This window comes from Nesoenas mayeri, assembly GCF_963082525.1.
Source record: "Nesoenas mayeri genome assembly, chromosome: 5".
Classification (NCBI taxonomy): Eukaryota; Metazoa; Chordata; class Aves; order Columbiformes; family Columbidae; genus Nesoenas; species Nesoenas mayeri.
In genome coordinates, this window is record NC_137548.1 from 22,148,788 (window position 1) to 22,220,876 (window position 72,089).

The 72,089-nt window shown below is 42.1% G+C and overlaps 1 protein-coding gene across 1 annotated transcript; it reads left to right on the top strand.

Moving 5' to 3' along the window:
- Nucleotides 1-1,393: 1,393 nt before the first annotated feature.
- On the top strand, nucleotides 1,394-56,232 carry STON2 (stonin 2; the record flags this gene model as incomplete). The annotated part of the gene is made up of 6 exons (XM_080345966.1): nucleotides 1,394-1,481; nucleotides 1,930-2,184; nucleotides 8,483-8,680; nucleotides 46,808-48,643; nucleotides 54,864-55,066; nucleotides 56,149-56,232. 6 exons carry the CDS (start codon nucleotides 1,394-1,396, stop codon nucleotides 56,230-56,232), a joined length of 2,664 nt encoding a protein of 887 aa, XP_080202092.1.
- Nucleotides 56,233-72,089: the final 15,857 nt, after the last annotated feature.

Here is a 72,089-nt window from a genome sequence, read left to right on the forward strand (position 1 = left end):
CTTCCAAACTTTTAAGTTTTCAGCTCTTTCACACTGCCCTTACTTGCTGACCTGCCTTCAGCAGACTGCTAACTTTGTGGCTGTGAAGAGAATAATCATGTTGGAGCCATTTAATGATCTACTTCCTGCAGAAAATGCTTAAGGAATGAATGCATTTCAGTATCAGTCTACTCTTCAGACCTAAATGTTGTTAATGTAGGGTAAAGAAAACTCTCGGTGAAGTATCTCTTCTTGTACACCAACATGAAGTTTCACCCCAAAAAACCCTTTTACTTAGGTGAGAGACAACAGGCCAAGACATGCTACTTAAAGCTCTTTAAAATAACCAAGTCTGAGTTCTAGTATTTTCAAGTACTTGAATACCATGGCAACAAGAGCTCCAGTGCTTTAGATAATTGTGGACAGAATTCACAGGCTTCCCTAGGAGGAGGCAGTAGTCCTCTGAGAGTTTTTAAAGAGGTCTGCAGCCTGAGGCTGCTCATGGGAGCAGCTGCTGATGGGAGCTCATCGAAGAGAACTCTCCCCAGAGCTGACCTTCTCAGTTACTAACCAACAACCAGAGCAGATTCCCAGGTCTGTGTGGGGTACGTCCCACTGGAGTGTATTCTAATTGAAGTTGTTGTTTCTGTGAAAACATTTACTGGGCTACAGCAAAATCATGCTTAACTCCAGAGAAGATTTAAGATGTTATTTTTTAAAAATTAAAATGCAAAGTTCCAGTCAGGCCTGGAAAGTGCAGCTAGCTGAGAGGGCATCCCTTGGTACCCACACTGTGGTGAGAATCATGGGCAACCCATCCTGATCCCAGAACCAGTTACATAAATGCTACTGATAATGAACGTGCAGCTTGTTGCTTGCTCTGGAAAGGGATCAGACATTGTAAGTAGCAAGATGAGCAAGGAGATGCTGACACCTTGGAACTGGGATTAACTTACATCATAATCAGAATTTGGTGAACCTGGGAAATCCCCTCATCACCTCTCTTGCAGGGGTTATAAGAGGCATGGCTCTGTGAGTAAGGAATAAAACATTGGGTTTGGTGATGGACTGTTTTAACATGAGGATGTTTGAAGATGCTTTAATCAAGGAGTTGCTCCGATGTAGCCCTCCTCTAGGCACAGGTGACATTCCTGTCTCAAAGGTGGCAGCACTTCTAACAGTGCTCTGTGTGTGGTACATAAATTGGTTTGACATTCTGTGTTATTAAAATGGCAGCATTTATTTCTCCCACTTAATTTTCTAAAAGACATTATTTACTCCTTTCTTGTCTTAAGAGCACTTGAAAAGAAAGCGCATAGGACGTGCTTCCCTCTGGCTCACCTTCACTACGCCTCTCTCCCATTCTGCTTCCTCCTTGTAATCCCCAAGTGAAGATGAGTAGCCTGCTGCGAACATGACGTCTCTGACTAGTGTCATTGCCTCCCACCAGTCTGAGTGGGTGTCCTTCACTGATGATCTGCTCCTCCCTGTTAACCCACGAGGTAAGCTATCTCTAATGTTCTTAGAACCTTCTGAGACTCTGTGTTTGCATTAGACCAACTACTGTCATCTATCTAGCATCACAGATCATACCTTCTGAGTGGAAGCAGTATGTGCAGAGGTTGAATTATCTCCTGCTGCACCTATATAATAGAAGAATTTGGGCCAAAAATGTAAAAATACTCTCCTAATGTGAGATTTTCTTAGCATAGATCTAATGCAGGGTTTGGATCTGTCCTTTGAAATTCAAGACAGTATCCAACTGACCGTGGAGGAAGTTTCACTTATTATAATCTAATGCAAAACTATGCCCAGTTTTAGACGAAAAACTACGTTAGGTGAAGGAAAATTTTCTTCCTACATTTAATGGCAAATTTTTGAGATTTCAATTTAAAAAAAATGAAGTGATGGTGAGTCCTACCAATCTTTTTATTGTTTTCTCTATTTTAGGTAGCACCAAGGAGCCTCTGGAGAAACGTTTTTCTTCCTCAGATACCTCTTCAGAAGAGAACCCCAGTGTGGACAGAGAATTTCAGGACCTCTCCCACACAGAGCTGGATGATGCAGCTGGCAAACCCAAGGTGGATTCTGCTGTACTTGAGAACCATGTGTGTTCCAGCGCTGATTTGTCAGCATCCATCAGTGCTTGGGTGCAGTTTGAAGATGCACCATGGACAAGTGTTTCGTCAACCCACCCACAAGCAGGTGAGGCAAATGCCTGAAAAGGTCCATTCCAGTAGCTGACAGAATACAGCGAGAGCCTACGGGATTTTTTCCTTACTCTTTGATTTGTCAGAGGTTGAACTTTGACTAGCTTTTACTGTATTTTAACAGAATTAATGTTAGCAGAGTTTTTAAAAGGGCTCATAATTTAATTCTGGGTTGAACTAACAGAATAAACCAAACATGTTTTCTTTTTCTAAAAAAGATAAAAGACTTCTGTGCCTTATTCCACCTATGTCTTGACCCTGGAGACTACCAAAATGTGCTCATAGGGAAACAGCATATTGGTGTTTTCAGTAGTGACATTTCTTCTGTACAGATATGAACAGCCATCTAAAAAGTCTGAGCTGTGCTTGCCTCTGTCATCTGCAACTGAAAGAATGACGATAACTGTCCTCTGTGGTTATGGTCTTTATCTGCTCATAGTCCCCATATGGTGTTTGCCAGAAGCTTAGTGAGACCAACAGCTGGTATGCCAATGACCATCAGTACTTTGTGCTGTCTTTTGATGCTATGAATTAGCAGCTGGAGAATTACAAAAGCAACCAAAGTTGACTCTGATTCCAGGACTGCAGGCACTTTTCTTTGAATGTAAAAGTTCTTTCTGACATACTTTAAACAAGAATGCAAAGCCTCTGTCTTACCTCCTCAGCTTATGCTAACTGATAGGGCTACATGAGCTTCTAGCTTTTCTGGGCAAACAGACTTCTGTCCCTCCTCACAGGAGACTGCGGAGTAATAGCCCAAGAAAACGTTAGTTTACTTCTTCATGTTCGAATTGAGATTCTCTCTTTGTAATTCCACTTTGTTACTTCTAGTTATGAAAGCCATTTAAAGAGTTATAGCTTTCCTCTGCTTACCGAGTCCATCAAATACTCCCTGTGACATGAATAATACTTCTGTCAGAAACCTTCGGTTGGCAACTTTGGATAAAATCCAACAGTTTTCCATCTGCTCTTTTTATGCGTGCTATAGACTAGTCTGAGACAGTGGGTAGACCTTTGTGCAGATGTGGGTGAGTCTTCATGAAAAAATAAGTTTCTCTGAAGCTCTGCCTAAGACCCGTCTTATCTTTAGATTTATGTGTTGGTTATTCTTCTTAGTTGTAAATACTTACTGATCCTGGCGATAAGCGGAAAAGTAAGAAAACCCATAACTGTAAACCTGTAAAACTGAGATGCTCTACCTCTATTATTTAATTGCATGGTTAAGTGATCCTTACTCTTGCCCATGCAAGTTCATACAGCCACATACTTTTTCAAATGGAGCTGTTGGTTGCTCTGACTCCATATTTCCTTCCTAATGTTGCGATGCCCTTGTCAACTGGAAAACTCTTCGAGTGCACAATCTTGTTAAAAAAATTTACTTGCCTAAACAAAGTTAGCCATAACAACAACACTTCCATAAAGCTAATTTAATGGCACATTACTTGATTTCCCATCCTTAAAGGGATGTCTGCGCTTAGCAAAATCACTGCCTTTTGGTTTGCGTTTTCAGTCACAGGGGACACTAGGTTGTAGGCAGAGTTCTAGGATATCCCAGAGAACACTTTCCAAAGCATTGCTGTTTTGAAGAAGGCACCCATTTGTGCTGCTGTAGAGGCTTGTCCCAAGTGATCCATGCTACTGGGGGAATATTCATACACTAACTTTTAGCATCTGACTGAGATTCGTGGAGGAAGATGGTTCCCCTGGCAGTCAGATCAGGGCTCTTGCTTTCTTACTCCATGTAATTCTCGTATGGGAGGCTGTTTTTCTGTAACTATGTGGGAAGTCTAAGGAGGTGATGTGGATATTTTGAAATCCTCATTTATGAGCTAGCTTCACTCCTTCCTGGACCCCATCTTAAAAATGGCAAGACCAGTACATCTGACAGCCTCTAAAGGGAAGATTGTGGGGCAGAAGAGATGACAGCTCTTTGTTTCTGGACGTCTACTCTGAGGAGGACATTGACAGGAAGAAGCAGGATAAACTTCAGCCTTGTTCTCAATTAATTTGCAGGTCACGTCTTTTTTTCTATGGGCGGCAGCAAAGCTGGGAACTTTGTGTTACAACCATGACACACTGACACACTCAGGGGAAAGCCTGTGGTGACAGCAATTATTCATTTCCAGTAGCAAACAGCCTGCATAAGAACAATAGCAAATAGCCAGATACGGGCCAGGGGGAAGTGGATAAAGGGCAACTATGGACAGATGGATTGGTGTGAGAAGGATGGAGATGTTTGAAATCTGTTTCCTGTGCAGGCAGCTGTGAAGAGCAATATCCTGAAGGCTCAGCACCCTGACCACATTCCTGTCAGGGCTCCAGCACTGTTGGGAAATCATCTGTCTGTCCATGCTGAAGCAGCTGCACTGCTCACTAGATCATTCCCCAGGCTGATGGCCAGGCTGCCTGGAAACAGGTTTTGAAAATGGCTTGTGAATTGGGATTTCCAGAGTGCTGTGAGAGCGGGGAAGATGGGCCCTGGGAGAGAGAGATGTTGTCTTACTCCAACCATAGTTCCTACGGTATTTTTGCACAGGTTCCCCTGGAAGGAGATCTTTGTCTCAAAGTGCTCACAGTCAAGAAAAAAGAATACTTTAAAGACAACCGTCATGTAGTGGTTATCCTATAGGAAATATGTTTAAAAGAAAAACTAGTCTAATGTTGAACCCTTGTTCCCCTGGGAAAAGGGAAGACAGATCAGAAATTAGGGGGACTGATAGTAAGAAACAGGGATGAAAACACAGGCAACAAATTTTGAATGTGAGAAGTCAAGACCTGAGTAGTAGCAAAGAAAAGCACCCATTGTGAGCATCATAGCGGAAATGATATTTATTTAGGGCATTTTTGTAAACCCTTCATTCTACCTGGTATAGACAAAGTAAATGCTAGGCAAAAATCTTCCTTTCAAAATATTTCCGCTTTTTAGGTTTATGCATTCTTAACTGACAGGTGCGAACGGATCTGGATTTCTCCCTGGGAAGCAGTAACTCTTGAGCAAGGCCACAGAAATATTTAGTCGTAAAAATGATGTATTGTGGTACCCTCTTCCTCATTTTCCTTTTGCTGGAGAATGCACAGACAGGGAATGCTTAATTAATTATAATAAAACTGCTCTATAAAAGTCTGTGGCACTATAAACATTATTCTCATAGTTACTATCAGGCTAGACAAACTGGTACTGCAAAAGTGAAAAATGAGACTTTTGGGGTCACTCAAATGTTCCTATCACAAACATTACATAATCTCTAAATGATCACAGCCAGCTGGTGACATAACATTTGCATTTGTTACACAATGGGCAATCTCGTATTCTATCGGTGTTAGCTGCACTCTTGAATTCAATAAGGTATTCAGCAAAGCACCAAAATTAGAGCACAGCAAGATCTGTTACATCATCTGTTCCACACAACACCCACCCCTCGCACACCGCCCCCTACCCCCCCACCGCTTCTTCCCGAGAGCTTTGTCTACTTTTAAATGGCTCAAGTAACTTGGACTCCTACCATGTCCCTTGAGAGGTTTCCCACAGTAAGGCAAATCTCAATTTAACCATTTTGTGCAGTTCTGTCTGAAAATAGGAAGTACGTGCAACATGAGATGAGCAGCTGAAAGCCAGACCAATTGTGATGCTGTCCTAAAATCAGAAAAATCTGAGGTCCTGTGCGATAGGAAAGGAAACAGTATGGTGCTGACAAGGTTGATTGTAATATGGTGTAGTGATGTGTCCTCAAAACATCAAAGAGGAATGAATGCTTAAATGTAAATCTGCATATTAAAAGCAATCCATTTTATTAGGAACAAACATGTTAAGAAATGTAAAATCCATGTGGAAGAAAACATTTTTCAGTTTGGGAAACAATGAGTTGATTTTCAGTGTCCTACGCATGCTACAGAGTTTGCCTGTTAGGGATAGTTCTAGCAGTGGACTTTCAACATAAACAGATTTCTGAGAATTCCTGCAGCTGAAAGGCTGTTACTGTGCATCTATTGACATTAGACACCAAATTCCAAATTTCTAGGAGAAAAACCCTAGCTTATTTATAAACTCAGTTTCAGCACTTCCACGAGTCTGGAGAGCAGCAGGAGCATCTGAAGAGGGACCTAAAAATAAAAATGTCTACATTACATTTTTACTTCTTGTCTTTTTTTTTCTGTTTTTCTTTTTTGTTTTTCTTTTTTTTTTTTTTTTTGGTGATTGATGAGATTGTTGTTTGACTCAGCATAGGGAAAAATGCACTTTTACTACTTCCAAGGGTTAGCGTTGGGGAACCTGAAACAGTGGTAGGTGTAAGTCGATTATAGTAAGACTTTAAAGAATATCTGTTTCAGAAAAAGCTCTGTATGGTTACAGTTTTTCAAAATACAAGTCTCCTTCTTTAGAAAAAACAAATTATATTCTTCTGAAGTGGCACAGCTTATTTGGAATAAAATTAATTCGCACTTCTATATAAGTATTCTGCAACACTATTCCAGTCAGTTTCCCTCTTCGACAAAAGCTGGTTTTGCAAAGCACAAAACTAGTTGACAGTATATGAATTATTTAATCTTCTTTGTTTCTAAATTAACTTAGGTTTTTCATGTTGCTGTGACTGGCTTTAAGCAAAAAAAGAAACATTGCAAATCTAAGATTTTTTTTATGAAATAATTCCACAATTTCTAGAATTCTAGATATAAAACACTTAAAAGCCCTTTGCTCTTGCTCCTGGCTCATGTATGGAGCTCAGCTTTTCAGCTTGTCCTCTGCATCCAAATAAATAATTTTGTCTGTCAAGCGATTTCAAGTGAAGTTTTAAAGGTGGCTTTTCAGGTGCTTTATGCCTTGTTCAGCAAAATGGCTGAGAGAGGGACTGACGTTATAATCACACACTTGTCCTTTCTCTACAGGTGTCAAGCACAACACAGTGCACAATTACTGCAGGGAGAAGTGGGGTTTTGTGGTCACAACGCTCTCAGCACAGCAGTTGTCAACATGTGCAGGAAGGAGACACATCTCCTGACTTTCAGCTCCTCATTCTCAGGGATGACTCTACTCAGAAGCAACTCAGTACATAGGCTCACAGCTGTACAAATATAAATATATTAATAGCTGCTTACCTGAGGTAGAATTACAGCTATATAAAATAAATTTGCACTTCTGAACTGGCAAGGTAGGGAGCACTGTTTGGATAGTCCCTCTATGCACACAGCAAGGTTCCCTTAATGAAATGGTGTCCCATTGTACCGCTTTGATAGAGCGGAGAGAGAAATCCTCTTTAACATTAACTCACCGTTTTTTCCAAATGTCTGTCAATCTAGTAAGAGTCGTTTATGTAGTACATGGGGAGAAGAGAACCTCTGTCGCTGGTTGTTCTGTAACTGCAAGATTTGGGGTGCACTGAGATCTTTGTTGGTTTAAAATATAAACATAGATGTACTAACTTAAAAAACAGTTATAATGCTCATGTTAAATTAGAATTAGGTTCTACCAATATACCTTTCCTTAGTTCAGGAAGATTTTTTTACTGCATTTTTGGTTTTTTATTTCCTCACTAGAGTTACTCATTGTTCCTAACATTCGTTAGGGCAAAGAGTATGCAATGCACAGAGTATAGAGTACACATTCATAGCAGCAAATGTATAAGATCGTGTTCTAAACTTTGGATGGTGGTTAGGCGGGACTTACTGTTTGACATGCAAGTCTAGTGAGTGAGTAGAACAGGATTTTTGGCCTAAACTGAGCAGGAATCTTACGCAGTATGTTCAGATTGGGGCACCCTGTCCTGCATGTTCAGAAACAAAAGCCATTTCTAGTCCACATCAGTAAGTCATTTTCAGTCATATTCTTCCTCCCATGTGGAGAATTCCTAAGATGATCACTGCATTTGAGTGGGTGTCACAGATAGAGAATGCTTAATTAAATATCAGAAAACCACTTCATAAAAATCTGTGGTACTATAAAAACTTCTCTGCGTTTCACAACACATATTCAGATCTTGTCTGTGGTGGCAGAAACATGAAATCTGCCTGCTCTGAAAAGTCACAGCTTCTACAAAACTTGAACAGCAGGGAAACACTCAGGTGCCAGCAGTATGGGATGTAAGGCAGACAGCTGAGCAGTGCTGGAGGATAACAGTGCCAGGCACTACTGAAGTTGCTGTGTGTTTGTTACAAAACAACTGCATTGCTGTGGATGTTAAAATTTATATTTACAGAGTCTTAGTACACTGATGTGATGTGTCTTTGGAATAGTTGTGATCTTCTGGAAGATTGCCCTGTAAGTCTCTAACCAATACCTGTGTGTTATCTACCTCCAGTGTCTTCATCAAAAGCACCGAGCTGGACATCCCCCTCCTCCAACTCTTCCGAGAGGCGAGCCCGTGCCTCAGAGAGCAGCTGGACAACCAACTCGGAAGACACCAGCAGCCCAAGCATTGCTCCCTCCTACACAGATCTGCAGTCAGTTAACACTGAGGACCTGACCAGCGGTGGAACATCTGCCGCAGACTCACCTGGTAAGAGGGAAGCCTCCAAGCTTCCATCTTGATCTTTTTGATGCTACTCAAACTCACTGCTCAGAAGTGAGCTACAGGGAGTGGATCCAGAGCAGAACAAGCTCAAAGATTAGGCAGACTAACATTTTGTTCTAGTCCAATTCCCAAAAAAATCACACCTGGATTTGACACACACCTGATATGTGCAGGCTCCTAAAGCAAGAGCCAAATGCAACTATGTAGTTTTTGGTAGATTTGTCTGAGTGAAATGTTGGAGCATTTCTGGTATTTGCGTACCACATCAGCTTAAGCTGACCTGGGAGCTCACTCTCAGTCTGTTGTGGGAGAAGCTGGCTGCTCTTTCAGAACTTCTATGCAGATATTTTCTTAACTCATCAGTGTGTTCAGCTGAGGCAGGGCCAGCTCTGCATGGCTCTCTGTTTCAGTGAGTGCCAAGACGCAGATCCAGGCTTCTGGATACGTTCCTTGCACTGTGCTTTGCGCTGTTGCTGTACAGTAATGCAGAGAGAATGTAGGAGATGACAGAGGATGGTTCAGCAGCAGATGTGATCATTTAAGGATCCTTTGTCTGACATTGTAGGGATCTATTCAGGTGGTATCCTGACTCTGGAAAGATGTGCTGTATGATATTGTAGGTCATTGTTGCTCAGTTGTACTCTAGATAATCTCTGATGCTGGAGAAATACATCAGAGTGGTGCCACCTGTGTCATCCCAGAGTTGGGCTGATGAGCACTCCTGTGTGACAAAGCAGACTTTCACAGAGCATAGAAAGAGCTGGCATGTCAGGACACAAAAAGGTTAGAAGTACACAGCTGCAGGAGGAAGCATTCTGCAGTATGGTGGAAGCTGTTCCTCTCAGGTTGAGGAAGGTCAGTAGCTAACCAGTTTGGTGATGAAAGTTGGTTTGCTGGTGTCATGATAGCTCAGTCATGTGAGGTATTTAATGTGTTTCTCTCAGGTTGTGAATGTAACAGTGTGTGAAATAAGATCTGTTTGGGGAGAGTGGACTTCCATAGATTTCCTAAGCCCCGCTGAGGTCATATGTCCCTTTCATAAAGAGCACATACTTGCATTACCTGAAAAGGGTGTTGTTTAATGGTTCAGTGAAACTGGCTTGGACATCAAGGAAGGTTCATAAACAGCAGCATGGTAGGTACTAGCTGGGCACTTAAGACAAAGGATTTGTGGGGAAGTAGTATTTACTTTGGATGAGTAGAGGCCTTTCTTCCTTCAAATAACAGTTACCACAAGTCTCTCAAACTGTTTTTATTTTAGAATCCTCTGCTTGGTGTGCTTCTGAGTCTGGAAACCACTGGTAGAAAGGTAGAACAGGCAAGCTGGATCATGTGCCAACTGTTTGGATGCCAGTGTGGTCATCAGTTCTGTTCTGATGAGCTCGTGTCTGTTAAGGAGAAGTGTAAGGGTTTTCATCTGAACTATGTGCTGGATATTGCTGGTTTGTTGATTTGGTATAGGTTGCCAAAGGGCGGCTTTTGTCACTGTGGCTGTCTGCATGTGATCAAGGGAAATGAGGGATGCCTGGTTCATATATACCTTGCATCATATAGAGAAAGTAAAGGCAAAAATGGTGGTGTATAACACTGGCATACATATGGAGTCATTTGCTATATATGGCCAAAAGTTGATACTTTGGTAAAAGCTTTGTATGCAACCTTCTTACTCTTCCTTCTTTCCCAGTCAGTCACAAACTGGCATATTTATTATCAAAACAGGTACAAAAAAATCATTCCAACCACCTATAAATTTTTAAAAGTAAAAAAGTAGGTAACATAGGCAAGGCTGCGTCATTAACTAAAACTTGTAAGATACACTACCTTAGTGGTACTGGAACTGGAGTAAGAAATACATTGAGTCTTCGTACCACCAAGCGTGGAGTTTGCAAAGGGCAGCATGAACAAAGCGCATCTGTTTATTCCTGTTGGTGGGATGGCTCACAGCCCACCCCCCAAGGTGCCTGCTGGCATCAAGCAAGGTTTATGGAGGTGAGGGAGCTGAGGACCTGGTGGCCATGCAGCTGTTGTACATTTCTGGCTGCTTTTCTGTTGTTCGCTCCACCTTCATCCCACCCTCACAGTGCATAAATGAACAAAAATGCATTATGGCTTTTTTCCTCTCCCTCCTCTCTGCCCCTCTCCAGAAATTCAGTCATTCAAACCTGACTCGATCTAAGCATTTGATTTCCATTTCTCTTCTCAAAAGGCTGGCTGCCTGAGTCTGCAGTGGAGGTGGAAGGCTCCATTAAGGCAATGAAATAACTTATTTTATTTTGATGAAAGAAAAGCGAGATATCCTCATGCTCTGTGTGATGGTGAAGTCACATTGACTGCTAGCCAATATGTTGACTCCAAGGTTAAGCTTGATGGAGAGAAAAAAAAAATCAGATTCCTTTCACTGCTAAAATCTCAACAAAAATAAGAAAGAAATTTTTGATCTGCGTAGTGATGGTAGAGAATCAGGACAATAAGAGTAGCTCTGTTTTAATATTGTTTCAAGCAAGAAAAACCTGTTAATGACAAAAGTGTGAAAAATTCTACTCAATGGTCAAACACTGGGTAAAATAACTGTTTTAGCCATGGTGAATTTTTATTGCCTGAACAGCACAGAAGAGCATCCAGGATAGTCTGTGCCATAATATCACTATCTGTCTTGACTTCAGGCTGCCTGCAAAGTGCCTAAGCATCAGCTGCCTGTAGGAGACTGGGGCATGGGGTTTCGTGTGGGAGCAGATGGAAGCATGAGGTAGGTCTGACAAGAGGTGTACCCAAAGCTGAGTCCCAGCAGTGAGAATGCACATCCTGGTGTCCAGGGCTGGTACGCTCCAAGCAGGTAAAATTGGCTGGGAATCAACTTTCTCACAACTGACACGAGATTTGAGTGCAACACAATTCCATGGGCTTGAGCTTTATCTAGTGCCTCTGTTTATGTAAGATGTGACCTACGCAGATATCTGAGAAAGATGCTAGAGACCTGAACGATCCTAGCATGAGAGTTTACCCTCACTACGGGAGCACTGCAGAAAGCCTAATGGTGTCAGGATAAGCTCATTGACATCCTGTAAAGGCAGTAGACTGCACAGCGGTGAAGATAAATACTGCACAAGCAGAGCTGAAAAAGAAGATTTGCCTTCAATCAAAGTGCAGCTTGAATATGCCGCACTTCATTGTCTCTTCTAGTTAGAACTCTGGCACCAAGAACTCTGGCCTTTTATATTATTTTCATCTTTGTCAGTATGAGGAGGCTATTTTAGCCTGCAGCAGCTAGCCAATAAATTTGGGTCAAGTGATAGCAAACTGCCCATTTAATGTGGGCGTGTTTATATGATTATAACAACAAGCACTTTACAGCAGCTAGGGTTTCACAGGGTGTATGAAGCTGTATTTGGTGCTGGTAAAGTGGGCCATGTCTGCAGAGCTTTCTACCATGCATGGCTGTGTCGCTCAACTTGGATCAATGAGCACGGAAAGACGCAGAAACTTTTGGCGTTTGTGCTGTACTCTGCAAGATAAGTAACACAGGACATCTCTGTTACTGATACAATACAAGTATTGATTCATTCTGAAGCAGATGCCTGTCTCAGCTTTCAAAAAAGGCCAAATGTCTACATGTCAGAGGAGCGAGGGATAGGCCATCTTGTAGCTAGGATTATGGATCTGGAAACATTGAGGTCTGTTTTGAGGTTAAGCACAAATACCTCATAGCTGATTTGGATTTCTGCACTTTGCCATTCATCTCTAAAATAATTTTATTTATATAAATTAAAAATAAATATTGACTTGTATACGAAAAAAAATGTGATCAATACATATAATAAAATAGATAAGATATATTTGCATAGTTAATAAACTCTATTATAAATAGAATATATAATAAAATCTATATGAGATAATAATGCTCTGTGTGTGTGTGTATATACATATAAAAAGCTGATTAGCCTTGTACACGAGTTCTCTAATAGTTATTTTGGGTGCATTGTATTGCTAGTTCTTTTGTGGTTTCTGTTCTGATTTGTATCTTAGGAGAGCTGCAGCTATGCTGGGTATGTTGGTGGTTCAGTTTGCTGACCAGTTGTTCTGTTTGGCGTTTTCCTGAAGCTCTGGGGCTACTGGGATACTGAGGGAATCGCTATGTTGTTGTTTTCTGAGAACATCTGCATGTTTGGAGATAAACATTTGCATGCATGACCCCAGCTGTTCAAAATCCAGAAAGTTAATAAATAGCACAAGGAATTAATTCCGAGAATGTTGTTATTTTCAAAGTATTCAAAGTATTACCCTGCCTCCCAAAGAAGAGTGTTTGAAGCTGCCAGGACTATCAGGTACTTGCTTTTTCTTCAGGAATGATGAGGAATTCCAGGGTGCAAGGACGAGAGGATATAGTATTGCTGTCACAGCAAGAAAGGTGTTAGAAGAAAGCTCAAAAGGGTCTGCTCTTCCTAATTCCTATTAGGCTGAGTCTTTATTCTGCTCCTATGAATTAATCAGACCTCCCTTGCTATTCCACATCCGTGAAAACACCAGGTCTAAGACAGGGAAGAGGCAAAGTGTGAGAGGAGGAAGTGGCAACATGAAAGAACTGGCTCTGATTGTTATTATTGCTTAAAAATGTTTTAATTAAAATCATTTTTATTAGAAGTATGTATATATAAAAATATAGGATTTTTTTCCATGTATTTTCTCACCTGCATGCCAGTGTAGCATCAGTTCTGATCTCATCCATGTCATTGGCCCTGGCTAAAGGAGCATCTCTTAGTTCAGGTGCTGAGTTTTCTCCTCATGGCTGTTCTGAACTGCAGGCACACAGATTTGTAGCAGGCTTGTACTTTGTTATAAAGAGCTAAGTGCTGAACCTACATGGTGTTCTTAATGAATTTCACTCGTTCCACTCCTACTCACTGGTGGTTTTATATAGTCAGAGCAGCTGAAAGCAAAGCAGCCAGAATTCAAGCCCCAGTCATGGGACTGACCTGCCGATATCCCTTTGTGTAGGCAATGTCCCAAGAGAATAGATGTGGGTAGATGCTTTGTAGTTTATCTCATGCCAGTGAGGCAGACTACGTGGTACGAAGCTCTTTCTTTATTTGTGTTTGTCAGGCTGTGATTCTTCAGCCACAGTGTTTACATTGGCTCCATTTGCTCTCTAATGCAGTGCAGAAAGCCACATGCCAACGTGATAAGCCAGAGGACTTCAGGAGCAGCTGGGCAGGACATTTCAGTTTGAAGCTTAATTGGAAATGGAACACTTATGTGTACTGGCTATCCATGATTGCTGTGTTGAAAGAGGAAAGTCTAGGTTTGTTTGGAGCAATTCTGCAGGATGGTAAATAGCTTGTGAGCTGAAAGCTGCTGGGAGGGAAGAGCACCAAGGCACCTCCTGACATCCAGCTCTTTGAAAGTGGAAAACACGAGTGGCAATCTTCAGCAGTGTTAGCTCACCTTTTGCATTCAGTTCCTGGCAGCACACTGCTGTACCACTGGCAGGAGGTGACAAGGGCACTGTAGTGATAGAGTGGCAGTGGTGTGGCACTGTCCCAGCTGTGTGCTGTGGGGGTGACATGGCTGGTGCCATGGGGAGCTGGCTGCACCTTGGGGAGTCCCATTTTGCAACTCTCACGCAGCAGCGAGCTTCACCACGTGGAGAAATTACCTGCTTAAGAATTCATGTTTTCCACTGTTAATTCTGTGAGGCAGAGAAGCAAGCAAGGTTTCCACAGTAGTGCTAATTAACAGGAACTGTAAGTCATTTAATGTGCTCTTAATTAGAGATCCCAGTTCTGTGTGGAATTTCCTGTCTGAATATGAAGGGGCTGAATAGAACTGGCAGTGTGAAACAGCAGGTGAAAAAGCCAGCAGGAGCAGATAGCAAGTAAGAATGAGAACTTTTGTGATGCCCAAATACATGAATTTGCTTTTTTCTCCCTCACTCTGGTATAATCTGAAACCTAAGGAAGGCTCAGGGGATCGCTGGACTACACAGCACAGGAATTGGAAAAGTGCTGACGAACGCCTTTAGGGAGTCAGTTATAGAGTCACCTGCTAAAAGAACAGCGGGGGATGAAATGGGAGGAAGGTTTGTTAAAAACAAGAAGAATGTAGGAATCATTTAAGCAAAACCTCCAGCTTCTATGTTGACAATTTTTTTTTTTGTCCCCACGTAGAAACTTTTTGTGATTATTTTTAATGTCAATTTTTATCAGAACATGTGCCTCCTTTATCATTTTATTTGGGGCCAATGTTACAGAAAAAATGTAACACTTTCTGCTCTTTCAAGTCAGGAATGAGCAGAGTTGTATGAGAGTACTGTACAGAGATCAATGTATGTCTTTACTTCAACATCTCCATTTTCTAGCTGATCTACCCTTGATCAAACCAAATAATGCTGGAGCACAGATACAACACGAATTTTGCATAATGAGCTTGTTCATCAGTTATCAGAAGCAATTTGTCCTTATGTTTGACAGGTGAGACAAAAATCCTCTGCCTAATCTTAGGACAGATATAACTGGTATTTGCATTATGACCATGTCCATTACATGAGAGGAAGAGGAGACTTCATGCTACTTCCTTTGGGTTGATCTTGGTTACCAAGAGTGATCCTGGATTTTGTGACGTGGATGCCAGTCCAGTTTACCTGTAGACTTCCTAATGATGTTGCTCTAAATCTCAAAGAGACTGATTTGAACTATGATTTAGGATTAGTTTTTTATAAAAAACTCCTTCAAGTGCTCAGCATCTATTGTGAAGTAGTCCAGATCTGGGTTTGGCACCTAAAACTGCTTCCAAAATACTCAGGTCCCAGCTATTCCTGTTATGGTGCAGCAGAATTTTCAAGTAGCTGCAGCTCTGTGTGTTCCTCTCCAAATCTAGTAATTTAGTTTAGTCAAAGTTCTTTTCAACCTATGTCCTGTAGCTCTGTGCCCTCATGCACATTGCAAGCTTTGTAGAAATTATGCCATTTAAGTGCAGACTTTGGTCACCAATTTATTGAAACTGATGTATTTTCACAAGTAGACATTTCAGACAGCTTTAAACATGATCCACGTGAGACCATGGGAATGGAAGCTATTTCCCAGGACACTGCTGTAAATGTATTCATGACCATTTCCTATCCTCATGTTCCTGTGCCAATATTGTCTTTCAAATAGCTTTTTGCCCTCTCTAATGCAAGCCCTTAAATATATTTATATGGTGTAATTATAACCCTCTCTGTTTCCATTTGCTAAACTAAATGAGACAGGGTCTTTAGTATTCTTGTTCTCCATTCTCCTCCTCATCCTAGCAAGCCCTTCTCAGCTTATGTTACTGTTTGAATTAATCTTCCTTGGATGTGGTAACCAAAACTTTGCACAGACTAAGGTCTCACCATAGCCTAAGATCTAGATATTACTGTTTCCACATCTTCTTTCCTTTTGTAGTAGTGTATCAGGCAAGTACCCTTACACTATATTCAGATTGACTGTCTACATCCTAGATCATTGTCCCTCATACATAATTGATGAGTTTCTTCATTATAACAAATGTATCTGTCCTTAAATACCTGATTCTGAACTTTGTTATTACATTTCATCTCATTTCTGTTACCTCAGTCCTCACAATGAACCACACGTTTCACTACGATGTTCAGAGCTTCCTTTACATACCCAGTTCCTCCTAATTGTGTGCATTCAGGAAATACCATGTTCGTTTCTGTGCCATGCTTGTTGTTTTAAAATATGGATAAACATAGTCTTAATCATGTTGTCATAATCAATAAATCCTACTTGTAGGTGCTCTAACCTAGTATTTCTATTGAAACTCAATAGCTGTCTTCCTTTTAGCTTGGTTTTTAGTTCTGTCTTAACGCTGGTATCAGTATCCATTTTAACTCCTTCCCAGGTGACACCACATTAAATGCTTTTTCTAATACAGATAAATCTATTTTTTTTTCTTTAGAAAATCAGTTGTTAAAGAAATCTGTTAGGGTTGGCTGGAACAATCTAAATATTTTAAAGTTAGATTCCATCCCCTTTTTCATCTTCTGTGTTTCACTTCTTGCTTCTAAAGTCTTGCATACTATTGCAGTCAGAATTTCAGCTCATATTTTCTGAAGTCAGTTTTATCCCTTATAAATATAGTTACTCTATTTACTGTTCTTCAGTTGTATAGTACCATCCCCATTTGAACAAATTCTTCTAAAATCCTTGTGATGAAAGCTGTACTTATATATGTCAGTTCTGTCAGAGTTTAGAAATGGAGCTTATCAGACGTGCTGAGCACAATAACATCTTCAGAATGTTTTCTTACCTCACTAAGGTTAATTTCTATTTCCACTCCCTCCTTCTGGTTGTCTAGCCTGCCTCTTGTGCCCTTTACGCTATGTTTTGCATCATCACTCTTATTAAACAGAAGTGGCAAAGTATTCATTAGCTTTGGCACAATGTCTACACCTGTTCAGGTTTAATTATCACCACAGCCCCACTTCCTTGCTTTTTATATATGCATATATGTGGTTTGCTTTAGCTGTAGTATGTAACATGACCACCAAAGATTATTTCTGAGAAAGGTGTGGCTCATGAGACCCAGCTTTGCAGGTCGACTAGTCCTGTGTCACCTTTACTGAGCATTATAAAACTCAATAAGAGTTTTAGTTGTCGGAGAGAACTAAACAGTGATACTGACAAAATAAGTCACCTCTGCAAGAAATAAAAATATCCCTCATTTTGGTGGTTTAAACATTAGACCAGGGATGAAGCTAAACCTGCTTGGGAAACCAAAATATTAGGGCAGGTTCCCTTTCTGTCAGGTTTACATGCTGACTAGTACATGCATAACTAACATTTTAGAGTGTGCTTTTCGCTTTGAGCTGGCTTTGCATGTGCAGACACGAATATGCGCACTGGCACTGCAAAGAGGCATGAACTCGCTGAGTGTAGACTGAGCTTGTGACCTCTGTGGGTGCAGCTGCCTGCAGGAATCTCCTCGCTGGTTGAGATCTTGGTGTGCAAAGCATTTGAGAAGGTAGGTGCCTGTAATAGACACCATTTGGTTGCAGCCCTAGGGCTTGTAGCTCGTTTTTACAAACATAGTAATTACAAAGTGCACTGCTTCCTGAAACATCCTAATGTAGATTTTGCAGCAATGGAATAATTTAATGTACGAGTAGCATAAACACATGAAATTAACACTTAGGTGTCTTCAGTGCTCTACACAAAAAGTGAGAAGTGTAGGATAAGAGGAGATCAGTGGTTAGTAACAAAGGGTAACTTATAGTATAAAATGGGAATGTTGAAGTAGGTGTTTCAGCAAGTAGCTGGTTTGATTATTATCTGGAACGCAGATAATGTGTAAGCTTAGACTTACCAGTTTCCCAGGTTTCAGTTTATGTTGAAATGGATCTTTAGAAATCTTGCTTTCCTGGTGACATGAAGATGATGACTGTCCACAGCAGCACTGGTATGGCTGGAGGGAGCAGAGTAACTCTGAGTGTGTTCAGACTGACCTGGTAGACCTGCAAGTGTTTGAAAAGATGGGGTATATGCTGTACTGTCATTAGCTGCAGACATCTGATAGTAGTTAAAATAATCTGTACAACTCTGTCTCTGCACAAAGCACAGGTAGCTGCCAAGCTTTAGGCCATTTTCCATATGCTTTTTTAAGTATGTCCCCAATTTGAAATGAATCCTCTTTTTCTGATTTTTTTTCAATGTTGTTGCATAATGGTGAGTATGGTGCTGAGATACACATGTTCTTACAAGAAATGTGTGGTAAGAAGTGTGTCAGGTTTGAATGCAGTGAAATAAATTCATGTTCTTGCATAAGCACTAAGATTCCTGATTTTCTTAATCAAAACATATAGCCTGGTTCTTCTCCTGAGATGCCCAACAGAAACATTCATTCAGCACAAAAACCAGAAAGGTTTCTGTTGGACAGGCTGGAGAGGGTCCAGAGAAGGGCCGCAAAGATGATAAAAGGACTGGGAAGCCACCATATGAGGAAAGGTGGAGAGAACAGGGCTTGTTCAGCCTTGAGAAAAGAAGGCTTAAAGGACACCTCATCACCATGCTCCAATATTTAAAGGGTGGCAACAAAGGAGATAGAGACTCCATTTTTACATGGAAAAGATAAGAGGTAATGGGTACGAATCACTCCTGGGGAGATTCCTATTGGACACAAAAAGGAAATTTTTTTCACTATGAGAACAATCACCCATTGGAATGATCTCCCCAGGGGAGTGGTTGATTCCCCAATATTAGACACTTTTAAGATTCAGCTGGACAAGGTTCTGGGCCATCTTGTCTAGACCGAGCTTTTGCCAAGAAGGGGGTTGGACCAAGTGATTCTTGTGGTCCCTTCCAACCTGATATTCTGTGATTTTGCATGTTTGTGCCTTTTATGTTCTGCCTCCACCTAGTTGTGCATTTATATGCTGTGTGGTAGGCATGAGTCTTTGGGGAGGGATCAGGATGGAAGGGGAGCGCATGCCAGCACTCAGGGTACAAAAAGGCAGGTGGTCCACCTGGTAGAGCAGGGAGCTACATTGTGCCAGGGTATTGACACCCAGCCAGCGCGCCAGCTTCGTTCCTTTGATGCTCGGTGGAGCAGTAGAGCCCTGTCTCCAGCACAGCGAGCTGGCTCTGGAAGCGGGACACGAGGTTGGCCCAAGGTGCTTCGCTGTGTCTCCTCTGTGGCAGACCCTTTGCCAGCCAGATAGAATTGAGATCTGGGTGGGAAAGCTTACACAAATGAAGTAGGGGGGCTTTACTAGAGGCTTTGCTTTATGAACCCATCACTCCTCCTACTCTAGATTGTTTGTTCAGGCTTGGTTGCCTCCAGCAACACATTATTAGCGGGAACTATGGTGTATCCTGGGAGACCTGCAGGATTCCCTGCAAATCTTTTGAGTTCTTCATCTCCAGGGAGGGAGAGGCACAAAGGCATTCCACTCTGTTGATGCAGTTGCATGTACATTGTTCCCCTTTGAATGCTGGTGTGTCTCTTCAGCTAATGCTGTAACTGGACTCCACAGTCTTCATCTGGCTTTTTTGTCTCAGACAGTAGAATATACTTTTATTTGTAAAGCCACCAAGCTGCACTGCACTTTAAAGGCTGTATTTGAAACCAGACAGTCTACTATGCTTAGCTGAGAAGGCTTCAGCAGGGCTGTGTGCTTTTTATCTCTGTCCTTGCTCATGGTAGCCTTCAGGCTTTTTGGGTATGTCCAGCCTTAAGGTAAATACAGATTGTGTCATTCATTAGCAGCTTTCTGCTTGATTTAGCATGACTACAGAAGCAGTGACATAGAGTAACAACATGGGTATGTACTCAGGGCTCTTCTAAGACCATATATCTCAGTCAAAACCTGTGCCTCTGCAAATTCCTTAGGGTTAGAATAGCCTCCCCAGGATGTGGTCAAACCCTGTAGCTATGTTTTTCATCTCTGTTCAGTTTGAAATTACAGCACTCAATGATTTTCCTCAGAAATCTGCTTCAGCTCCTTTGCCTCTTTTGTGTCCTGGACTTGCAGGGAGCAGCCTATTTGTCACAGCATAGTTAAAACACTGTGAAAAGCACTTGATTTCCTGATTAGTCATGTATGTGTTCAAAGATGGGCAGTGTCAGATGAGCTGATCTCTCATAAAGGTCAAGGCAGGTTAGCTAAGGGAGGTCAGAGCACCAGTAATTAAGGCCTCAACACCAGATGGCATCTCGATAACAGAGCCAAGTCAGAGGCAAGGCATGTGAGCATTCCCGTGAGAGCGATGCTGGTGGTAATGGGGGGCTATTGGAAGGGCAGGGGGGTTAAGGAAATACAGAGGAGGTGTCTTGAGTGTGATCTGCTTACAATGGGCGGTTTAGTTAGCAAGAGACTCCGATGCTGAAGAGCCATGCAGTTCCTTCTGTGTGCTCATATTAAGGCTGTGTGCGTTTTGCAGTGACAGACGCAGGGCGCAGGGTGTTTCTAGGGGCTGTACTGCAGAGCTGTGGGCACACTCACATGCCCTGCCAGGCTCCCTGTACCTGTGCCGAGCTGGCTGGGCAGGGGCTGGGGTGCTGCTGGGGCAAAAGGGTTAAGTGTGCTCTGCCAAGATTGAAAGTCCAGCTGTGTCCACGGAACAAAACCAGTTTGTCTCGCGTGTCTGACCAACCCAGACCTGAACTAATGGAGCAAACAGGTGTGAAGGGAGAAGGGTTTTGCTTGAGCAAGTAGCTCCTTGTCTACTGGATAAAGGGAAAGTCAGGTCAGTAGGAATCAACACATCCCTCATCAGATGGCAGGGAGAGGAGTTGCTCTTCAGAGAGCAAAGACACTCAAGATTAACCTGTTACCTGCTGGGGCTCACTTCCAAGGAGATCTCAAGTCAAAGGGCATGGGACCAGGTCCCAGCAGGCTTCTCCTCCTGGACCTGGAAATCCAGCTCAGAAGCCTTGTGAATTTCTTTTTTCCATGGAAGAATTGAGGAGGAAGGAAATATGAGGACAGATGGCTGGGCTATACCTTTTACGTATTTGAATTCTTTCATACTACATTAAGTAGCAAGCAGCTTTAATCCCCATGCTTCAGCCCATCCCTTGCTTTACGGAAGAGTTTCAAAGTGGTTCTTGAGCCTCCTGGCTGCCAGTACTTTCTGAAACGTGAGCCAACAGAGGCTTCCTTGTGAAAGGCAGCTCTGTTTCAGATATGATAATTGTAAATGATACTGCCTCCTTACACGTTCTTGCAATTTTAAGGAGGAAAAGCTATTTTTGCTTGCTGATCTTTGTACATTTCTAAAAATACTTCATATTCTTTCTCAGAGGTGACTCTAACTTCTGGATACAAAATTTATACTTCAGTTTGTGAAGTCTGCAGTGCACTGGGATAATTATGGTTGGAAACTGCCATGCTGTATGTAGATAAGATCGTAAGTGAGGTCATTCTTTTCCTCCAGAATTGCCAGCCTCACACATTTACTAGGTTTTAACAAAGCACTCTAATGCATCTTTTGAGCAGCCCAACAACCTGTCTCTTGTACAAACTGTACTGAAACACCATCTTACTGCAGTCAAGTAAAACTTATGCTTGTGTGGGCTTCATCCAGATTTCTAGTGTTGTCAAGGACTTATTTTGTTATGTTACTTGAGAGCCACATAATACAGGCAAATTTGCTGGAGTCACACCAAAACTGTCCTATAACCAAAATGAAAGTGTAAAGTAAGCCCTTGTGCCACTTTTAATCTAATTGCAGAGCAGTTGTCAAGAGGTAAATATTCCTCACTAATTTTCTTCGAAAGTTTAAGAACCTAAGAGTCCCTTTGTATTTCTTCAGTGGTTTTTGTTTGTTTGTTTGGGTTTTTGTTTTGGTTTCTTTTTTGTTTGTTTGGGTTTTTGTTCTTTGGGTTTGTTTTTTAAAGCCTTCAGCTCAGAAAATCACAGCTCTATTTGGAAAATGCCATATTCTGTACTTTTTCATATGCATGGAGTCGGCTTTGTGATGTGTTTAACCCACATTGGCTATGTGCAGAAAGCAAGATGTTTTAAAAGAGGAAATAATAATGGTGAATACACAGAAATGTTTTTAAAAGTCTCCACTGTATGTCAAATCTGCCAATATAGCTTATTTTAAAGAAAATTGCAAGTTAATGCCTTTATAAGATGGTGAAAATACAAATTCTGTTGGAATTAGAATCACTAAGGCAATGAACTGGGACTCCCAACAGCCACAGTAAATTCCTTGTGGGAACGAAGAAGAACCTCCAACATAATTTTCTACTCTATGGTTTCTTTGGCAGAAGTTTGAATACAAAGGCTGCCTTTATCAATTGCATGTTTATTTTCCTCAGCTTCTCATACTTTATAATTTGGCTGTGAATTTTAAAGAGCATTAAATGGAGCAGAGATTAGAAATTGGTTCCCTTTGTGTCCTATTGAAAGCAGACCAGCCCCTCCTCCTTAGGCAATGCAGAGTTCTTTGCTAATAGGGCTGACTGAACAAGTCTTCATTAAACTTTATGTTGCTGGGCTGGAGAATTTATTTGGCCCCATCATCTGTTTAGACCGTGACCTGGACAAATCACCCGTGATGCCTTGGATGTGAAAAGGCTTTGTTTGGCTTCTCCCATTCTTAACACAATTAGTAGCCCTGCAGCTTGCCTCCTTGGGCAAGGTAGGGTCATGCTGTCTCTTGGTGTAATTGCTGCTCTCAAGGTAACTCACTTGGAGTACCCCTCGAGTGATTCCGTAGCATGTGATTTTAGCCAGTAAATCCCAGTCCCATAGAAATGAGTGGCAGATGAGGATAAAGCTGGTTATACCCATGTGTTACAGTCACTCCGTACTGTCTGTGCTGGCAACCTGCTAGGAAGCATAATCAACTGAAATTTCCTCTAAACTGGTGTAAAGAAACTCAGTTAAGCAATATGTCTGCCATTAAGGTGACTGAGGCTTTTCTCCACTTCCAAACACTGTGGTCCAGATGTTCACTGCCTCCTTTTTTCAACAAGGAGTAAGTTACAACACATGTGACTTCTGTGTATCATGGCAGACTTCACACAAATCTCTGATTAAAAATCACCTTCCACTTGAAGATAAGGTTATTACAAAGAATACCAAATAAAGCAGACAGCTTTTTGTAATAGTCATTAAAGCCTTAGGAGTTGTTTCACAAGTATGTAATCCCTTGAACATGTCAGAGTTTGCTTTGCTCCAGAAAAATGAAAGGGTTTTAAATTGTATTTCATCGTCATCAATCCTGAGGATGATGCATTTACTTTGGCACTGGTTTTGCTACTTCTTCAAATGAGGTCTCTGTTCCTTTGCATGTTACTGCACTGGAGGGAGTGGTATGATTTCCATTCATTATGGGCAGAAGGTAAGATTTCAGGTTTCTTCCCCCAGGAGCTGGCTCATGCATCCTTTAAGCCTTTCCCTTTTCCGTGCCTTAAAGTCACAAGGCAGTGGAAGCATGCAGCAGGTGAGCCAGGGTGCTCCCTCTTTCTCTGCGTCTGTGAGTATAATTATATATATTTCTATGTATGCGTGTGTGTGTGCATGTATACATGCTCTTATTTGTAGATTCTCCATGACATCAAACAAAACTTAAGTCACGTTTTAAGTTGGAAGGGAGGGGTGAGCATCAGACAAACCCAACCAAGTGAATGTTTGAATCAGACAGGTCTCAACAGTGCTACAAATAATACCCTGTCCCACCCCTGGCTTTCTGGCCCACCTCCGTCTGTCTCCACACACACAGGTCCAGGTTTCCTCAGCCCACAGCACAGCTTGCTTTGCAGCACCAGAAGAACCATTTTCTGAGAGGTGGCATCCACCCAGTTTGTGAGGAAAATAACATTTTGAGACCCTTCTGAGCCAGCCTCATCTTTGAGGGGGACAGGCTCCTGCCTGCAGCTTGTAGGTAGAGAAGGGCTTGGTAACATATGATAGGAGGCGCATCCAAAGAGATCCATTTCTAACCACAGCAAGGCTGGCTATATATGAGCCAGCAGTGTGCCCACGTGGCCAAAAAGGCCAACAGTGTCCTGGCTTATATCAGGAATAGTGTGACCAGCAGGACTAGAGGGAGTGATTGTACCACTGTGCTCAGCGCTGGTGACGCCCCACCTTAAATACTGTGTTCAGTTTTGGGCCCCTCATCATAAGAAGGACATTGAGGTACTAGATAGAGTTCAGAGAAGGGCAACGAAGCTGGTGAGAGGTCTGGAGCACAAGTCTGATGAGGAGCAGCTGAGGGATCTGGGGCTGTTTAGCCTGGAGAAAAGGAGGCTGAGGGGAGACATCGCTGTCTACAACTACCTGGAAGGAGGTTGTAACATGGAGGGTGTTGGTCTCTTCTCCCAAGTAGCAAACAATAGGACAAGAGGAAATGGCTTCAAGTTGCACCAGGGGAGGTTTAGATTGGATATTAAGAAAAAATTCTTCATGGAAAGGGTTGTCAGGCATTGGAACAGGCTGCCCAGGGAAGTGGTGGAGTCGCCATCCCTGTAGGTGTTTAAAAGGTGTTTAAAGGAGGTTCTTAGGGACATGGTTTAGTGCTAGAGTTAGGTCATGGTTGGACTCGATGATCTTGAGGGTCTCTTCCAAACGAAATGATTCTATGATTTGAATGGCATGCATGGTTAGGGCACCCTTGGGTGTGAAGGAGGCATCTCTGAGAGGTCTCAGCATGAGAACTAGACCAGCTGGGCAGTGATCTGTGGCCTGTGAACTTCTCTACACACTCTTGTTCTCACATACCATAAATGCTTACTGACAAAACCCTGCTTCAACCATGTGGAGACATGTAACAAGCAGAAACCCATCTGAGACCATGTCTCATATAGCTCCTGGATATTAATGGGCTTGGTTATTCATATTTTCAGTCATAAGAAGTCATATTTAGGTCTGACTAGTGCCTGGAACGAGACGTGTTATACAGCTGAGGATTATCTGGCTTTCAATTAATCCTTCCTCCCAGTATACCTTGATGTTTTTCATTCCTTATGTGTTGTTGGTTTTTTTTTTTGCTCTGAGTATATCCTGGCCTAAAGCATCTTGTCCTGCCAGGATGGTACTCCAGAAACGCATTCTGAGCCACTGAGCTTTAATTTTGCCATCTGTTCCTCACAAGAAAAGGATCTTGGGATGGCTCCTGTTCAGAAGGCAGTCGTTGCAAGATAAATTATAAACACAAGCCAAACACGACTGATGGGATGCTGTTCAGCTGAATTGTACAGGCTGGACTTGGTTCTTTCTTTCTCAGCTGCTGCAGGATGAACATGGGCCAGCACTGACAAGAACACTGCTTAAGAGCAAGTCCTTATCTGTTTTCTATACTTCAAATGCCTCAGGAAACAGAGTTGAAACAGACTTTCATCCTGGTTTCACATTTTGTAAGGATGAATATTAATAAGGCCTGCTGAGGTGTGATGAAATATATTTGAGCGTGGGTAGCTGGGGGAGCTTATGGACTCTCTGGCGATTTGTTCTGCAATGAGATCCATTCTGCTGTCAAACAGGCCTCAGGAGTAAGAGTAAAACTCCACTGGTTAGCTATCTACAGCAATATCTGCCAAAGAAGTGTCAAACATCAAAAGAACAATCTTGGAAGGGGTGAACTAGACACCTGATATTGATCAGCTGGTTTTAGTTTTTCTGCAGGGGTTGTTGGAAAAGTTTCCTGGCCTAACTGGTTCTGACAGAACTTCCACCAAGGTCCAAGGTGGAGTTTTGACATTCTGGACCCAGACTGGCAATAGGAGGGCAGATAAGGTCCTTCTCTCAAATGAAGGACATAAAGCTCAAGTTGAGCTCTTGTGTAAACGAGAATAGAGTTGAACCTAGGTTTCCCACAGCCAAGCAGAAAGCCTGAGTCACCAGCCTAACAGGGATTTTGGATTGAGTTTATCCTGATTTTTCACAAAGGCTGATGTGAGTCTTTGAGGTATTGAGCTCAATGGTAACAATGGCAGTTTAGTGCATGTATTTTTTGGAAAGCAGATTTTTTTTTCCACAAATCTGATTCTGATTCTACTTCTAATTTGAGTTAATAGCTGTGCACATTCTGAAAGTGTTTTTATCAGACAAAGGGTCAATGGACTAATACCACATGAGGAAGAAAACTGTTTCCTGAGAAACAAGTCTGCTTCAGTATGTCCATAACATCCCAGCACCCCATGTAGTGCTCTGTTGTGGTGGCCAGATTAATTATGGACTTTAATTGGGAACAAGAAACAAAAGAGGGAGTCTAGGGGAAGATGACTTCATCTCCCTGCTCATCTTACATTGCTGTTTCACACAAAAAGACTGAGGCAACAGACAGAACAGCAGACAAAATTATCTACAGAAAGGTTTCCCTTGGCTGAGGAGAAGGATAAAATGAGAAAAGGATCATTGTTCATCTGGAAAGTCACAAGTGCAGGTCTGAGTTTTCATCTTTCCAGCCAGCATGAGCATGTTAGTTTAAGCCTCACACCTTTAGAAGTTTTTGTTCAAGGGGTTTGTCCTTGGGCTAATTTATCCATCTCATTCTGCCTTAGCCTCAACTTGCTACAAGCCTGGGCATTTTTAGCCTCTGTGAAACAAAACGTGCCTTTTCGTACACTGATCAAGAAGGCCCTATCTGCTGCGTAAAACTGTTGTAACGAGATGCAGGAGGGAAGTGAGCAGTGACAGTGTTGCGTAAGGGACAGCTTCATGGTTGGCAGACCTAGAGGTATTAGAAAATATATGTTCCAGCTCAGACATTAATTATATAATTTCAGATGAGTAGTATTATGGATTCAAATTTGCAAAGGCCTAAATGGAGAGGCTGGCACAAGGTGGGACAATATGTGGCCACTCTTAATTTGTTTTTATAACTAAGGAGAGGCATCTAACCACTGATTCTGCCCCTTAGTAAGGTAGTCATGTCTCTTCTGTAGGCTGGCAGGCACCAGCTTTGCTGTGTGCTGTTCTGGACCTTTCCCTCCTGAAGGACTCCTGTACAACATGGTTGTCCTTACAGTACCTGATCACATAGTCATTTATTCTGTCATCTACTCCACCCTTCATCATTTCTTTCACATCGTTAGACCAAAACCCAAAAGTTGTAGGTTAGTCTCTCCTTGTTGCTACATTCATTATTCAAACCATACAGCCATTTACCTTGTGCGGTTAATTCAGCATACTTAAAATAATTTCTATACTGAATTATTTTAATGGCTAAACGTAAAATCAGTAATTTGTTTGTAAGCTGAATACTTTCTGGCATGATTTCCAAATTATCCAGATAACCCTGCCTTCAGACAATCTGTTTGTTTTCTTTTGTGTGTCAAAATCCCAAATACATTTTGTTTCTCCATAGTAACCAGTAAGGGGAAATGAGAAGAATCTGGGTAACCCTAGAAATGTCACAACAGAGCGGAAGGATGCTGGCTGTTCCTCAGAGGCACTGACAGATTGTCCCCATGGGTTTCAGTCTTACATCTGAACTGCTTGGGGTAGGGGTGGGGGCAAGGACAGACGATGTAGGCTAAACTGGGAGATTTGGGAAGACACAGCTGTTTATTTGGCAGGTGGAATGATCTGTGTTAGTGAACCAGGCTGTTTCGTGTACAGGGTAGGTTTCCTTCTTTCATTTGGTTTTTATGAGAAGAACCGGCAAGAAGTTCTGGACTGTGAAATCTAATTCCTGGCTATTGCAAATGGATGTTTCCTGTTATCTCTCTCATAAATTTGTCTTGTTTGGTTTTTTAAAATAGCATTTTTATGCCCTTCATTTTCCTTGTGTGAAACTGCACTAGATTCTCATATACTTCCAGTGATCAGAAACTGTCCTCCAATTTCTGTCCTTTAGTTTGAGACATAGCAAAACATCTCCAAGGAGGTACAAAAGCAGAGATTAAAAATGACTGAGTGACTTCTTTAAAATGCGGTAACTGCTTTGCATTTAAAAGTTATCACTGTAGTTACCCAATCTGGAATAAATCCAAAACAGTTCAGCTGAGAGGTCAGAAGAAGATCCCAGTCCTAAAACCACCTGGTGTATGAAGAGTTAACTGGAGACAGCGATTCAGCTGCTGACCCAGGGAGCAGCCTGCTGCATTTCTTGCAAGGTGATCAGCTGAAATGTTTTGGAGTTTGTTTGGGTTTAGTTTTGCCTCCCCCGCCTCCCCCTTCCCCCGCAAAAGGTAGCTTTTATAGGAAGAGGAAAAAACCCAAGACTTAAGTTTCCTTGTCAGAGTTTAAGAGGGAGTTTCGCGGCGCTTCTGTCCGCCTCCCACTCCTGCTCCTCTGGGTGTGCCAGACCCGCACAACTAACCTGCACCTTCCCCCGCCCGGCGCTGGGGCTGGCGGGCGGGCCCCGGGCCCTGCTCCGGCACGCCGGGCGCTGCCTGCGCCGCTGCACCGCGGACAGCCCGACCGACCTGCTGGCGGCTGGCACCCCGAAACTGGAGTTATCTGAGCCCCGGGTAAGTGCAGCAAGGAGAGAATCCATTCATCCGAGTGGTCTGGATTTATTTTTTTATATCGGTGGGAGGAGGAGCATATAAACTTCATTTAGAAGAAGGGGCCGATAAGCGCCTGGGTGGGCGAGTGAGTAGAAGGATGGCTGATGGAGGAACTACTGAGAGAGAAGACCGAAGGAAACGTCTCAGCCCATGATGTCTAAGGGAACCTCTAACACGGTACCACTGACTTGGGAAAGTTTTATTTGCTGGACGAGGCTGATGCTGTGAACTCCGGTAGGATGAGGCAGAGGGCTGACTTTTGGTCCTCCGGGAACAAGTGTTTAAAAAGGGGATCGTACATTGTATATATACAACTAAATCAGCATGTAATGTCCTCCTGTACCTTATTCGTGCTGCCTGCTGCACTGGCAGAAACGCACCGTGTTTTAGAGCCGAGGAGGATGTGGGGGAGGAGGACAGTTTGGTTCATGAACTTTCATGGGAGGTTATTTCTCTTCTGATCAGACAGAGGAAAAGTAGACTGTTTCCTTGTTAATAAAAGCTTCTCTGTGGTATAAGAAGATAAACTGAAACATACAAAAAGAGCTATATTAATTTTCTCCAAATATTGCTGAAAGGATAATGGAAATCTGTGTCTGTGACCACTGAAGTGTTCAAGAAAGGGAAGGTTTGGAAGCAGGTTTTTGCTGGGAGATTAACAGCTCTGAGCTGGTCTGTATAGAATTTCAGTGGGTGAGTGAGCAATTCAGATTTGTCAAGCACGGCATTGTTAGGAGACTTGAGTGTTTTGGTATTTGTTGAAAACACAAGAAATGTGTTGCCCTCGTGTATGCAGGAATAAGCAGCTGCATTTACAAATAAGCATACATTTGGAACCGAGTTCTCAAGTGCAAAAAGCAAAATCCAGCTATGTTGTAATCTATAAGAAAAGATAATTTGATGCAACTAATTTTTTTTCTTCCTCTGTTATTTTTAAACAGCGGTTTATATTGCAGTATCATCGTGTGTAGGAGCGTGTATGTCTGAGCACTTTTGAGATCAAGTTGTGTGGGGACTTCCTTGCAGATACGTTTGGTCTCCTGAATACTTTCTTTGTAACTTTTACATTCCTTATAGCCCATTCCAAAGTACTTGGTTCACTATAAGCTCTCCATACTTAGTCTAGTTACATTAATGTTTTTCTCTGAGAGAGCAGCACTAAAATTAATTCATTGATTTTCTGAATGCATCATGCAACAGGGGAGTGAGATGGAGCTACTTAAATAACTGTTGCTGTATTTTTTCCCACGCAAATTAAAAGGTCAAAAAGCTTTAAAGTGATCATGTGCCTGCAACTTCTGCATATCACAAACCATAGCACGTCCCTGACTTAGTTCCTGTGAGAAAAGAAAAATCTTACCTTTTTAAAGCACTCCCATATGTGACTTCACTAGACAGTTTTAGGTAAATCAGTTCAATGGTTAATTGCTTTTGCTATTAAAATTCTGCATGATTTCTAATCTCAGTTTCTCCATGTTGCCTGCTAGCTATCACATATCACTTATCAGATCCCAGCAATTCTTCTTTTAGAATTTTCTGTGTAGTTGCTTCCAGATTGATTGTTCCTGAATCTCCTTTGGAGCAAATTAAATAGATTGAGCTTTTGTTGTGTGGTAGGACTTTCATTCCTTTAGAGTTGTGGATCTTTGATGAGCCCTTGTCAGTTTTTCTACATCCCAGAATTCTGGACAAATGATTGGGTTATAGTGGTCCACCAGGAACCAGGCGGTGCTACATACTGCTTCACCTTTCTCTTTTCCTAAATCCTAATATTACATGAGTTCTTTTAGCCTCAGGTTTGCACCAGGAGTGATAATAATCCAAATCTTTTCCAGAATCACTGCTTCTAAGGGTGTTCTCTATCCCATGTTGCCATACTTCACTCTGACCCTCCTTATCTGAGTGAAATCCATGGAGGTTATCCCTAAGTGCATACTACTGAGCAGACCATTCACAATAAAACACTTCTACAGATGTCAGTAAATGAGATGTACAGAATTATTTCCATCTAAAAGTGGGTCCTACTGGTGGTTCAGTGTAGCAAGAGGTGCTCCGTTTTATTTCTTCAGCAAAATTGCCGCTTGTAGAATACAGGAGTTCTGCTTTACATGTCTTTTATCGGCTACATCTTGCAGGCAGCCTAACCAGCCAAGGAGCATCTTCAGTGAGTAGTGAAATCTGCTTGGTATCTGGCCATCCACGGGCAGAGAAGGCAATCCCTTTTCCAGGTGGTCCCTTGCTAGGAAGTGAATGAAATCATGTAGATGAAAAGAATCAACCTGAACGTTCTCCTTCCCAAATTTAAGCCAAACTTCAAACATTTTCCAAAGCTGGAAGCCATTGAGTTGAACTTAGCTTATTGTCTGTTTTTCAGCTGCGTCAGTATGTACAGGTTCCAGCTGGGACCAACAGATAATGACTGAAATGTTTTCGGGAATGCTGATCCAGACGACTTTCTGTCCTGACCTGAAGTTCAAATCCTCTCATGGGAGCTCCTTTTCTCAAGAGATTTTCAGTCTGCTTTGTAGGTCATAAAGGTGATGAAGAAACAGTCAAACTTCAGTGTACTTACATGAATGTAGTTTACAGGCTGTTGGAGTAGAGAACTTCTGCAGCCAAGATCCTTGGTCCTCCAACCAAACCAAAAATAAGGCTGCTTTTGGCTGCAGTGGGAATTGCTTTGACTTTGCTGGACATTGTTTCCTCCATTCCTGTACCCAGGTGTTACAGTGAAGAGGGGAAATTAGAGGATAACATTTATGATTTTTATAATGTTTTTCATCAAATATCAAAAATGCCTTGCTTATCACAAAAGTAACCAGAAGTTTTCCATTTGGACAGAGTCTTTGCTCTGGAGTTTATAATTCTGCATGCACGAGAGCTGCATACACATACAGAGCCTCGATGCCTAGAGCCAGAAGTAAGTTGAAGCATGCAGAATTCCAGTACCTGCCCTCCTATTAAACTCTGCACTGATTTTACAGAGGCTAATGCTGCCAGTGCTATCTGTATTTATCTTTTGTGCTCAGGAAGCGTTTGCCACTTCCATTAAGTGACTTACTAATGATTCACAGCCTAGCATGCTGCCAGGAGAAAGAGATAAAATATGCAAGATTAGTGCTTGCTGGATGCTGGAGTTGTAAAACCACCACTCGGCATCCCGGATCAGCCAGAGCTTCCTGGGAGGTGACCACAACCAAGGACATTGTGCCTTGCTCTGCTCATGTTTTTATTCTTTCTGGTGGACCCAGAAGGATGCCAGTTCCAGGCATGCTGTGTTTTTAACCTGTTTGATGCTTGTTATTTTGATTTATTTAGAATTCTGTAGTTAGCGCCAATGCTTGTCTGGGCAAGCAAATACTCCGGAGGAACGTCTTTCCCGAGAGTGAACCTGCGCCAGCGGCACACCTCCCATCCGCTGCTGTCGCCTTCTCCGTCGAGACGAGACACCACTTGCCCCCAGCACAGCACTGCTGCCTCCTTCCCCTTGCTGGGGGCGGCCAGGCAGGGGTTAACAGTTCTTCCCACTCGTTGCTGTCCCCCCACAGCCCCTGGCTGGGCGTTGGGACAGCCCCATAGCGGGGGCAGCCCCGGGGCGGTCCTGCCCGCTCACCCCGCTGCCATGGCAACAGGCCGGGAATGCCTCTGCCTCGCCATCCCTGCCGCCATTCCCCAATGTCTGCTTTGCAGACAGCTTCATTGTCTGCCGGACTGACGGTTGTCTGTCCGTCAGCTTCCAGCGAAGCAGCCTCTTCTCCGAAGACAAAAGGCCCGACACAAAGAAGGGACCAAACAGGGCTGAAAGTTTAACGACGGAGCACAAACCCCTTAGTTTTTGTTTTAACTATAGGAGAAAGAAGAGAAGAATAAGAATTCTGGCTTCTCCTAAATGATAGCCCATGAAGGAGGAGAGGAGGCATAATTAGGTTTTGCTGGGATTCAGCAATTGCTTCCTGATGCCTGATAAGGAGCCTGGCTCACCCGCAGGATTATGTGGCACAGTTTTTCACCCCAGCATGGTCAGGCTGCTGCATTCTGACAGCTGCTCAGATCCTATAATGAAAGAGTTGGGTTTCAGTTGGCTCTATGGGTGAACCAATTTTCATATCCAAAATCAACAGCAGCATTGACCCCAATGAACAGTTTTGTTCATGACCAGCTCAGAGCTCACACACAGATTTCTCCATGTATCAAGTAGATATCTTGTTTCCTAAGGTTTCCCCCTTACGTTGCGGTGCACAGATTATGGGGAAATTTATGGAGGAGAATACTGCTGAGTTAGTAAATACAGGATTTAATCTTCCAAGCTGTCAGCATTTCCAGAGCATTAAAATTCTGGTTCAGATAAACACACTCCCTTCCAGTGCAATCTCTTTCCTTGTCCCAAGCAGAAACATGTTTTCATTAAGTCAAAGCAAGGGCAGAATTCTCCTTCATGACTTCAAACGTTCATATGCATGTTCCTTAACAAATCCTACAAGAAATGCCATTTCACATGAGATGTTAAATTCAAAGCTTTCCTTTGGAGTCTGTACCGAACTGCTGCTGGTTGGGGGGGGGAGGGGAGAGGGGCTGAATGCATCTGCCACAGCAGCTCTTCTCAAATCTCATGCAACAGTCAGTGCTACAACATAATAAGATATTGCTTTAGGGTACTTCCGTTACCTGTTAAGTGTAAAAACTTGTGTTTGTTGCCCATTCATTTCTTGAATGTCCATTTGATCCGTTTATAGGAATATATTAGTAATTATTTTTCATTGTATAGTTTGGGTACCTTTCTTTTCAAGCTCAATAAAGTCCTCATCTTATTATCCCATGTTCCTCGCTTCTGTAATCCCTCTTGTTACCTTTGGGTAGACCTCGGTTCTTTCAGGCCTGTTCTCAAAATCTCACATGGCCCTTCAGAAAGCTGTGCTTTGTTTACAGGGCACAGCAGCTGTGGGGCCTCTGTTGTTTTCCTTCGCATCAGTCACATCCAGTGCTCAGCTCTTGTCGCTCAGCTGCCACCAAACCAGCTACACAGTTTGGTGATACAGGCTGTAAGCTTTCTCATTATATTGTCCATATTTATTTATTTTTTTTTTCCCTAATCTTATCCTGTGCCCTGAGGACCTGCGAAGTCTCATCCAGATTTCAAGAATGCAGAAGTTTATTTCTACTTTGCTTTCTGTGGTGTGTTTAATACAGGCATTGCCCTGACAATATCGGAGCCCAGTCCCATCCAGCCTGTGTACCCTGCCTGATTCCTAGTAACTGCTGTCCCAGGACAGACATTTTCAGGACTCTTTGTTCATCGCCTTCAAAGCTGATATCTTATTCTCTCATGTATGATGTGTGTATGTACACATATATGGCAAGGGGCTCTCAGTGACTGAGGTGGCTGATATTTAGGGTCTCTTGTTTACTTCTCCACAGGATCATTTTAGTATTTTCTGCTCTCTGTCTTCTTACAAAGAAAAAGAGATGATGTGGCAAAGCCACTAGCTGAATTCCTCCCCATCTGTACCCCCATCAAAAGAATGGGTAGCATCATTTGGGAAAGAAAGAGGACACACAGCAAAGACTAGGCAGTTCTGGAGAGCTGAGACTTAACAGGAAGAACTGAGTTAGCGTGGCTGAGAAGTTTTGCAGGACAAGCATAAGGGAATGTGGGCCCTGTGTTTTTGCCCCTGAGCAGAGCCGTAGCAGGGAGGGAAGGTGCCTGCTAGAGATGGGAAGATGGGAAGTTACAGTTCGTGCAGAGAGGAAGGAAACATGGGGTTTCTTCTTCACTTCTCACCACAGAGTGCTGTGATAACATCATGGGCTACTTCTTTCCATTCTTCACACGTGGGTCTCTTTTGGTCAAACTCTCCCATTTAACAGTGAGTCCCAAGCCTTTCTGCTCGCTGTAACCATACCAGCATGGCCTGAGGGAGAGAGGAAGAAACAGCTTCTTGGATCATTTCTGTTTGGCTGCTTCTGTGGAATGACCCTGAATAATCCCATGTACCATAGTGGCTCCACACACATATACAAAAAAAAGAAAAACAGAACTCCAAATGACATAAGGAAGATAACAGCCCAGTATTTGGTTCTGTTGATTTCCTGTAATTGTGGGTAGCAGCACAACAGCTGGGCTTTTATGGTGGGAGCCTGGGCCAAAGGAAAAGGCTGTGCTAAGGGAGTCCCAGACCTGGAACAGATGAGTGTGGAAAGTGGGGAATGGCCTCATTAATCAGAGCAATACGTTGTAAAACAAGCCATTCCCTCATAACAGCCTTGTGGGCTGGTCAGCAGCTGCCTTGAGGTTGGAGATGAGGTGCTGATAGAACCATGGGATGTTAACAACACTCAGTCTGGGGCAGAAGGCAAGAGCAGTTGACAAGTTTTCTGTCTTCCACTATCTTTGGGAAACCTTTTGTTATGTGCATATGAAGGGTGAGTTGGGTCAGCTCCATTAGTTTGTGAAGTTGGCTGAAGTTGTTGATAGTGTAGTTGTGCTAGTCAGACTGGCAGGGCAGGCACAAGCTCTGCAGATACAGCTGGGCTTTTAGAAACACTCTCCAAGACAGCCCTTGTAACATCAATGTAGTTTTCCTGGATGGCAAAAACTGAGAAGAGTCTTGAAGTGTCACTGTAAAGGAGGGTGAAGTTAGGAACAAGCATGTTTCAGTATCTTACTGCAGCAAGACTTTGCTTTCCAGGGTCTTGACAACTGTTTGGAAACTAGTGGGCTTCTCTAAATATTTTCACTTGGTGAAAATTTTTGTTTGGAATCTCTGAGCAACCTGCTTTTATCACCCCTGTTTCTACCTAAGCAAATATTTAGGTCTTTCAGGTGCACAGTTTAAAATAGTATATGTAGTCTTCACATCCGTACAGTCCCAGGGTGAGGAGCAACCCCATGCTCACCTTAGACTCCTGGAAAAACTCCCAAGTCTCTTTCCATTTTATAAATGTTCCCCAGCCCACCTTACTGCTTGATCTTGATGTCTCAGGCCTTTATTTGTCCCAGTCCATGCAATTTATTTGAAGGAAAATCAGACATGAAATACTTTGGGTTTTTTAACAAAATAATAGGGATATTTTCTGTATTCTGATTTTGTGTAAGAACATGTCTCCCAGATCATAAGTTTTAGTATTCCAACATTGTGCAAGGCTGGTGCATTAAAAATAACTGCATTTTAAATCATTAATTCATATTGTAGTTTCCATTGAAAGCTGGGAAGATATATTCTTTCTATCTATCATCAGTTTTGCCCCCAATTAATATTAGATCAGTCTTGGCAGAGGGAACCATGCCATGCCCTTGCTGTCTTTGGAAAAATCAGTATTTGTCACACTGAGATCTCAGGCAAGAGTATTGCTGACTCTGGTACTAGAGGCCTTTCTGGTTTACCTCTAGTATTTTTGATGTAATCCTTCTTGTTTCTAAATGATGTGGACAGTGCTCTGTTTTTCAGTGTATGGGAGGAACAAACGGTAAGAAGCAAATGCTCAGCATTCATCCTTGCAGTTCACAACCAGTCCTGTATTTAAGCATCCAGTCTTGGCTGTTTACTGCAGTTTCTTCACGTTTCTATTTGTTTTCATCCAGATATATCGGCTTGCAAGCAACCAGTGCACAAGGAAATTCCTTGGCACTCATGAGTTAAATTTTGCTCAGCCAAAGGCCACAGCTTCTACTGTCTCCAATTATTTTATTCCCCAGGAGCTCCCTTGTTTATTCCATTTATCCTTCGTGGTCCCTAGAAAGCCCACAAGCTTTCACATGACTTATGATAGCCTACTCATCAAACTCCATTAACACTTTCCATTACATCAGTATTTTTGCTTTGTTACAGAGAGAAAGCTTGCAGAGCAGAGGGCATTAACTGCTGGCTGAAGGTCACTTAGACAATCACATAGTTCAGATTAGCACCTAAGCCTTTTGCAGCTCATTCCTATGTCATATCCTTTGCATCATGCTGCTTGTCAAGCACCTGTAATTAGCATTATTTGTTGAAGGTGGGGGTGTTGCTTTGACAGGTGCATCCTCAGCCACATCTACATGGGTCAGGCATTACACAGAGATCAGGCTGTCCTTTCTGTTTCCTCACACTATTTGCAGCTAGTCTCCTTCAGCCCTTTGTGTTATGTGTCAAAAATCCCTTCAGGAACTGGGGAAAAAAAAGAACTTTGCCTACACATGGCTTTGCTATAGCTCTTCTCACCTTTGCATTGAGCACCTCATCTGTTAATTCATAAAACTTGGTTGAGGCCGGGAGCTCCCACATGCTTTGAGTCAAGAAGAACTAGCCAAACTGGCTGCCCTCTCATAGTTACAAGGTCTTCTCTGCACTTTAAACAGAAAATTTTTGCATGACAAGTTACAGGAGAGAAAAAAAATATTAGCATAAGCTTCAGGCAAAAGTGTTAACTGTTCCAATATATATATAAATATGTATCAGCTGTGTTGTCTATGGAACAAATCTGTCTTTACAGTTAATCGGCTAACTAAATTATTAAAATATGTAGCTGAAATTTCCACAGAGCCTTACATTAGAAATTGGGAAATAGGTCTTTAGGTTTTTTGAAATAACAGCAGTGGCATAACTTGTAAATCGTTTTGATATTGCTCAGGATAAAGGTGGTGTATAAATACGAGATTACCTCTTGCCTGGATAACCGTAGATATGCAGACAAGTCTGGCAGACAGGATGTGAGCTGCTGACTTGATATGATATAAAACTTGATCCTGGGAAATGCCTTGGGTGCAGGAATGAGGAAGTTAGTGCTACTATTTTTAAATGTTGTGGGGAGCCACAAGTGTTAGCAATAGTGCATTTTGATGATGTAAAATGACAAATACCTGTTTTTTTCTCCTCCATCCCCATCACTTTTTTCTGTGCAGTAGATAGATTTAAATATTTGTCTATCAATATACATTTTAATTTTGTACCTTTTTTTTGGTCGGTCATCAAGCAAAACACATTCCTTCTTTCCCTGATATACCTTGTTTTGCTTCTTTGTAAATGATGTGCAGAGATGGACATCAGTGTTTATTTTTGTAAGCAGTGAACTGAACACTGGTACAGTCTTATTCAACATGCCTGTGTACTGACTTGTCCTTTTTTGCTACCGAATCAGCGCAAGACTGAGCAGATAGTTGGAGTGTTGTTGGCTCCAGTCACGCAGGATCTGCCCAGCTAGGAATTAGAGATCACCCAGTTACTTTGTGCCAACTACGAAGTTGTCATCAGCTGGTATTACCATTTCTGGTCACTATCAGTACAGTTTCTGAACTGATGGGCTGGCAATAGCAAAACCAGGATGTTTCAGAGATCTCATACACGTGATGGTCTCCTACCTTCAATTTTTCCTGTTATTATGAGAACATTTCTTGCGTTCTTGCATTCATTCAACAGAGTCAGACCCTCATGCTTATTCAATACTGCAGCTGTCTTTGGATCCATAACTTGATGCATGAGACCACAGTGTGTTGCTTTGCAGTGAAAGGTTACGCTGCTTAATGGGACCCCAAATTCTGAGAGGATCCGGTAGCTGGCACATTTCCACCTGTGGTCTGGCACTGCAAATGTCAGGCTTATTTCACATGGTACTGTCTCAAGCACTGAAGGCAAAACTTAAGAGGTCTGCAAACCTCTGTATTTTGTTACCAGTCCATCATATATTCCTTGTAAAATTATGGCATAATGAAGTAGCGTATTGTCTGTGTATGAGAGATTTGTGTAACTGCTCTTTGCAAAACAGAGTTTGCTCAGTGGATGTTAGTATCAGGTCCTCCAAGATGAAGTGTCATCATCTTTGCCTTTGTAGGCTTGGCTACAGATTTATTCTGCTTGCCAAATATCATTAACTTCCTGAAATGTCCTGGGCTGGCAGACCTTGTTCACTCTCAGACTATTTCTTCATAAGCTCCATGGTTTCGTCTCAGTGGCAGTTCCACTATTGAAGGATATGCTGTATGTACTAATTATTAATATCAGAGAGGGAAGCAGAGCTCTGTGGATAGAAGTCCAAAGTACATTCAGAGGCAAACTGATTTTGTTTGTCTTTGACAACGTACTTTGAAAGGAACTGCTTTTGAAAAATGACATGTGTGTGTGTTCCATTGTTCTCATTTGCTCCTTGTTTTCCTTTTGGACGAAAGATGAAGCAGTAGGATTCATTCTTCTCCAAGGAACCAGTCATTCTCTTATTGATCCCCTCTGCTGGAACAGGTTCAGCTTTGTGTTTCCTGGTTCTGCTCCATCCCCTCACGCACAGGCTTTGTCCAGCCTGGCCAAACTTGGACCTTAACTGCTCCAGTGGTAGTAATAATGACTAAGACTGGGGTGTGCTCGTAGACTCAGTAACCTCTGGACTGAGCACACCTTGCTGAGAACAAAGCTAGATGACATAGTGGTAAAAATATGTCAGTTTTATCTATGCTGTGTCTTCAGGCATGGAAATGAAGTTGCTTTGTACTGAATCATGTAGGTATGCTTAGTTGCTAAGATGTTTACTTCATGAGTATATTATGTTTGTTTAATAGAAATGAGTTCTAAGGAAAAACAAGCAGATTTTAATGCTTTCTCCACCACTCATATGAAACCTGTTCACAACTTGGCTAAAATTTCTGAGGTATATGTGATGGAGTGATGCACTTCAGTCACAAGAGAGAAGCAACAATATATTTTTATATAAACCAGTGACTTAACAAAGTTCAATGGTAAATGCAAGATCCGATGGCAAGGTACATTTGATTATTTACTGCATAGAGGACAGGGTAAGTCAGACACACTGGGGAGGCCCTCCACGAGGGAGTCACAAGATTCAGAGCAGAATCCTTTGCTTTCTAAACTCTTACTGAGCGGAGTGGAGGTGCAGCTGGATCCAGTCCTTGTCCCACACTTGGTCAATGGTTCATGTCTAAAGGATTATACAAGCACAGTCAGTCTAAGCTATAACCTTAGCAAAGCTCACAAAGTTTAACAAGCCCTTAGCCACTTACTGAGGATGTATTGCAGCAAAGAATCTCTGAGTGTTGCAGAGTGAAGGATCCCTACAGCAGGTGTAACCTTGAGAGCCATCCCACCCTAAGCGGAGATGCTGTTGTGCAGCCTGCTGCAGAGCAGGAGAGCTCAACGAGCTCTGGGCTGTCCACTGCTTAAGGAATAAGGTGATTGATTTATAGTCATATTTGCATACCAGCAAGAAGTCTAGGTCCCTGCCCTTGGCTACTGTGTGGGCATCCGTCTCCCCAAAGTCCAGCTGAAGCGACCACCCCTGTGGCTGTTGCTTAGGCGGGGGGCGCACACCACCACGTTACAAAACAACAGTATTATGTCACGTATATATTGTGAATTCTTTAAACAGGCATAGTCTTGTCTAAAACTTGTAAAAATCTTGAAGACTTTTTCTAATTACATCAGTCTGAATGTACCCCCTTCTGGCCAGCTAGTGGAAATACATGAGCTGATCTTCAGGAAAAAACAAGTGCTTCATAGATCTGAGACTGTCAGATGGGTTTAAATCAAAAAGCCTTCTTTTCTGTAGTAGTTTTGAGACCCATTCACTACCATTGTTTAACACATAAGAGAATAACTCCACTTTTTTAAAGTGTGTTACAAGAACAAAATGTATTTGCTTCAATTTGTTTTTAAAGTAGCCTTCTTCTTTTCTTCTTTACTGACAACAGGAGCCAGAGTTTTAGCTACTCAATAAACATAACACAATAAAAATATTGAGTATTTTTCAATTAAATCATGCAGTAAAGTTCTAAGTTGCAAACTGATTTTATTATCTTCAACATTTTCTTTAATCAAGGAATAATGACAGGGCTCTGATCGAATTTCAGTCTTTGTTTAATTAGTTTCTCCAGTTGAATGAAGATAAACAGAGGAGAGGAAAACACATGGGACAGAAAAAGGCACTCAAATATTATCATACATAGCTGGTTGCAGTGAGACTTCCAGCTGCAACTACCACCGTTCTTACAGGTAGTCTGAGCTCTATTTCTTAATGGTTGGGTCAAGCCTGGTTGTTGGGAAGATGTTCTCTCCCTTCTCCAAGCAGCAAGAGGCAGCATGAAGGATGGAGACACGGGGCAAATAATTCAGGGTAATGAAGCACCATAAGCACAAAATGCAGTAGTCTTTCCTTCCCATAAATACATACATTTGTGTAGGTATGGAATAATAAGAAAATGTCAAAACATCAACAAATGTAGTCAACAAAAAACTTATAGGGTTCTTTAAGATAATACATGGAGAACAGTCCTTTTCAACAGTTTTCTTGCAATATGAGAGCAGCTGCAATCTAGCTGTGAGAGGCTGAGTCATCATTTGTTTTTATTTCATCTTCAATTTAGTATCTGCATGATGGGTTACATTTAAAATGAAATATAGCAGTTCTTATAGACACTCATGGGGATAGATAAATTAATTGAACACAGATTAAACTCGTGTTTTAAATGGAGCTGGAAGCTCTGTGATATGACTTCTTTGTAACTTCAGATGATTTAACTTCTTTTGACGATTAAACTTCTTTGGGGACTTGTGATGAATTTGCAATGGTTACCCAAGCAACAGGCATCACATTTAAGTAGTGATTAACCCACTGCTAGGAACAAACTACGTAGTACTGCAGATGCAGGATGAAACTACATTAAGTTTAATCAGGCCACTGATTTACATGGCCTAAATTTAGACTCCCAACTTCAAAGAGATGTAGTGATAGAATGTGACAGAGTATGATGAACTGAAAAGTTAGCTAAGGATTAATCCATTCAACGTGATCTGAGAAGCATGTCAAGTGGGAGGAGGAGTAAGAAAGGGAACCATAGAGATCAGGTCTGTGACTTCAGTCTTTAATCTTACACATTCTCCTGCTGGTTACTTGGTCTGTGATGATTTTGAAATGTTTCTTAGTTGTGCCATAAAGTATGAAGTTAAACATAACTTTTGTATAAACAGTTCTACACGCTGAAGAACTAGATTACTGTTAAATGTTTGAATGTGGTATGTTCAGCAGCAGGGCTAGAAGGCAAGGACTGTGTGAGCAGTCATCTCTTCCACACATCACATCTTGCAGAGACACTCACAATCTGCAGGAATGCTTACAAACCTGTGTTCCAGCCTGTCTGGTGTTGGTGATCAAGAGGTTTGGAGTTTTCCAGGAAGAAAGTGTCCTGCAGGTTGGGAGAGTACATTTGTAGGTACTCCTATAATGTTACCATACGCTGATTCATAGCATAGGTACCCAGGAAACACATGGAGGTAGTAACAGTTATCATCAGAGGGATATCCTCTGTGCAAAATAAGCAGGCAGTAACTTCCCATTGACAAGAAATTTTCTGTGCTTTGAGATTCCTGCAGATTCCTTGGCACTTTTCCGCTGCAGCTTTGTTGAGCTAGAGAAAGTTGTGCTGATGTCTGCAGCAGTAACAGATTTGACCTTCCACCATTAACAGAGTTGCGGTAAACAGGAAAGCTTACAAAAACAGGTCTGGCATCATAGCTTATACCAAGCTTGAAACTCTTTACAAGTGGATAGATACAACAAATATTCATTGAAGCAGTTCATAGGTTTATATCCAACTCTGTGACATTTACACACATCCTCTGTGTTCTGTGAGAGTCCTAGAAATGTGCTGGGTACTGCAGCGCAGAGGAACAATAACCATTCCCCATTTAACACTCTAATAGTCAACAATTACAAAAAGTGGAAAGAGAACCAGAAGCTATGATGTGATAGTAATGAAGCATTTTCCCAGAGCCACGTAGCAGGTCAGTGGCAAGGCTGGAGATAGGAGTCCAGTTGTATCACTTCAGGGCAATAGCCCACTCATGTTAAATTTATTTTAAATTACACAGTCTGTCTTGGGAGAATCAGAAACATGACAGCCCAAAAAAAAGTGTACAGACACAGTTGTGACTTGGATGGAAAAGGAATGCAAGGAAATTACCAGATATGGATGTCACAGAAAGTATGTGAAAGTATAACCTTTGTCATGGAGAGGTAACTGCACAACAGCCTAGACCATGATTTCTTCCAGATTTTGTCTGTCAGCTTTTCCATCATTGCTTATAGAGAGCTACCACAGGTTTTGTACCTGGCGTCCTCTCAACCTGGCTGATCTTTAAAGGCCAAGTCTGAAGTACTACCTGCCTGTATATCAATGTCTGGTGGAGTTTATGTAGATTACTTTCCCAGCAAGAGCCCTAGAATAGATCCAGCTATGTCAACAGAAAGCTTAGCAATGCATATGTTGTCTGAGAAACTGGTGTTGGCTGCAGCAAGGAAGCAAGTACTCCGTGGGAAGGTGTGACCATGTTAAGGATATGCCTGTACTAGCGACTAAAGTGTAAAGTAGAGCTATCTGAATTAAATTTAAATTAATATCTTCAGGTAACAGAAACAGTCATGCCATGAAGCTCTGAGGTAGTTTCTCTCAAGAGGCAAAATAGACAAGTACTCAGAAAGCTGAAAATCCAGGCTTTTGCTCAGATCCATTTCTTAGAGTCGTTATTTGCTTTTCTTTTTGAAAGGTGTGTAACACTTGCAGGTCTTCTTACTACTTCCTTGGCACAGTTTTGGTCATGATCTGTTTGCAGCTGGATGGCTGCCTTCCCCCGGGCATAAGTAGCATGCTGCTACCTGGGGGTTTTGGCCAAAATAGTTTAAATAGAAAAATGTAAAGATGTTACAATAGAGAGAACCAAAGGTGCCTTTCCTTGTAGTGGGTCACAAGAGGCCAGTCACAGTGAGATGCTCCACATCCATTATAACAATGCTGTTTTCAGTTTATCATACTGAAATGATTAACCATTTTGTTACTGAACACTTCCAAAGCCAATGAAACATTAAGAGGCTTACAGCTGAAAAAAAATCTTACAGTGCAGGTTGGCGTTTTATTGTTCTCTGGGGACTTAAGATTCCAAGTTATTTAATGGCTTGGTAATGATGTTCAGGCAAGTATGTAGTAAGGTATGGCCAGTGCTGGTTGCAGGCACCACTTCCATGGTGAAATAAATGCAGAGGTGCACAGCTGCGTGGGCATCCTGAGACTGCTTGCCCCAGTGCTCACATGTTGCTGCTGTCACTGAGACAGAGCTGCTGTCCCCTTCGCCTCCTTGGTAAATCTGCTCTTGTGTTTGTAGCTGGCTGGAGCAACCTGTCAGGTTGGAATCTGGCAAGGTCAGGCAATAAAAAATTTTAAACTTGCAAAGTAGACACCTATCAAAGTAATTTGCTTAGGAAAGCAAAGTCACATGGTCAAGAAGGACAAAGCCAGTGTTTTGTTTGATCACTTATTCCTTTTTTTATGCAGATCTAGTCTTTCTCAGTCAGGAGTCCCTCTAGGTTGAAGACTGCATCCCATCAGCAAGCTCTCGTCTTATTTTGTAGGAAGGAATTTTGAAAACAGTTATGAAAATAAAACATTAATCTGGGGAATTGGTTTCTTAAGTGTCTGCTCCCAGACCAACTGGGATGCTGCCAAATTGAAGGACATTCGCATTTTAAACTTTGTCACCCATATTTAGGAACTCATCAAAAGTCAAGAAGGGAAAAATCTGAATTGCCCAAGCCATCCTCTAGTGGTGTCAAGATTTTTCGCCATGTTGTATTTGCCTTTGCGGGAGAGGTTCCAGTATTTCTCTTGGGATACGCACACTATTTCATCTAGATTTCAGGAACTTTCTTTGGATGCTTAGCTGCATTAGCATATTGTTCTTTTTATCTTCCCTGCTATTAGTCATTCTCTTACAGACAAAGCTAAAAACCTGTCTTTTCTAGAACCATCTCTGTATTTGTCAAATATGTGTAAACCAAACTATAGGATTATTTGTCAACAGAAGAATGTACTTTTGATTTCAGTTTGGGAAAGAAAGATTATTTCACTTCCCAGATTTGACACTTCCACAAATCAAGTAAGAGTTCATTGATTATTTTTTTTTTCTAGAAAATAAAATTACACAAATTATTACATATATGAAACCATCTTCTCTTAGTGCTTCTGCAGTATTTCTGGGAATCTGGATTTAAAAAAGCAATTAATTTTATAAAACTTGTTCAGTTTAGAAATTATTTTTTTCAGGTGATTTCTGTGTGGTTTTCAAATGGACTCTCAAGGTGGTCTTCTCATCTGCCTTTCTTAAACTTATCAGAAGTGTTAATATTTATTTGTCGGATCACATTTGGTTTCTGGAATTCAAGATTCAGGAAAGGGGAAAATTATAATTGCAGGCAGGGAAGAGGTTGTCCACTCTTAAGAACATAGGAGGTATTGGTGTGGACCTGAGGATTAGAATAATGCCGGATTATTCTTGATGGTTTTTTTTTATTAGTTTCTCACTTAAGGTGTGGTTGTGGATGATAATCAGTTGGCTTTTTGGTTCTTATCCCCACAAATCTATTTATAGTCTTGTAGTAAAACTTAATAGATAAAGGACTCACCACTGTGCCCAGTGGTGCAACCAGTAGCAGGAAACTACAGAGAGGCATTGTGCAAAGCTGGGAGTGAAATGGCAGCATAGAGAAGAAAATCTGAGAAATTGAGGTAGTGCCACTTCTTCTCAAATACACTTTTTACACTATCTGGTCTTTTTATTGCTTTGTTATTATTCTGGCTTGAAAAACAGATTGGTATCATTCTGCTTATAGATAATTCTCCATTATAATACCCCTTAGAATTTGCATGATATGTTTTGTCCTTAGATCAAATGGGTGAGTGGACTCCTGTTCAGCTGGGGTGAGAGGCCCAGAAAATCAAGTTACCCAAGACATTATAATAAGCTAATGGCAGGACTTTGGCTAACATGAATATTCTCTATATCATATTCTAAATGATAACTGAAATAAAAATTCAAATTGTCTATTATGGTTGAAGCAGAATGGAAATCAACATAATCTTCTTTTGGGAACTGGTGGCAATTGAAATAATGACTTAAATAGTTTGTTGTTGTTGCTGTTGTTAATATTGTAAAATATGCTCAAATTACAGGTGTACAACCATACCAATGTGCTGCATTTTACACTCACTTTTCTGCTTATACTGATGAACAGTGACTTCTGTAAAACATGTGATCTGTATATCTATCAGAAGCAAAAGGCACAAGTGCCAGCACTACTGTATTGTACGTAGAGCAAACCCGTGGTGCAGCCGCGGAGTATAATTTCTTGCTGGCTGCTTATTTTTAGGAGCACTCTGATTCATTAGCCCAGTGGGAAGAAAATGGGAGGAAAACCCTTTAATTTCTGAACTCTGGGAATTTATGCTCATTTTGGAAAACACCTTATTAGCACTGCCAGCTATCTCCTCCAGAAAGAGCTGGGATGGAAATAGCACTGTATGGTGCAGGCGTCGGGGAAGTGTCTTGGCAGAGCCTGAGACTAGGAAAATAGCCGTCAAAGGAGCCATGTCCTCACAGAGGATGACGACGGCTTCCACAATACAAGTTCAAAAAAACATTTTTCCTTGTCCTAATGTACGTCCCTAGATTGCAGCTTCTCTGAGATATTTTACAGAGACAACCAGGGTCTGGCAGACTCTTTCCTACTTGGTGAGCCGAAGAGTCCCTTTGCTGAACACATGCTGGGCAAAAATGCCACCTTGGCACCTTTTATGGCAGATTCGCCAGACTTCCATGTGCTTTTGTGATAACAGCGAATGCACAGACAAGTATGTGAGGATAGAGCGGAGAAATGCTCTTCCTCAATGTTCATTCACTTTCCCTACTGGATTCTTCTCTAGAGCAAAGGGTATGGGGACAGAAAGGGAAAAAATGAAAACAAGAGTAGAGGGAACAAAACAGGTAAATGACAGAAGATAAGTGGAGAGAAGAAATGCAGCCTGAAAGTTTAGAGAGGGAATTTTTGAAAGATCACTACAACATATGGGATAGATTTTTTTTAGGTCATTATGTTGGAATGAGAGCAATGCCATCATTGCTGTAATTCCTTTTGTATTTCTTCCTGCATTCCTTTTCTGTCTTCAGCTTTCTATTTCTTCATTAATTCTTGTCAGACTTCAGCACTTTAGCCATGTCTTTTGACTGTCTTTCCTGCCCAGCTTATTAATAGGTCTTTCTTGAGCATGCAAACTATTGTGCAGATTATGGTTTTCTTTTGATGGAGAGAACTGGGTAACTTCAGAACAATTAGCTGAAATTTCCTTCTTCCCTTCTTTTTTTAAAGATAATTCATCATCTCTCCAGGAAGATGAAGAGATAGATATGGAGGCTGTCAACTGGCAGCTGAACAACACCTCCATGAATGGGCATTCATCTATGCCAACCACAGTTCGCTTTCCCAGCTGGGTGACTTTTGATGACAATGAAGTCAGCTTTTCACCACAGAACCATTCTCCTTTGAAAATAGACACCCCACCTGCTGAAACACAGACTCCAGATGTTAATTTTAACCTCACTACATCCTTCAAGAAAAGAGAACGTCCTAAAAGCACACTGGGGGACCTCTCCAAAATTCAAAAGCTAGATCTCTCCTCCTTAACCAAGTTGCCTTCTGTTGAAATGCCACCATGGAGTGCTACTAACCCCTTCCTGGATGAATCTCTGCGAGATGTCCAGCCCTCACCCATCAATCCATTCAGCTCATTCTTTGAGGAACGAGACAGGCGTTCCAAAAGTTCTTCTGTCTCGAGTGCTCCAGGCAAAAGCCAAAGAGACTCTCTCATTATTCTCCATCAAGAACCTGATACCATCAATTTTCTTGAGGCAAACAAAAGTGTAACTCACACAGATGCTGTAGAGCAGCTCAAGCAACTCCAGATTGGAGACCCAGATTGTGTGAGCAGCCCTACTTTGCCTGATGATGACCCCATGATGCCGTATGATCTGGATGCAGCCTTATTTAACCTGGCACCAGCTCAGCCAAAGGATGGATGGCCAATGATGCTCAGGATCCCAGAGAAGAAGAATATTATGTCATCCAGGCACTGGGGACCAATATACGTCAAGCTGACTGACAGTGGATATATACAGCTTTTTTATGAGAAAGGACTGGAGAAACCTTTCCGGGAATTCAAACTTGAAATCAATCATGAGATTTCAGAGCGTAAACTCCAGAACTACGATGAGAATGGAAGGATACACAGTGTACGGTTGGACCGCACAACCTACAAGGAGAAAAAGAAGTATCAGCCTAAGCCAGCCATTGCCCATACAGCAGAGAGAGAGCAAATTATCAAGCTTGGGACTACAGACTATGAAGACTTCCTCAGCTTCATCAGTGCTGTGCAAGATACACTGATGAACTTGCCAGCCTCATCAACAGATCTGAGCACAGTGGGATTAAACTATCAAGAAGAAGAAATCACGGTTGACGTCAGGGATGAGTTTCATGGCATCTTGGCCAAAGGAGACAGTGTGATTCTCCAGCACAGTGTGCTGACCCATATCTATGTTCTCAGCTTCCTTTCTGGCCTGGCGGAATGCAGACTGGGCCTTAATGATATCCTGATCAAAGGGAATGAGATAGTTGCAAGGCAGGATATTATGCCCACTACTACCACTAAGTGGATTAAATTATACAGCTGTCGGTTCCATTCGTGTGTGGATGAGGATATGTTTAATAACTCCCGTATTATCCTGTTCAACCCCTTGGATGCCTGCCGGTTTGAACTTATGCGATTCAGAACTGTCTTTGCTGAGAAAACGTTGCCTTTTACTCTGAGGACAGCTGCCAGCATCAATGGTGCTGAGGTGGAGGTGCAGAGCTGGCTGATGATGTCCACTGGGTTCTCATCCAACCGTGACCCTTTAACTCAGGTCCCATGTGAAAATGTGATGATCCGATACCCAGTGCCTAGCGAGTGGGTGAAGAACTTCCGCAGGGAGAGTGTCCTGGGGGAGAAATCTTTGAAAGCCAAGGTGAACAAGGGGGCCACTTTTGGATCAACCAGTGTGTCTGGTTCTGAGCCAGTAATGAGAGTAACTTTGGGAACTGCCAAATATGAGCATGCCTTTAATTCCATTGTATGGAGGATAAACCGACTGCCTGACAAAAACTCAGGTGAGTGGTGCATACCATCTCTGCAGGAGTAAATTAAAAGGAGTTAGGTATTTTGAAAGATAGGAAATACTGGGAATACATGATGAGGGATAAATCATCCTCTGTAGTATACCAAAAGACATGAGTTAGTTGCATGAAGGATTTATCTGACCCTTCATTGCAGTAGTTTTCTGTATCCTACAAACATTGTTAGTGATAAAAAACGATTTAAGCTTTCCAGATGCAAAAATATGCCTTCTGTCTCTGCTTCCATAAGTACACTATGGGACTTGGGCATCACACATCTCTGTGTGCTTAGCAGTGTTAGTGGAAGCAGGGCCTTTTCAGGTAACTTGCAAAGGCAAGATACTATGCCATGGGGCTGAATGACGGGACCAGATAAACTGTTGTAGTTCCAGCCCATGTGCTTTCTTTTCCATACATTGCTAAGCAGACTGGGCCAGTGCTATAAATTTCAGTGTGCATACCACAGCTAACACCTATAAAGTATCTTGAATGGGGAGTGTAAGATGTCAACCAGAAAAAGAAAAAAAAAAATTCCAAACACCAGTTTGTGGCTATGTTTCTGTAATCAGTGCAGGCAGGTAAATACAGCTTAAACCTGAAGAGAGACATAAAAAATAAAATCCACAAGTCTTTCTGTTTCTAGTAACATGTTCGTAATTAAACATTCAAATAATATGGGCAAGCCACTGTTCCCTTTGGCCATTGTTGCCAGTCATTCCACTTCCTGCTTTTCATCCATAGTGTGCAATAAATCTAGACAACTTGGGTTTATTTTTATTCATAGTGAATTCTACTTCTTGATTTCTCTGATCTAGATTAGCTTTTTACAAATGAGATGGACTTTTCAGTATTAATGCTGTAGTAATGCAGCTGAGTGACTGGGAGGGTTTTTGTGTTCAGTGTTCCCTGAAGGAAAGTTCAGTGTTGTACCAGACTGGGCACTTTCTAAGGACCTATGTTTTTCCTGAGTTTAAGCTGTTGTGTCAGGAAGACAGTGATCCCAGTCTTTTAATCTTTTGGATCACATTTCAGCCCAGGGATGCCAGCTTACACCATAGGTTACGAATTTGGAGGGGTATCACTGACAAAAGTGAAGGCTCTGCATTTTCTATGATGTGGGACATAAGAAGAGAGAGCTTGGGAACTCAAAAGAAACATCACAGTGAAAAATCAACCTCAGGCTGTTTATGAGCAATAACATGGTTGTTAGGAAAATCTCACTATGCCATCTGCATGAGCTGTGAATGAGATGCTGTGAAACTGGGCCTTCTGTGGCATCTTCTCTCCGAAGATCTCAGTATAGCTTATAGACATTACTGCTGGGGAAATAAAAGCCCCTAGACTTTACAGTAATCGCAGAACATGCTGGTAGCAGACCAGGAGAAGAGGCAGAACTCATGCTTCTACTGCCTCCTGAGAGGTGATACTCCCTTATCCATCACTATTTGAGGGACATGTTGATCTATGTCTCTTATTTCCTTGATCTTATCTCTGCTAGTGTGAGACTTTATTATATATACCCTGTGTCAAGGGGAAATGCATCACAGACTTGGCACTGCTGTTGGAGCCCTGCCACAGAGCATCTATCCATCAGTGTCACTGTGCAGAACACAGGGCAGTTATGATTTGTTTACATCCTGAGAGGAAGAGAGTGTCCTCACCCCTCCGGTCAGGTCAGATGTTAATTCAGGGAAAGGAAGGGCCTTGCAAGCTCTGTCTTGGCCAGGACACATGAGATATGTGGGAGGGAGGGAATCCCAAAGTGATGATAGAGCAGGCCAAGTGTAGTTTAAATCTGCCCTTGCCTCTCAGAGACTATTTATTAATACATACCTTGACAGTACTCATCCCATGTTTTTTCTTATTCAAAGTATACGGCAAACAAAGAGGGATATAAATGGTACTCAAAAGTGTTGATTCCCACTCCTTCTTAGATTTGACTGGTGGACCACGTGCACTTCTGACCACATGCTGCTGGATACAGCCAAGCACGCACAGGGTTGGGAGCAGACCACATATCAGTAGCATGTGGTCAGAAGTGCACGTGGTCCACCAGCCAAATCTAAGAAGGCCATATAATAACTCACCTCCTCCTATTTGCCATAGTCCATATAAATGATGCAGTTCTCAAGCACTAAGTATAAAAATATTCCCTTGACTCTTCCTTCATGCTCTCTTACTGTGGCATTTGCAGCTCACCCCTAAGAGCACTCTGGGTCCTCTGTAAATATCTGCTCTGCTAATGAGCTGTTCTGGTGCCTGGGACTCCAGAGCAGGAGGGAGGTGGTGGGTGCATTGCACTGCAGCTGGGGGGAAATGCTGTGGGTGGCCACAGTCTCCAGCTCCACTGTGCCTCCAGAGGCCACACAAGATGTCCGCATGACCTGGGGCACGTGCACTGCATGGTTCCCTCCAGCACACATGCCCATCTGCCAGACCCGTGTGCTTATCAAAGGAGCACATGTGCAGGCACACACTATGAGACCCTTTGTGCTCTGACACATCGGTCCCTTGCAAATGCGATCCCAGGAGCTCCATGGTCTCCAGGTAGTCACTTGGACCTGATGTGCTTCGCTCCATTCCCTGAGTGCAGACTGCTGCAGGCTCTGCATGAGGGATATGAGACCATCAGCCCTGCCCGTGGTTGGCCCTGCAGGCGCAGGGGAGGAGGAGAGCCTGTCCCTCCCAGAGCTCACGGCTTGCATCCAGGTTGTACTGCCCTAGCACCTGAATTGTGAACAATTATTTCAGCAGCTTCACTGTCTTATCCAAGTGTTTTCTCTTCATGCTTTCTAACGGGATGAGACCCTTTGCACTCTTACTATAGGAACATGTTATCAGCACTGTCTGTATTATTTTGTAGCCAAAGCATCTGCTGATGACTGGACATCGAAAAGCATATGACAAATGAAGGACTATGTGTACCCTATTATTTGACCTAAAAAAAAGCTATGAACTGGATTCTACTTAGCACATTGCTGAAATCCTTTCCAAAATAGCTGGTTCGACTTTATTGCCCTTCTCATATTCACAATTAATATGATCAAGGCAGTTGATAAAGCCTATTTACATGCTCTGCAGAGCTTCAGTTGCAGCTGGCTGGGCTCCACGTTTGGTTTTTTAATCCACCAGCAGAATATTAGGAAAACATCCACTCAGTTTTAGATCGTGGGAAAAAGCTCTTCCAGCGAAGCAGGGATGCAGCCTCTAAGCAGAGCCTTGGATCTGGATATTTGAACTTTGGTCTCGGTTGGCTGTGTGTCCCAGGCATGCTGCCTGATATACTTTCTGAAGTAAATTAAATCATTTAATCAAAATATGTTGAGACATCAGAGTAATTTGGAACAGATTCCCTCTAATCACAGTAATCCATGCGTGTATGTTAATTATCAGATCCTTGATTTTCAGAATGAAATATTAGTAGCTCAGGGAAGCAAGAGGTGCAAAACAAAAGCAGTGTGTTGATTTCTTCCAGATTTTACTAGAAAAGTGTACCTGGCCATTAGAGAAAAAGCACTGGATGAGCCTCTTGAACAAACAGAAAATCTATAGAAGTTGTGCCTTGTGTGCCTCACGCTTGAGGCACTAATGAATACTGACGTGCTCGGTAGTTTTGCTATAGCTTCAGTGGGGAAGTTGCTTTCCTAATAATTTCACTTGGCTGCCTACCATGCTGAGCTGGCTTAAATTAATAACTTCCATATTTTTTCAAGTGTTGTGCATAGTCTTTTCTTCTACGAGAAGAAATTAAATTATTGAAAAAACGGTTTGTTATTTGCATTGCATTTTTTAATTCCTTTTTTTTTTTGCTTGTTTTGGTTTGTTTCTTTGTTTTTCAAGGTGAATATCTACCAACATTCAAGTGTGTTAGAAGAGCAACTGCTCGTTACATGTGTCCACCTGAAATTATGAAAAGTTTAGTAGCTCAGCTCTTCGAAGAACCTGCTGTCATGAGGTGTGCTCAAGCCCAGTTAAACACCCTCATGTGTCCATCCCAAAAATCAACTGAGCACACGCTGGCTCCTGAGTGCAGCGGCATGAGCTGGACGTTTTCTAGCTGTGAATGGGGCTTATGCCAGAGCACAGGGTTGCCTGCTCCAGGGCTGCTGTGGGGCCTCCTGCAACCCAGGCAGCCTGAAGGAGAGAGCAAAACTAGGGGAGAGGAAAAGCACAGCAAAGCTGATGAGCAGGAAGGATTACAGTAATGAGTCTGCTGAGACTGGTACAGAGTGAGGAAAGAGATACGAATGGATGGGGAGCCTGAGACTGGGAGTTGGCTGCCAGTACCGAGTGCTGAACATGGGACTTATGAGCCAGGAGTGACTCATTTTTTAGGCACCTATGTAAGGCAGTACCAGAGTGCAGAGATAGCCAGGCAGGTGCCAGCAGCACCTTAGTGTCCCAGGGCAGAGGCTGAGGTGCATTGCTGCCACAGGTGTGCCCACCATGGCCAAGCTCAAGGACTGGGCAGAAGTAAAAGTGCTGTGGTGCTGCAGGGCACAGCGATCTCCCTGCAAGCACGTGGTCAGTGGGATCATCCTGAAGGTCTATTGTATGCCATTGCTTTTTATAGAGAAGAAGAGCGTACTCCAGGTATGAAAAGCCAGGAAGCGTTGGCCAAGACAGGGCCCAGCTCACTCTAGAACCAGGGGAACTAAGTCAGCACTCTGGTTGGGATAATTCATGCTGATGAAAAGCAAGTGATGTGTTTTAACGCTTGCAGAACTTGATCTTTTATATCTGCTTGATACTGCAGCCACTCATTCACAATTTGGCTGTGGTGCTGCGTATCTCTGCAGTCTCTGCTGAACTGCATAGCCTCTTGTTGGATTTTTCGCACAGACATAAGTTTATAAGCCTTCCAGTTGTGAGGAAACTCTGATTAGGCTGTTTGGAATTACGAGGCTGACTCTAGATGAATTTTTAACCAGACTAACACCAGGTTGATACTTTTTTCCAACTCTGTTGCAGAGGTGCATTGGGATGTTGCAATGCCTAAGCCCTCTAGAGAGTGCTCAGCTTCATCCTGTTGGGACAAGTAATACGTCAAAATCCCACATCTTGCTTTTCAAGCTTCAGCTCAACAAGGTTGGCTTTTGACCTAAGCCCTGGATGAGGAATTACTTCATTTGCAACTCCCAGGCTTGCAAATCCTGCACAGGCTGTGTTTCCCTCTTCCTCCCAGGGAGAGCTGCTGGGCTTTAGCTGCCCAGTTCTCTTCACTCCTCCTGCCTTCCTCCTTCCTCATCTCTGTCCTGGACGCCTTGCTGAGCTGTGTGGAGAAGGACTTGCCCAATGAACAAGTAGTCAGAAATCCTAAAGCCTGTAACAGTGGCAGACAAAGATCCCTTTCATTTGTTAATACATTTCTTTCATTTACACATACTTACATAATAGGATCCCCTCAGTCAGAAACCCATGGTGGCTTTGAAGGCTCTCATCCTTATTTTGCAGGTAGAGAAACTGAGGCACAGACCTTAAATGACTTGCTGAAGAGCTTAGGGAGTTGGCAGCAGTCAGAAATAAAACCAGCCTAGACTGCCCAACAGTCCCTACTTTAATTTTTAAATATCGCTCCTGTCCAGCAAAACAAAGAGGAAAAAATAACAACAAAGGTTATCACTTACAGATAACAGAGCTGAACATGATTACTTCCTCACTTTGCCATCCTTAATAACTAGCCACCTTGTCATGAGTTAGAGCAAGGAATAAACAGTTATTTCTGAGCTGTGCACAAATATGCTTTTTGAAACCAGAAAAATTATTTACCATTATCCAGTATATTTTATTTTGCTAAAAATGGGGATAACAATTTCAAATAAATGTGAACTATCTGCCAAATGCCACCTTTACTCTTACTATCAATACATGATGTTTCGGAAGGATGTGCTACAATGTACTTAGTCTGTTACATACACTGAGGGAATTGGAAGAGGGGAAATAACTTTTACCCTGTAGTGCTTGATTTACGTCTTATATTTTCACCCACTAAAAGCAAACCAAAGTGAATGACATTCCTTTTTGCAGTTTATTTTGTTTAATTACTCTGGAAACTCTGGTGGTATTAAAACAGGTAAGATACTGTCACTTCCTACAGACTAGTTCACCCAGGCAGATTCTGGGTATCTCCCAGTTTTGTGATGTTGCTTCCTCCTCAATGCCTTTTTTGATCCATCTAATACAACTTTCATGTCTGTTTGCTCTCTTTTCCCAGCTTCTGGGCATCCTCACTGCTTCTTCTGTCACCTGGAGCTTGGCTCTGACCGGGAAGTGCCTTCCAGTTTTGTCCGCTATGTAGATGTGGAATTTGACATGCCCACTACTTCTGCGTCCAAAGCCACCATTCGTTCCATCTCTGTTGAGGACAAGACCGATGTGAGGAAGTGGGTCAACTATTCAGCACACTACAGTTACAAGGTAAAAATTAGGATGTGCCAATCACCATGGTTACTTTGCATGCTTCATTGTCTTGAAAAGTGTGGGCAGATGATAAAAAAACAGGCAGATGAGGTGGGAGTTCGACACATGCCAGGCTCTGTGCATTGATTCATGGCAAACAAGCCATGGATTATCCCTCAGCAAAGACGGAATAAACTTGCTTGCAGTTGCTTTGTGGAAGAGCATGCACACAGCCAGCTACTGGGGATTAGCTGATATGGTAAGAGTGGACAGGGAGTTTTGCACAGCAGCTACAGTGGCAGTGCTAAAGCAGACAAAAGGATCACATTATTTCTGTGCTTAAATATTTCTGCCTGCCCCAAGGAGAGGAGCAGATGGGAAAATACAGTTTGTATATACCTGCCAAGAATCTCAGTATCCCAAAATTTGCACGTTAGCTGATCACTCAGCAGAGAAATTGGCATCCTACCTGCTTTCTTTAAGAGCAGTGATGAGACAAACTGAGAAGATTCTCATGGCAAATATTTGTAATGGTCATTGTAATTACATTTTAGTAGTCTCCTAAATTCCCTGGAGATGGTATTTGATCTTCCTAAATATCCCTTTTAGGAATTAAACATTGGATTTTTCCTGAGTTTTCGGAGGTGTTGAAATTTAGAACACAAATGTAGATGTGCATTTTGTAAATTAATCTCTTTGTTTTATACATCAGTCTTTGCAGAGTTTAAAAGTGAGGCTGGTCTTCTGCTGTCACTTCAGAAGCCACCTATCCTCTGCAGATTTGGTTCTGGGTTTGGATTCAGAGTACAGCTGGGGATGATAATGTAAAATCATGTGAGATGCATTCTCTGAATGACATTATCTCTTCTGGAAATGATGTCATGACACTGTTGAATCATAAAACTGTTCAGATTAGACTGAAAACACTTCTAGTAAATCAAATCCAGCTTTCCATCATCAGTCTATTTCTCTTCACAACCCTCTCAGTTTACTGAGAGTTTCTTCACCTGGGCAGGACACAAATCACTACTATGGAAGATTTTTGAATCTTTTGGTTTGCTTTCTCATGACAAATGTTCTCTCTCTTTTTCCTCTGCTAGGTTGAAATAGAGCAGAAAAAAAGCTTGAATGAGGATCTGAAAGGAGAAGATACTGCAAATGTCAATGAATGTGCTACACAGTGAATGAAGCTCAGTCTGCAAGTCCCAAGAGGGGTGGTCAAATTAACAACGTGTAAGAAAGGACTTGCAGGGTTTTGGTATTTTTCGTTGGGAAGTATGGAGTACTACTTTCGAAATAATGCTCTGAAGAGTATTATTTCTCCTTGTGATGATCCATACTCTGAGAAGCAGCTTGCCAGTGGTTTGTTTGGAGCAGACTGATGGGCTTTTACTGGAATGATTTAAGTACAGTTGAAGTATAGACTGAATGACTCATATTACAGTCCAGCCTGCCTTTTCTGCCTCTTCACTGTTTAGGTTCTGCACCGAAGTGTGGCCTGGGCACCGTCGCAGCCAAACCATAAAGCAGCCTTTATCTCACAATCTTGCCCTCCTACTTTAAGAATTTTTTTTGTATGTCTGTTGATTTGGTCATCAGCAAGGGAGCATCGAAGGAAGAATACAAAATCTCATTTCTGAAGCAGTCAACAGAGTGAAAACCCTGAGCATCATTCTGGAGAATCAACACACTCTGCATCTTAAACATAGTAAGTGGTCAAGCAGATGAACTACAGACAGGACAGTTAATCATGGAGCTGTTCTTCTATTCATCCTCTCCTGCCTCATCTTCTGAATGACAACATGTCATTGTGCGCATTTTCACGGTGTCTGTGCAAGTTACAAGAAAGCCTCTGCAGTTTCTTAAAATTTGTATTTGTTAGTCTGCGCTGTTCTGTTATCTTGGCGGAACATGGTTATAGCTGCTAGTGACAGGGAATGTGTGTTATAATAGAGGTGATACAGGAGGTATGTTGCTTAGATCATTCCTGCCTAGAAAGATATTTAAGGGAAAAACACTGTGGTTTGGGTTCTTTTTTTATGTTTTCTTGGATGGGCAAGGTGGGTGCTTATTTAAAATGTCAGGACATGATTAACAGACAGTGTTGTTTGCCTTCCTGAAACTCCTTTGAAGTCTATCCAGCACATTATTACTTTCATGTTCTATCTTGAACCTACAATATAAGTAACTTGTATCTTTATAAAATCCCCCCCCTAACCAGGAGGCAAAATCTCTTTTCAAAAGTTAAAAACAAGCTTCCATCATGGAGATTTTTTAATCTTCACTTAGCTGAAATTAACAGCAATTCTTAAAGCTTCTTTCTAAAAATTCAGAAAGCAAAAATAACTTATTCATATATATTTTCAGAGAAAACCATGTTCAAAGTACCCATTTTTGTAGTTCTTTCCATGACTTGCATAATGTTTTGTCTCATGGTAATTTTTAATGTAAGAAAAGTAATTTATTAAATCATTTGTCTTTTGAAAGGTTACTGCTGACTTTAAAGTCACGCATTTGGAAAGCCTTGGCAATATAATTTAAAATGATAATGAATTAAAACAAAAGCTTTTTTATAAATTTATAAATTTATTTTATTTTACATTTCATCTAACAGAAGATTAATACACTTTCATTTTACTACTTTCACTGTGACTCCTATAAAAATCACTACAGTGTTAAAATCCCAAATAAAACCTGAGATTAATTACATGGAGTCTAAAACTGGTAGTGATAGAATTTTAAACAAATTATAGGGAACTTCTAAATGCCTTTTTATATGCACCTAATTTTCAAGCCTAGGTCAGCCTAGTGGTACATATTTACACAGATTCACCTCTGAAAATACGTAAAGTCTCAGTCCTTCTAGGACTCCTTAATAAGCGTTTAATATTCTGTTGCAAGTAGTCCTACTGAAGCCCAGGGAGCTCCTTGGAGTACACCAATTAGTACTAAGCATTTGCAGCATCTCTGTACATCCAAGAATGCTATTAACTTTTACAAAGCATTCTGAGATTAGTGGATTAAAATTACTGGTAAAGTGCAAAGAATTATTCTTCATTAAATGATAACTTGTATACATTATGAAATAGGTGAGAGCATGGAGCTGAATTCATGACCGATTACCAGCTCTGCTACAGACTGGCTGTGATTAGTTGCATGGCAACTCCTCTACAAAATTCACTCCTTTTTTCAAAGGCATTTCAAAGAACTTCTGAGTGTTTTTCCTGTTTTTCACTGCAGCTCCTAGTGTACAGTTTCTGAAAAGGACCAGCAAGAAATCCAACAAAGCCAAGCTGAAGGAGTGCTGAGTTTTTCTGAGGAAATGTGAGAATGTTTAATGAAAGGAAGTTGGGAGATTTCCTACTCTGATCTGGAGGTCCAGTGTCTGAATTTTTTGTCTGTTGCCCCCTCAGCCCTTGAAAACACAAATAAGTAATAGCAAATAAGCAAAATTATGTTGTACTCCTTAAAGAGGGGAGAAATTTAAAGGAATATCATTTTCTATCTCTGTCGAATTCTTAAACTATTCAGTCTCTATCATGCTCCAGACACAGAATATTTCATGCCCCAAAAATTGCAAGATGAACATACTGGAGGCTTCTGTATTTATTTAATTACTCTGCCTCTTCATCACTGATTCGTTTTTTTTTAGTCAAAGTTACTGAATGAAAGAGCGAGCATGGGCCTGACTCTGATCAATCTTACGTAGTTAGTTGTGTGACAGAAGTATCCCTTCCAGTCCTCATGGTGTTGTGCAGGCAAGACTAGAAAAGTGTTCTTGTTTATAAAAAAAGCAATTTTAATCCTTTCTGATCTCTGGACAATATTTTTCTGATACACATGCCACTGAGTTTTTAAGAGTTTAAGATTAATACCTTGGCCAAAGTTTCAGAAGATCTTATTTTCTATTGAAGCACTGAAGTAAGTAGTTTGATTTCTCAAAAGAGCACTAACAACCAAAATCTTGAAAAAAATCTCGTGTTGGTATCATTAATTCAGTACCACTGAATTATTTTTTCAGTCCAGCGCCATTACGAGTGCTGAACATTTGAACACTGGGATCCTAAGTGCCCTTTTTGAAGCTTCCACTATTCTTCTTTGATTAAACAGTGCCAATTTGTCAGTGTTAGATACTGTCACTGTGAACTTTATGTACATGAACCATATACTCTTCATCCATAGGGGTACAGTAGTAATTTGTCCAGACTGTTGATAGGGGTGAGGGGAAAGGAACTGAGAGTTTTGTCAGTTTTAGAGTAGCAGAAATGACTTAGGTACAAGCTATGCCTGTAGTGGGGATGATTATTATTTTTTTTTAACCTTGGGGAAAAATCTCTTTGAATAGCTTCAGTTGAATACTCCTTTTGAGAAACATGTAATCACTTGTCCTTTGGTTTATTTGAAAGCTTTGTAGTACCCAAAACACTCCATGCAGGAAATGTGCCTTCAAGGTGAGTATACTTTTATTCCCTGAAGCTATTCTCACTTTCAGCCTTCTTTCTATTTCTCATTATGGTTTTGTTTCATTTTTGTACTGTGGTAAGACTTGAGGTATTACCTAGAAAAATAAGCGGTCTTTGATCACAAGGAGTAAAGATTAACAACATCTCCAGGCAGCTGAGCTTATTTTAGTGAATGCCTCTTACATTTATTAACTATGGACACTCTACTAGAAAAGGAAAATAGGCAAATTCAGGTGAGAAATACAGTAACTGACATGTCCTTTTTGTCCTTTATTTTATTTAGACTCAAACTTAGTCATCCTATGAAGGAGACAGGTTTTAGGTTCTTCATTGTAGCAGTATCATAAGAAACATTACAGAAATAATTTACCTTTTCTGGTGGGTTGCTGGCTGACATATTTGCTTGACTGGAGATCCAAGGCCTGTTGGTCTACCTGTCCACAGCACTTAGTAGCTGCGAAAACTCCCTCTTGATCAGTTACCTCTCAAAACAGAGAGTAATTCCATGCAAAAGAGCATCAAAGCAAGGGGGAAAGCCTGAGCAAAAAGTATACAAAGTTCAGTCTGGAGGTACTTACTCTGTTGCTTGGATTAAATTCTCAGTAATTTCCTTGGCCTTTGAATGCACACAAACTAATCAAGCCCTTGATAGTTCACCTCTGTCCCAGACGGTGAACAATTCCTCCCCGTGGCCTTAGCAGCTCTTGTTCATAGCTGTATTGACCTCCAGAACTGGCCAGTGCAAGCATCTGCAGCACACAGAGATCGCTTACCAGTGAAGTACTTACCCTCTCCTGCTACTGAAGTTAAATCTACATCATGAGTTGTCTGAGATGGGAAATTTTGTGTGGTACCAGGCACAGCTGTTCCCAGCCTTCCTGTTCTGTTCAGCCACCCACCCACCCACCCACACATCCATCCGTCCTCCCTCTCCCCCTGTATACTTGCAGTTCATTCTTTGCACTATTGACATTGATTGGTTTGATAATTATTTTGTAACATGTTCCTACCTTTTTGTTTTGTAAAATAAGAAAGTCTATACACTGGTTAACTTTGTAGAAGTGGTTTATTTTTTTTCTTTGTTTTATCGGTTGAAATGGGATGTCAAGTTTTGTTTGAACTGTGGGAAAACTTCAATAAATGTTAAGATGAAACAGCATATCCACATTTTCACTGTGAAATTGAAGTTATATGTACTGTAGATTCTGGTAAGTTAAAATTCGTGAATTCAGAAGAGGAAAAGGGAGTGCTTTGAATGGCATAAAGGACATAAATTAGAAGTAATGGGACTATATACAGAAAACGTATTCTTTCATTTGATCATCCAGACTGAATGACAGTCTGCAAAGGAAATGGAGCAGGCCTAGAGCTTGAGCCACATAACAGGCCTGTAGAACAGTGCTTAGGTAACTTCATAGAAGAGGATCCAACATTTGAAGAAATCATCCTGAAACAGAGTAACTCAACTGAAGCTTCTGCTTGGTGGGCCTCTGCTGCTCTGTTACCGCTAAAGGCAGGAGAATGTGGAAGAGTCTTCTGTGATCAGAACTTCCATTTGCAAAGCAAGTGTAATGATAAGGTCTAAACTATTTAGAGAGTCCTCTGTTATGATTCTCTGTGTTCTTTTGAACTTGAGTAAGCCGTGTGTCATTTCGTACATTTTTCCGCTTCTCACATTCACTGAGACCAGTTGCAGTCTATTGGCTTTCTCAAAAGCACTCCCAGAATCAGACTGAAGAGCTGGGCAGTCTCATTGACAAAAGAAAATTGGATACCCATCATAAAGGCTTCTCAGTTCATTGCTCTGAGCTCAGCACATTCTCCATGGTATGCCTCTGTACAACTGACAGTAAGTCAATCACTTTACAGTATAAAAAGTGGAGGTTCACGGGTAGCGATGCCTCATGTTCATTATTCAAGAGTAAATCAGGTCAGCCAGAAGAAAGAAGGAAAGTTAAATAGATTCAGTGGCTGTTAGTCATAGCAGTTTATTTACTGTAATTCAGATATTCAGTGACATTTGGAAATAATACTACCAAATTTGGAAGGTAGGATTATATTAACCATGATAGCTTGATAATATGTGAAATGGTTTTAAAAATATAGAGTTATAGAAAAAGCTGAAAGTTTGAAACCGGGGAGCTCAAAGTTCCTTGGCAACAGTGCAGTCCTTGGAGACAAGCCAAAATAACACCCTGCAAGAGATGGAGAAGTTAGAATGCCAGTGCAACATGTACCCAAACAAAAGACATCACTAGAGTGAGATAGCACAATTTGGACAGAAAAAACACCACAGTTTTCTTTCAGTGCTCTTAGCTGCCATGATTGCCCTTACCATCTAATTGACATATGTTGTAAATTTACAAATAGGACAAAAGCTGCTGAAGGTCAGCTGAGGCAAAGCAAAAGATAGAGAACTTAGGTGCAGGTCTGTGTTACAGCAGATGTGTCTGGAACATGAAGCACACCAGTCCCAGAAGCCTAACAGCAACTGCCATGTATAAAAAAAGTACTTGGAATAGTAGAGGGTGTTTCAAATAAAAGACGCACCCAATTTCAAAGCAATTGAAGAACACGATTTGGTCCGTCTTTTTGAAACACCCTGTATTCTAAATACCAGCTATGGAAGGTGTCTTTCTCAACCCCAAACCATGGGACAGCAAAGCCTGATGGAGAGGGATGATGATACCACTGTCTGCAGCTGCAGTGGGATGCGACAAGTGGCAACACATGCTGGGGCTCAGGGGTGTGGGCAGACTGGTCCTTCCTGGGCCAAGAGCCTTCTGCAACCTCCTAGTTACTGCCTCAGGGGCTGTAGATAAACTGGGAGCCATCAGCTTGGCCTGAGTGGCTTCTGAAGGTGTAGGAAGAATACAGCTGGACGTAATTTCCTAGTGTGAGAGCCTCTTTTGTAAAGCTTTCACTTATGCAGAACAGAAACTGAGAGCTCTACTCTTCCGTGTGGAAGCAAAGAAACTTGTTAGGGCATGGTCAGTTCAGCAATTGTATTAATACAGAGACTATGGAGATTAAAAGGGAACGAAATGGAAAACCCCATGTCAGCACACAGATGCAGGCAGAACCATAGTGGAGCTCTGGTTTCTGGTCAAGGGAAACAAAAGCAAAATTGCAAACCGGTTTAAACTAAGAGACGAAGAGCTCAACCACTATGGTATCCTCCATCTGCACTTCCTTTTGATCAAAATACTGTCTAAACTGCACTGCATCAGTCAGCGGGTGCTTTTTGGTTTTGTTTTTCCCAAGCTGTATAGGTCCCCTTTGCCCAGGAGGAAGAAATGTCCCTGGCAGCCACAAAGTGACAGTTGGCATGAGAGGAGCAACCAGGGGAATGCAGTATCACAGTATCACAGTGTCACAGTATGTTTGGGATTGGAAGGGACCTCAAAAGATCATCCAGTCCAATCCCCCTGCTGGAGCAGGAACGCCTAGGTGAGGTTGCACAGGAACATGTCCAGGTGGGTCTTGAATGTCTCCAGAGAAGGAGACTCCACAACCCCCCTGGGCAGCCTAGTGTATCCTATAGGATACACTATAGAGAAAAATGTGTGCTAATACCTTATGAGGTCCCATGGCGGGTCAGGAGCTATGCAAAAAATGTGACTTGGGGAGTCCCAGTCTACAAACACTGATCCTGGGTACAAATTAAAAAATAGTAAGTAAAAATTTAGCATGAATATTATGTGAACAAATAGAATTGGACTTGGAACTGAACGATGTTGGCAAATCAGCTCTCAACTTATACAGGGCCACAGGACCTAAAAGACACGGGATGATGAAAGTGTGAGTTGGCAGTGACGTTTCTGCCTGGTAAGTTGTGGTTTGTGCTGTGAGTCCCACCCAGAGAAGTGACCTGCAGAGAGGAACTCAGGGCGGTGGGTGTGCTGGGCTGCTCGGGCTCCCCGAGGCTGCAGGAGCTGAGGGACTGTTGCTCTCTAGCGGTCACTGCAGCTTTTTACCTGGACCACTGACCTGTTCCATCCAGCAGACTCAACGAGACACAAGTCTCCCTAGTTTCCGGACTGTGAACCCCATGCAGAATTTGACCTGTTGTTGACACACTGAAAACCAGTTAGATCTCAAAACTGGTATAAGAGTTGACTACCTCAACTGATTCAATGTCTAGCTGAGAACAGGTGAACAGACAAAATTTTTCAGTACTGTTGACTGCTCTTCTACCCCAAGCAGTCCTTACCTGTCTGCACAGTCATGCACAGAATCAGTTTAAATTTACATCCATAAAGCACTTTAAATACCTCCAACAGAAAATGCAGTAAGAGGATCACTTTTAACTACTGTCTACTTAAAAGCATACATGTGTGTTGTATAGGCATGCATAGGCCTATACAATTAAGCATTGTATGATGGAAGGAACTGTAGTTTGACTTTTTGTTTTCTGGCTACTCTCTAGCAGACAGATACCCTGCACCACCCCGAGATACACTGGTAGGGCTAAGTCCAAATCTGAGAAGCCAAGCCCGCTAGTCCCACCTGATAAATCACCATACAGCTGCTACCTCATTCTGGAAGCACCAAAATTCCCAGCAGCTCTCATTAATTTGCATGGAATATGTCTCCATACACCTACTGTTCCTGTACATGCATCAAACTATCCCAGTCCTAAGTGGTTTTCAAGCCAAGTGTTCTCCTGCCTTCCTTGTCTCGAGGATTCTACTCTGCTGCCGTGCTCGGAATGAGCATTGTGTGCTGTGAACCTGCTCAGCAGGCAGCACGGCACTGCAGGCAAGGGAACAGCTTTGGCTCCCTTTCTCCTCCTTCTTTGAGGCTACCTAGGAAGCTGGGACAGAAGTGGAGACAGTTCAAGACTGAAAAGCGGGACTGAAGACTTCAAGGGTTTGGAGTAATGACCAGGTTTGTCAATCCTTGACTGCAGTTTCTGAAATGCTGTTGAGTAAATTATGGAAATAATCCTTGGAGTAGGAACTAGACACCAGACCTGTCATCTCCCTCCAGATGAATCTCTTTCTCTGCTGAGTTCACTGAACCTAGAAGGCCTGCTGCCCAGGGAGTACTTTATAGGGGAAGTAATAGCACCATTTGAGGAGAGTGCTTTATCTGCTTCCTGAGGTGCTACGGAAATAGAACTGTTTAAATACATCCTGATGCTGTATTTTCTAAGAAGTAATTTGTTATAAAAAGTCTCCTTCCTGAAACAAAAAGATCCTTCTGTATTAGAGCCTGGTGATAACCCAACGATATGCCTTTGAAATTAGTCCCTTACAGCATACGAACAGTCTTCCCAGCAAGCACAAAAAGCACATGGAAATCAGTTTCAATCTGTCCTGAAGTAATTCCTTACCTAATTTTTAGGTTTAAGAAAAATATGTGCTAATTACTAATTTCCAGTCTATGTTAATTATTTCATGTTTACTATGCATTCTGAACTGACTTTTATAGAAGTTACAGGTAACAGTCATTGCTCTCAATGAGAGTGCCACTGGATGATTTTAGCACAAAGGGAAATTTTGAAAACGTATTTATCTGATTTGTTTTGTTTTCTGCTGAGATTACTACACTGGTATAGGAGTTCTGCCTCCCTCTTGTGGCTATATCTTTTATTTTCAACTTGGAAAAGAAAGGTTCATGGTGCACTCACAGAGTTCATGACATCCACCTTCCTGATATAAGCCTCCTCTTCAAGTTTGCTAGAAAATCCCCCTTATGTTGGGAATCTCCCAGACAAAACTTCTCTGCCTAAGGGATTCTTTTTCACACTCCTGTGGGATCAACAGAACATGTTTGATAAAATCAGTGGTAATTCATGCTGGTTACTTTTTGTAATTGACTCTGAATGTTCAGGTTCAAGTCAGCCAAATGTATGAGCTCCACCTAGGAGTATTTAAGATACATTCCAGACGATGTGATATTTTCAATCAGTGCAGGAAAATCTAGGCAATTAACTTTGGAGTCAACTGCTTTGATACCATGAACCTCGAAAAACTCATGGCCTATACATTTTAGGATATCACTTTGTCCTCTCTTATCACCTTGTATTTAAAAATCACATAGTTCTTTTCAAACATTAAGAAATTAAGCTATCTGAAGAGCTAACTGAAATAGAAGACTGTACCTCTGAGATGATAAGAAAGCTAAGATAGCTTTAAATCACTGACTTGGAATGGTAGAGCCCCAGCTGAATGCAGATCTAATGGCCCTCTGTTGTTTCCCTAACTCAGAAGAATGTCTTCTCCCTTCAAGGTCCTTAGCAGACTTATGGCATTTGTAACATGATTTACCTTGAATGTCTCTGCACTGTGCCCTTGTACTCTTCATTCCTTAGCAATTTACACCGATATCAATATAGCACATTGCCTGCCACAACATTCAGCAGACATATGAATTGTGTCTTGAAAGCCATAGCTGGAAACTGGGCAAGAGGGACCTGGAAATTTATAGCAGAGGTCTACAGTAATGGAAAGAGAATAAGCTGAACAGCTTAAACACTACTGACGGTCTTCTGGCCTTGTTAGGTCCAAAAGAAAGTTAACTCTTGTTCTGCACCGCTACTTGGTCACATCCTCCAGCTTCATCTCCAATTTCAGCAAGCTTTGGCAGCAGGGCAAGGGACTTGCTTTGACCACTCATACAGAATCAAAGAATCACAGAATGGTTGGGGTTTGAAGGGACCTCTGGAGATCATCTAGTCCAACCCACCTGCTAGAGCAGGTTCACCCTAAGTAGATTGCACAGGAATGTTTCCAGGCTGGTCTTTAATGTCTCCAGAAAAGAAGACTCCACAACCTTTCTGGGCAGCCTGTTCCAGTGTTCTGTCACCCTCAAAGTAGAAAAGAAGTTTCTCCTCATATTCAGATGGAACCTCCTATGCTTCAGTCTCTGCTTGTTGCCCCTCATCCTGTTGTTGGGCATCAATGAAAGGAGTCTGATCCCATATTCTTCACACCCACCCTTGAGATATTAATAAACATTGATGAGATCCCCTCTCAGACTTCTCCAGGCTGAACAGACCCAGCTCTCTCATTCCCTCGATGCCCTAGGCCCCCAATCATCTTCCTAGCCTGCCACTGGACTCCCTCCAGTAATTCCTTGTCCTTCTTAAACTGGAGAGCCCAGAACTGGACACAGGACTCCAGATGTGGCCTCACCAGAGCAGAGTAGAGAGGGAGGAGAACCTCCCTCAACCTGCTGGTCACACTTTTCCTAATGCACTCCTGGATACCATTGACCTTCTTGGCCACAAGGGCACATCATTGACTCATTGTCAACCTGTTGTCAACCACAACTCCCAAGTCCTTCTCTGCAATGCTGCTTTCCACCAGGTCTACCCCTAACCTGTACTGGTGCCTGGGGTTATTCCTCCCCAGATACAAGACCCTATACTTGCCCTTGTTGAACTTCATTAGGTTCTTCTCTGCTCAGTCCTCCAGTCTGTCCAGGTCTTGCTGAATGGCAGCACAGCCTTCTAGTGCATCAGCCCTTCCTCCCAGTTTGGTATCATCAGCAAACTTGCTGAGGGTGCACTCAGTCTCTTCATCAATGCCACTGATGAACAGGTTAAACAAGACTGGACCCAGTACTGACCCCTGGGGAACTCCACTAACTCCACTAACTACAGGCCTTCAACCAGACTTTGCACCATTGATCACAACCCTCTGAGCTCTGCCATCCATGTTCTCTCTCACCATGCATTCATCCAGCCTGCACTTCTTGAGCTTGCCTATGAGGATATTGTGAGACACAGTGTCAACCGTAAACATACATTTATGTAACTGTCCGGGTGATGAGGACAGAGAAATTATCACTTTAGCTTTGCAGGTACTTTCATCTGCTTCGTGTTATTTGATAGCCATCAGCACCTCCTTGGCAGGTGACCAGTGAAAACGTTCATGAGAGCTGAGCCCAGCCCCATGCAGACTCTGCCAGGGGCTGGATGCAGTAACCGCCAGGACTTCTTGGAATAAAACACCCCTGGTGCCTACAGACCACATGCAATAAAGGCAATATTGGGCCTCTGCCCAGATACATCTGCATCTGGCCAGCTGGGTCAGAACATGGACCAGTCCTTCCAGCACAAATGCAGGTGTCTGAAAACTCCATAAACGGGAAGTGCTGTTTTCTGCTCTACACATGCTCTGCCCATACCATAAAACAGGGTGCAGGGAAAATTGCAGGTATAGAGGATGCAATAAGATGCCTCACTACTGATGTCTTCTTGCAACAGAGACATAGACGTGCTGACTACTGATCTGCCTGGAGTCAGCCTGTGGGAGAAATGAGACCATCATAGTAGGTCATATGGCAAAGCTAGGAATACTTCCAGTGGAAGATGATGCTTAGATGGAAAAACAATGTTTCATTTGAAGCAGTAAGTCAGGGAGTAGGAACAAGCAGCTGAGGGAAAGTGTGAGCTCCAGCCTATAAGCACAGCTTCACATTTTTTTACATTTGCAGCTGTCAAAATCTTGGTATGCCCAAGACTCACAGGATATACATCATTTAGCATGAAGACTCAAGTGGAGAGGAACTCTGGAGATGGGTCACAGGTTAGAAATGGCAATAAATACCTGGGGTCCTATCGCTCCACTACACGATGAGTTGGGCTGGCTCATTCCCGCTGTTTTCCTTTCTCTCAAAGCCAGGGACACTGATTGCCCAGCAGTCCTCAGAATAGCACTGCTCTGCTAGTTAGATAATTCACCTCAGCACGGGAATTGCATGTTAACTGCTCATAAGCCATAGGTTGGCTACAACTGAATTCATGTTCACTGCTCCTTGCTGAGAAGGCTGATCACCGCCAAAACTGAACTGGAGCTGTTTCCTGCAAATTCCACCCAGTCCTGTGAAAAACAACCCTTCAACTCATCTATGGGGAGAAAAAAAAAAGAAAAAAAAAAAAGAAAAAAAGAAAAAAAAAGAAGAAGTCTGGTCTTGACTGCCTGATGCCTCTCGTGCTGGATCCCAGAGGGGACATAAGATCACCTCTGAATAGGCTGTAAAGTGTAAGGCACACCCATGGTTTTCCATAAACCTGTAGCCTCTTTGCCCTTAAATTAGCTCTACGTCAGGGGTGTCAAACTCCTTTTCACCGGGGGCCACATCAGCCTCGCGGTTGCCTTCAAAGGGCCAAATGTAATGTTAGGACTGTACATTTATACAGCCCTTTGAAGGCAACCGCGAGGCTGATGTGGCCCCCGGTGAAAAGGAGTTTGACACCCCTGCTCTCCATGATCCTCAGCGACGCAGAAGCTTGCATGGTTTGCAAGGCCACTCTCTTGGGCGCTGAGGAGCAGACATACCAAGTGTGAGGCAGAGAGCATTCGAAGTGGAGCCAACCTGCCTTGCACAAAAGCATTTTTACTTTGTGGACATGTGAATGTGTGGCCATGGGACAAACTACTGAGTAAAATCCAGCACAGCACATCCCTGCCTGGTGGTGGCTGCTGGTGTGCAGCCTCCTACCCTGCCAGCACTGTGAGGGACACGGGGGCTACACAGCCACCCACACGCTCCCAAAGGAATCACAGGGTTCTCAGGCACACAGACAAGCACCATGCTGTAGCTACATGCTGCCTGTTTGTATTCTGGCACACTCCAGGGTGATTACGTTATCCTAAGTCACCACGTTCAGCTTGAGGTATGTAGGGCTTGCGAAGTCACACTATAGATCACGCTGTGCAAATTTTTCTCTGTATTTCACTCTCTGATGCCCATATAAATCAGGAATAACTTTCCTGAAGTCAATTCAGTTTTTCTGTGGATGTTTTCTGTGGATGATAGCTTCTGGCTAGAATATATGGCATTAATCAGTAAAAGCATTTACCAGCATGCTAGGTAAAGCTTTGCATTAGATCTATAATGTAGCACATTGCATACAGAGAAAATGTAATTGATATTTTAAATGCAGATTTTTTGTTACCCATGAATCAGAGCCAGCAATATTTTGGCTGTTGTCAGAACCTCATCGCAGCTGAGCAGCTGTGATTCATTACAGTTGCAGCCCAAGTGATTAATGTCACTACTTAAAAAGCACTTAGGCAAGGTAGTCCTGACAGAAAGTGTAACTTGAAGGTACTCCTTTTGCTCATGCTGTTGCGAAGAAGCTCAAGCCTTCAGAATTTTAGGGGCTTTTTGTTTTTTAGCTATTTAAGAATCAGTACTGTATTCAAATTATGATTCAGTCACTCTGTAGAGACCTAAGCATCGGGACAAACATGCATACACACATGAAAAACAAAGGGGTGGTGTCTGCCCGAAGACCAGTAATCTTCCTACTACAAGCCTTATAGCTTACTTACAGCAAGTGGGGTCTGCATTTTAGTAATGGCCAATTCTTCTTCAATAAAGGGAAGCCTGGAGACTTTTCTACATAACAAAGCATTTGGCAACAATGTTGTTTTGAAGCATTTCCTCCTCTGGTCACTTATTTCTACTCCTGTCAGCTCTTTCAGTCCCACTAACACGTCTTTTGTAGGGCTGCCCTATGAACCAGATCAGGAAACTGATCCAGGTTAAAAATCAGCCAGCACAGGAAAAAAAAAAGGCACGACAAGGAACTGGCACAACTGCAAAAGCAGAACGTGGTGGCACAGGGAGGGATGGAGCGCACAGTGGTATGGGAAGGAAATCTGAATGCCTGAAATCCTCATTATCGCTGAATGCCGGGGGGGCGTGGGAACGACAGGGTCAGTGTCTCAATTAAGTTTTGCCTTTATGAACTACGTGTAGTTTTGTCAACCAGAGACATGAAAGAAACAATCTCTGATCCACAAATCTACAGCAGCAGAAACCTCTGCTAAGGTGTAAATGAACGGTGTACAAAGCAACAGCCTAGAAAGGCACTTGTTGCCTTCTCCAGCTGTGACCGGTCCTTTACTAGAAACAGCTGTTACAAAGACCCTGGTGCAGCTGTGTCAAGTGATTTTTTGAGGGATTGGCTGTGGGAGGTTAATTCTTTAAGCAGAGGAGTTACAAGTGGTCCTAGAAAAGGAATGGTTTTGCAAAATGTGTATAAAACAGAGAGTGAATTGTAATTCTGGTACAGGAGAAGTCATAGTGTTGAGAGGAAAGGGTCTGACAGTTAGTGGCAGATTTAGAAGAAAATCTTCTGAGGGGTGTTTGGGCCTCTGAGCTTTGTGGTGTTGTTCCTCAGTCTTCAAGGGCCTGAGAGGTCTACTGGGTACACATGGGGACAGGAGGAGTTACAGCAACAAAACAACAATAGTAGCTGGTCACCTGCTAACATAATCTTCTGTCAAGATGCAACTTACGTGTTTTGTTCGGAGGTGGGAAGATGGCTTTCTAAGGTTTGTAGCTATGTGACTTTGATTGTACAATTAAGTTTTATTGTCCTGTTTAGACAAGCCCTGATGAGAAAGGTGTATTAGGTAAGTTGCCTTCAAACAACTATAGGTATTCTAGCAGTAAATGATCTTAGTCCATATTAAAGAAAATTATTTGTGCTTCCTACTTTGATTAAGCACTTAGTAAGAGCAGAGCAAGCCTGAGACTCTAAAAGTCTGATCATGAAATAAAAGCTTAATATGCACTAAGCTTCTCTGAAGCCCTTGCCAGCTCTAGCACTTCAAGCTGATAACTTGCTGAAATGTTAACTTTTGCCCTCTGAAAGGTCACTAGAGACAAACCACTCAGATGACAAGGTTTGGTTCTCTGTGGGAAGAGCAGTTGAATTGTATGTTAGATCCTTAAAACTGGTGTTAATGTGCTTTGTTAAAGCATATTGCACTGCTTCAAGCTCTAGTTGTAAATCCATCTAGAAAAATAGAGATGCCTTGGAATAAGGATGAGGGGAGCTATTTCATTCCATTTCTGCCTTGGAGGAGAATCTAGTGCTCAAGGCAAGAGAGATATGTTTACTCTTTTTTGTTTCCAGCCACTAGATTATGGTGAGCAGGCTGTTAGAAGGAAAATGTCACTCTCTCTATACATCTATTTTATACCTTTTAATTAAAGAATGTTTATATACTACCTGAACATTGCCTGAAACTAATATCACATAAGCTCTATTATGTGTCAGCATCTTTTCTGACTCCTGAGGGCTAGTTGCATTCAGAAAAGCTTTGGTATGATGTGTCTATTGTTAACTTCTGCCTGTGCCCGAAGTTTTGGATTATGGTTTGGGCCGCTTACTGGGTTATTTTTGAGCTTTGTAGGTACACTTAAAAACAAAACAAACCACACACCTCATTTTCTCAAATTTTATTTAAGGTTATAGTCTCTTTGGTACAGCGAGTAGAAGCAGCAAGAGCAAGTTCAACACAGAGGTGAACATAAGCTCCAAACTCACAGTGTGCGAGTGTGATTTCAAGCAGCTTTTTTCACCTATTAACATTTGCTAGACTGGCTTTGTTCCGTATATGCTCCTGTTTTATGTTTTTAACACATGCTGTTGTAATTTAAAGTTAAATGTGTATCTACTCATTCATCTGGAAAACTCTCATTTTAGAGGTTGGGTCATAAAGTTTACTTCCATGACTAATAATAATTCCATGTCACCAAAGCCTTCTGAAAAGTGTTCAGTGGCTTAGCTTGTTTATAAGGAAAGAGTGTAATATGCTGAGTGA